The 60,948-nt window shown below is 35.4% G+C and overlaps 5 protein-coding genes, 3 long non-coding RNA genes and 1 other non-coding gene across 14 annotated transcripts; 4 read left to right on the top strand and 5 right to left on the bottom strand.

Annotated features, from left to right (window-relative positions):
- Nucleotides 1-2,478: 2,478 nt before the first annotated feature.
- LOC115991393 lies at nucleotides 2,479-5,809 on the bottom strand. Its single transcript, XR_004092188.1, has 3 exons — nucleotides 5,678-5,809; nucleotides 3,047-3,108; nucleotides 2,479-2,747 (listed from the first exon to the last, which is right to left on the bottom strand). It is a non-coding gene; the product is annotated as an uncharacterized LOC115991393 (long non-coding RNA).
- Nucleotides 5,810-7,211: 1,402 nt separating this feature from the next.
- LOC115991329 lies at nucleotides 7,212-9,018 on the top strand. Its single transcript, XR_004092185.1, has 2 exons — nucleotides 7,212-7,579; nucleotides 8,763-9,018. It is a non-coding gene; the product is annotated as an uncharacterized LOC115991329 (long non-coding RNA).
- Nucleotides 9,019-9,432: 414 nt separating this feature from the next.
- LOC115991282 lies at nucleotides 9,433-11,267 on the bottom strand. The gene is made up of 2 exons (XR_004092183.1): nucleotides 10,925-11,267; nucleotides 9,433-9,866 (listed from the first exon to the last, which is right to left on the bottom strand). It is a non-coding gene; the product is annotated as an uncharacterized LOC115991282 (long non-coding RNA).
- A 4,077-nt stretch (nucleotides 11,268-15,344) lies between these two features.
- On the top strand, nucleotides 15,345-18,986 carry LOC115985095 (mitoferrin-like). Its single transcript, XM_031108068.1, has 2 exons — nucleotides 15,345-16,497; nucleotides 18,302-18,986. Exons 1-2 carry the CDS (start codon nucleotides 15,724-15,726, stop codon nucleotides 18,515-18,517), a joined length of 990 nt encoding a protein of 329 aa, XP_030963928.1. The 5' UTR covers nucleotides 15,345-15,723; the 3' UTR covers nucleotides 18,518-18,986.
- Nucleotides 18,987-21,564: 2,578 nt separating this feature from the next.
- On the bottom strand, nucleotides 21,565-25,089 carry LOC115985080 (probable protein phosphatase 2C 26). 4 transcript variants are annotated; one of them, XM_031108052.1, is made up of 11 exons: nucleotides 24,856-25,087; nucleotides 24,453-24,504; nucleotides 24,056-24,135; nucleotides 23,653-23,754; nucleotides 23,320-23,409; nucleotides 23,130-23,209; nucleotides 22,925-23,022; nucleotides 22,347-22,470; nucleotides 22,156-22,238; nucleotides 22,011-22,059; nucleotides 21,565-21,893 (listed from the first exon to the last, which is right to left on the bottom strand). In XM_031108052.1, the coding sequence occupies exons 1-11, from the start codon at nucleotides 25,014-25,016 to the stop codon at nucleotides 21,841-21,843; spliced, it is 972 nt and encodes a 323-aa protein (XP_030963912.1). In that variant the 5' UTR covers nucleotides 25,017-25,087; the 3' UTR covers nucleotides 21,565-21,840. The 4 variants fall into 4 exon arrangements, 2 of the variants coding, with proteins under 2 accessions (XP_030963912.1, XP_030963916.1); XM_031108056.1 differs by having other exon boundaries at nucleotides 23,320-23,390; nucleotides 23,673-23,754; nucleotides 24,856-25,085; XR_004090565.1 differs by having other exon boundaries at nucleotides 21,877-21,893; nucleotides 22,156-22,233; nucleotides 23,320-23,390; nucleotides 23,673-23,754.
- A 94-nt stretch (nucleotides 25,090-25,183) lies between these two features.
- Nucleotides 25,184-25,254, top strand: TRNAG-GCC. The gene has a single exon. It is a non-coding gene; the product is annotated as a tRNA-Gly (tRNA).
- An 87-nt stretch (nucleotides 25,255-25,341) lies between these two features.
- LOC115991199 (digestive organ expansion factor homolog) lies at nucleotides 25,342-26,282 on the top strand. The gene is made up of 2 exons (XM_031114961.1): nucleotides 25,342-25,472; nucleotides 25,564-26,282. Exons 1-2 carry the CDS (start codon nucleotides 25,442-25,444, stop codon nucleotides 26,031-26,033), a joined length of 501 nt encoding a protein of 166 aa, XP_030970821.1. The 5' UTR covers nucleotides 25,342-25,441; the 3' UTR covers nucleotides 26,034-26,282.
- Nucleotides 26,283-26,407: 125 nt separating this feature from the next.
- Nucleotides 26,408-30,993, bottom strand: LOC115985071 (malonyl CoA-acyl carrier protein transacylase). Its single transcript, XM_031108046.1, has 10 exons — nucleotides 30,496-30,993; nucleotides 29,374-29,459; nucleotides 29,194-29,260; nucleotides 28,454-28,596; nucleotides 27,880-27,928; nucleotides 27,633-27,770; nucleotides 27,438-27,518; nucleotides 27,183-27,359; nucleotides 27,022-27,108; nucleotides 26,408-26,898 (listed from the first exon to the last, which is right to left on the bottom strand). Exons 1-10 carry the CDS (start codon nucleotides 30,811-30,813, stop codon nucleotides 26,836-26,838), a joined length of 1,209 nt encoding a protein of 402 aa, XP_030963906.1. The 5' UTR covers nucleotides 30,814-30,993; the 3' UTR covers nucleotides 26,408-26,835.
- Nucleotides 30,994-34,603: 3,610 nt separating this feature from the next.
- Nucleotides 34,604-41,182, bottom strand: LOC115985052 (shewanella-like protein phosphatase 1). Of its 3 annotated transcripts, none has more exons than XM_031108027.1 (10): nucleotides 40,903-41,182; nucleotides 40,244-40,344; nucleotides 39,614-39,727; nucleotides 38,978-39,190; nucleotides 36,884-37,019; nucleotides 36,583-36,758; nucleotides 36,086-36,174; nucleotides 35,926-35,995; nucleotides 35,440-35,549; nucleotides 34,604-35,028 (listed from the first exon to the last, which is right to left on the bottom strand). In XM_031108027.1, exons 1-9 carry the CDS (start codon nucleotides 41,078-41,080, stop codon nucleotides 35,463-35,465), a joined length of 1,164 nt encoding a protein of 387 aa, XP_030963887.1. In that variant the 5' UTR covers nucleotides 41,081-41,182; the 3' UTR covers nucleotides 34,604-35,028; nucleotides 35,440-35,462. The 3 variants fall into 3 exon arrangements, with proteins under 3 accessions (XP_030963887.1, XP_030963895.1, XP_030963889.1); XM_031108035.1 differs by having other exon boundaries at nucleotides 41,029-41,182; XM_031108029.1 differs by lacking the exon at nucleotides 34,604-35,028 and adding an exon at nucleotides 35,070-35,366.
- Between the last annotated feature and the right edge of the window lie 19,766 nt (nucleotides 41,183-60,948).

Below are 60,948 nucleotides of genomic sequence, written 5' to 3'. Positions count from 1 at the left end.
TCAACATCACATTTGACAGTACTTTTGTCACATTTGGTGGTTCTTTTTTTTTCCTCACTTTTGATAATTCCATCCTTACATTGTGTAGTACCAATATCACATGTGACTATACTTTTGTCACATTCAGTGGTTCCTTTATTTTTTTCTCACATTTATCGGTTCCATCATCACATTGTGCAGTTCCAACATCACATGTGACTGTTCTTTTGTCACATTTGGTGGTTCTTTTTTTTTTTCTTTTCTTTTTTCTCACATTTGATGGTTCTATTATCACATTAAGTAGTACCCACATCACATCTAACTGTACTTTTGTCACATTCGGTGGTACCCTATTTTTTTCTCACACTTGACAATTCCATTGTTACATTGGGTGGTACCAACATCTCATGTGGCCGTACTTTTATCACATTCAATGGTTCCCTTATTTTTTTTTCTCACATTTGAAGATTTCATTGTCACATTAGACAGTATCAACATCACATGTGACAAAAATACCCCCTCCCCCAAAACTCTCAAAAATTACTGTGATACCCTTAATACCTAAAAAATGACTGATATACCCTTAGAACCTAGAAAATGACTAAAATGACCCTAAAACCTAAAAAATGACTGATATACCCTTAGAACCTAGAAAATGACTAAAATGACCCTAAAACCTAAAAAATGACTGAAATACCCTCTAATACCTTTAGAACCTAAAAAATGACCTAAAAGACCTTGAAATCTAAAAAGAGTCTGAAATGACCTTGTAACCTAAAAAGTAACTAAAATACCCTTAAAACCTAAAAAACGACCGTAATGCACATGAAACCTAAAAAATGACCGATATCCTTAGAACCTAAAAATTGACCCTGAAACCTAAAAAATAACTAAAATGACCTTGTAACCTAAAAAGTGATTGAAATACCTTTAGGACCTAAAAAATAACCATAATACACTTGAAACCTAGAAAATGACTGAAATACCCTCGAAACCTATAAAATGACCAAAATAGCCCCTTAAACTCTCTAAAATTATTGAAATACCCTTAAAACCTACAAAATGACAAAAATGACCGTGAAACCTAAAAATGACTGAAATGACCCTGAAGGCTGAAACCTAAAAAATGATTGAAAAACTCTTAGAACCTAAAAAATGATTGTAATGCCCCCTGAAACCTAAAAAATTATCAAAATACCCCTAAAACCTAAAAAATGACCAAATTACCTTTAAAAACCTATAAAATGACTGAAAGACCTTTGAAATCTAACAAATGACCGAAATACCCCCTAAAACCTTTATGTGCAAGACCAAAATGACAAAAAAATTTATATAATCACTCTACTTGATCCCCCCCCCCCCCCATAAAATTCTTGGTGGAACTTATAAATTTTCTTTTGTCATTAAGTTGTTGTATTTTGTAGTATACTTATTGAAATTTAAAATATGATAAGTTATCTAAAAAAAACTATCTTGTATACAGACACACACACATGCATTTATGGGAGGTTGTTTTAACTAATATATTTAGTAGTTAGAACCACAACTTAGTGCCCTAGTGTTGACCTAAACCTTATGATTTTAAATTTTTTTAAGTTTTATTTTGAAATTCCTACAAAAAAACTTAGGGTTGTGTTTAGATGGCAACATTTGGATTTGGATTTTAAATCAATGGATTTAAATGCCTTAATTTGAAATCCATTAATTTTAAAATTCCTTGTTTGAGTATTTTTATACAATGAAGGATTTGAAATTCATTATTTAAAATTCCATTGTTGGAATACCTAAATTTGGATTTGGATTTGGAATTAAGATCATAAAATATTTTTTCCAATTATTTTTTTTCTGAAACCTTCTACATTTTAATTTTAGTAACATTTTTAACAAATACATGAGGTAATGAAAAAGTCATTGACAATCCAATTCACAAAATGATAACTAAAAATCTGTCACCATAACCAACTAATAATTTGCTATTAGTAACAACTTGGGCTTGCAAAATATGAATTTATCATATAACTAATTGAATTGAGAAATCCCTATTTGAAATTCTATCAGAAATTTCCTCAAGCACTTACCATGCCTTCTTTTTAAACCCCAGAAAGAGTTATCCTTGCAAAGAGCATGCCAACTCATTAAAACAACCAAGGCAATCATTAAACCCTAGAAGCTTATTTCTTAAAGTTCAATCTGCTAAACACTATTGTTGGAATTTGGATGATTTGGATGCCTCTTTAGAAGGAGAAGAAAAAGGCTTGCTACAAACAGAAAATTGGAAGAACTCAACAAATTTTGATGTTTAGCAACAACATATTCTTTGTTTCTGTCTAGAAGTTGATTTGACTGATACTGAACTGAAGTAAGAGTAGCTGTCACGACCCAAACCCAATACCTGGATTTGTGACCATGACCAGCATGTTAATATCAAGCTTGAACCTACTATTAACAAGAACCAACTAAACTTTTAAACAAAAGCTTTCCTCTTTCTTTTCATTGTTGTTTCTTTACTTTATTATATAATTTTTCACTTGATATTCAAAGCATCTACATTGTACTCCAAGGGATAACTTAATCCACCAGTCATTCAGTTTCGGAATTTCACATAATACATCTATTAATATATTAAAGTACACAACTTTCATTAGATCCTAAAATACACAATACTACAAAGCTAAGCATCAAACTTCCAAAACAAAGGCTATACTTTTAAAGCTAAAACTAGTTCCTCCCAAAACTCGACTAAGGCTCCCTCTGCTCCAGAATAAAACCTGTTGATTGAAAAAGTAGAAGGGGTGAGCTAAATAGCTCAATAAGGGTAAGTTACATGAGAATTTAATAAGAATGCATGTAAACCAAAGCATTTCATTTTATGGATATTCAGATAGGAGAACATCTTTTAATTTCATGCATATTATTTTATATACTTTAGATTTTGTAAGCATAACAAACATATCTTTGTCTAAAACATGATTGTATGCAATATCTCTATTCAAAACCTCTTAGTGCATAATAATTTTTTTAAAATAATCTCATGACTTACCAAATGCTCATATCACTTATCCCTTACCTGAAAGCAAAGGAATCAAGAGCCTAAGGTCGAAGGAGCTCAGACTTGGGCGCTGGTAATACCTATACCAAATATCAAAGCTTATTACTATTAATTCTACCTTAGCATAAACTTATACATACATCTCTAAAACCTAGCTCTCAAAATAAAGGAAATCCTAATCCTACCCCAAAGAGGTTCCCCAAACACAAGATACATATATCAAAAAACATGATTCACATAACCAAAGAAAAATCATTATATTCACGTTCATATTCAATCATATAACGAAGGAAACACATTCAATTCAATTGCAAGGGTTTAATAATTCATTAGGTTTTTACAGCTTGTCTACCAAATGCAAAGTAAATGATGACATTTTCTAAATAACCAAATGGCAGAGAATTAACAAGCCATTCTTTGATTTTCTTACTTGCATTAATATTCTTAATTAAGTAACCAAAATACCCCTGGGCAGCCATAAGGCAGCATAGAACTCAGTCATTGCAATTACAATTTCGTGCAGTCATTTAGGGTTAAACTTTAAACTTAAAACAAGGACTTAGCTTCAATCAGCACATGAAAATTAATATTCACACTCTTCAAAGCTGAATCTTATAAGTTCAAGGAATTATGTATAAAAATAAGTAAATCAGATTTCCAAAGATTGAATAAGTACATAATCCTCATTAATTAACACTATAGTTTGTCGGGATATTACAGCAACCCACACACAAACAATAAACAACATAGCAGAATAAAAAATCAAACTTACCTCTCCTGCCATAGAGGACAAATATAACTAGCCCCCTTTTCTTTTTTCTTCTTAAAAAAACAAAAAAACAAAAAAAAAAACAAACAAACAAACAATAGTATAACTTGTTTATTTGCAAGAACAAAAACACAAAGTAAAACTTAACTTTGGTCTTCCAAAGTGACATAGGATATACCAAATTATGCACTAAAGGTGGCCTATAGCAAATTTATTTTAGAACCTACTATCATCAAAATGAACCCAAAAATTGGTTGAACAATATGAAACTTTAGTGCATGTTAACTCTCTACCTCTATAAATACTAGTGTCGTCTAATGAAAATTCTATACAACAAAAAGAGAAAAAAGAAAAAGAAAAAAAAGAATGAGAGGATGATGAAAAACACATCATCTAAACTAGGACAATTAATCAAGAAACACAAGTAATTAATCGTTAAGAGATCAAAAAAGTTGGACTTACCAGCGAAATATGTGTGTAACCTGCATGTTAACTCTCTAACTCTATAAATACTAGTGTCGTCTAATGAAAATTGTATACAACAAAAAGAGAAAAAAGAAAAAGAAAAAAAAGAATGAGAGGATGATGAAAAACACATCAACTAAACTAGGACAATTAATCAAGAAACACAAGTAATTAATCGTTAAGAGATCAAAAAAGTTGGACTTACCAGCGAAATATGCGTGTAACCCAATCGACCTAGTTTCCATAAGAAATTCAATACTTTCAAAACATAATTAGTCTCAACCTCTTATTTTACATTGTAACTTGAATCTTCTAACATGGCATCAAAATTTTTTTAATTTTCAACGAAAAGAAACCTTAAAGAATGAAATGTTGCTCCATATGACATGAGAAGATGCATAGCAAAGACATGAAGTAAAGAATATTTCAGTCTGATGGCTATAACTATGGTTACCTCTCTGCTTTGAGAAAAAATATTTTAACTTACAGCTGAGACCTATTGATTTCTATGCAAGTATTCTTCATGCATAATCATCAATTGTTCTGCCACTTGCCTAATTATCAAGAATTCAATAGCATATATGGACAACAAGTCCAAGCCAAAAAAACCTATTTGTATCAAATAAGATTCAAAAGATTAAACTAGGTTCTTAATAAACAATCATTACCCAAAGAAATTCATTTCATTGACCAACATAAAAGCACGTCGCACCAAATATAGCCTGAAGCATAATTTTACATTGAAGCATGACTTCTCCAACTGAACTATATATATTCCCTTGAAGGGAACAGCCCTGGCCTAGCAATATATATATATATATATATATTCCCATTTAGAAGTCAAACCCAATTTAAGATGAAATTTACTCTTCTAAAAAATAAGGACTAAAATTATAGTTGTACTTGGAAAAAACAAACTGAGGCTCTAACATACTGTATACAGCCAAATCAGCTACAATAATGGTGACTAGATTTAAGGCGATGTGAAGAGAGGGGGGGAGAAGCATTATACTGAAAAGATAACAATACTAACAAATATGTACTCCTAATAGACCATTAGAAAACCATCCTATTAGCCATAATTATATTTCCTCTGTAATGGAGAGGTAATTAATGTTATTGCCAAGCACAAAATTGAGCTTGCAAAGTTTAATTGCTACATGATCAACATATTTGACTCTATGCCTAAAAAATCCAAATATAATAAACATGACTAGCCATCTGAAAAAACAAACAAGAAGAGAGCAAATCGGTTCAAACCTATAAAGTGTAGATAATACATGAACTCTCAATGTCTATCATCTTCGATTTTTGTGTTGCTTCCGAAAAAACAAACAAAGAATTTGGGGAAACAAAACAAACATGGCAATTAAGAGATTTTGCATATTTTATGGGATTAGGGTTTTGATCCTAACCTTCCAGTTCCACTATATCAAAGTGATTTTGATCTTTTTGAGAAACCTTCACCGGTGAGTAAAGCCACGAGATAGAGATGGAGATCACCCAAGTGAGAAGAGAAGCGGCTTGAGAGAGGAGAACGCGAGAGAGTCCAGGGCTCAGATGAAAAAGTATGTGACTGTGTTTTTTTTGGCTTTTATACTAAACCCGCTTGAACAGTAGCAGGTTTTTCATTAAAATGAAATAACGGTTAGGATTAGAGCAAGTAAAATCTATGGTTCTGATTTTAGCAGGTACCGTACCCACCAAAAAAATATATGGGTACCGTAGAATGACCCGCCTATGATATGCCGCGGCTTTCCCAATTTGGACATGAAGATCAAATTTGTATAGAAGACACCTCTTATCCTATTCTATCATTCACGGCTAGAAATTTCATCCCATCTTATCTTACCCTTTCAAAAAATTATTTTATCAATTATACAATACTATTTTACAATACACCTATCATTTCAACTTTTATTTTACCGTTATACATATTAAAATAATATAAAATAAAATAAAAAATATATAAAAATATTTCTCACTTTTTGATCTCTATTTCTCTTAACTCTCTCTATTTCTCTCTGATCTCAGTCACACCACCCACCTCCACTGAGCAAAATCCAGCCAAAATCAAAATCAAAATCCAAAATCCAAACTAGTCACAAACCCACATAACTCGCCGCCGCTGCAAGGTGATAGTGCAACACAATCTTCGGTACCGTTGATGGCTTCTCAGCTATGGCTTCTCCGGTATCGTTGATGGCTTCTCAAATTTAGGTGTTTTGAGCACCACTGTAGATTTTGCTCACTTGAGCTATTTTCTCTCTCTCTCTCTCTGTAAAACTGAAGCTTTCTCTCTCTGAAACTCTCAATTTCTCAAATGGGTTTTGGTTTTGGTGCAATGGGTGTTTGTTAAATCGGACTGACTATGTGAGTGGAGAGTTCACCAAACCAAAAAGCTCTGCTACCAGAAAATTTGAGAATGTACTTTGTTTTTGTTTTGTGCTATGAGTGCTTGTATGTTGCGCTTGAAATGTTGTAGAAAGAGAGAGATGAAGAAAGAGGGAGACCATCTCAGACCGTGAAAGAGAAGACAGAGGGGAGAGAGAGAGAGAGAGAGAGAGAGAGGGAATAAAAGTTTTTAAAAAACTGATACAATAATGCTATAGTGTCATCTTACATTTAGAATTGTACTATAGCAACATTGTAAATTTTTTTATAATTCTTCCCGTTTGACCTTCCAGTTGCTGAGTACATTTTGAGCCTAAATGTCGAGAAATTATTGGTTCCTCCGGGAGGACCACATCCTGCCAACCAATAGGAAAGAAACACGTGGTCTTTTTGGGTGATACAGCTCCACATCAGCTCCAAACCAATGGCTTAAATTTCATCTGTTTATTCAATCCAATGGCTCTTAAATTTGACACATCATCAAATTATAAAAAGAAAATTTCACCCCCTAAAATATTTCAAACCCTGCGTCTGCTTGTATCTCCTCTGGAACAAAAATCAAAATTCTCTCGCTCTCGCTCTCACAGATTGAAGCTTTCTCTCTTCACAGCACAACCACTGGCCCGGATCTCCGGTTCCGACGATGCTGGCCTTTTTCTCATCGGAAAATCCCTAAAATTCCTGCTGGTACAGTCACCAAATTTCAAAATTTTTCTCCCTTCCACCAAACCTTGCTGTACATGGGACACCAGCGTCGATTCTCCATGACCATGGCTATAACTGGAAGCCTCCAAGGGTCACACGACCACCACCGGCGGTGCTTGCTGGCCTGACCTTCTCCTCTCTTTAGGTCTCTGTTTTTTCGCTCTCTCAAGTCCAGCCGTGTCCAAGCTTCTGCTTGCACCGCAACACCACCATTTCTGGTGATGCTTCTCACCATATATACCACCATTGGTTTAAATATAACAACAATTCATTTTCATCATTTGGGTTTGGCAGTAACTCAATGTTCTATATTATTTTAATGTTGATTTTAGAAAAACACAAAAGATGTTTGTGAAAATGTTTGATAGAAACTTTGAAGTAATGTTAAGCTCACTGATGATAAAAATAATTGGGGTTTTTGTCAATTTCTGTTGTTTTGGCATGTGGGTTTTTTTTCCTCTTGTTTGCTCACTGATTTGGGGTTAAAAGGATGAGATTTACTCTTCTAATAATGTGACTTCCTTTGTGCATACTTGCTGGATATGTGCATACTTGTTTATTTTCTTTTATAGAGTTCTATTATCTTTTATTGGTCTTTTTCTGTCTGAATTCCCCTTTAATTAGCTAGTATTTTTTTTTTTTTTTTTGGTAATGGTCACTTGCACAAATATTTTGTCTTTACCATTCTTGTATTTGGGTTTCCTTTAGTTGCAGAGAAAATTTATTGATGACTAGCACCTTATGCATGGTCAAATGTTAGACACTCTTTTACCTCTCAAGGATTCAATTGCTCATAAAAATTATTCAATGTTCGCGTGTTTAAGATTTTGTCTATTTTTTCTGTATTGTGAAAAAGTGAGAGCAACAAGAACATTTCACTAATACCTCTGTCTTGTTATTGTTTCCTTTGTTTTCTCAATAATTTTTTCTGTTATTGATGTTTCATCTTTATATTGTACAAGGGGAAAGGAATTAGAGAAAAAAATCAATGCTTTGGATTTTAGACTTTTCATGACTGCATAGCCTAGGAAATGAAATAAAAACTTCTTTCAGTTAGCTTATTGCTACATATATGGCCATTTTTTCTCTTGAACATGGAGTATAGGTAGGTCAAAGAGTTTCTAGATAATTTTTGCAAAATGCACCCACAACAAATCTCTTTTAAGAACTGGAAATATTAATTCTAGCAGAACCCATGGAGGGCTGGGGGAAGTTGTAATTCCAAGATATGTTAAATATATGTAAAAGTTAAAAATAAATAAATAATGCTTTTAGATTGGAACACTGAGTGCCAAAGAGGTTATATAGGCTTCTTTAAATTTAAAAGGTTTACTTTGCTTAAGTTTATGCATGTGATGTGTGGCTTAGTTATAAACTTATAATTTCATTTGTAATGTACAGTCAAGAAGCTGGAGGCACACCAACTATAACTTAATGAGTTGGTCATGCCATTTAAGTTTGTAGAAGAACTTGATCTTGAAGCTTACAAGACCTTCTTCTTATTTTTTTCTTTTGTGTGAATTATGTATCATGAATATATGATGATGGGAAGATTTGTTTCTTGTTAACAAAGTGTATATTTCAACAAAACTATTGTTATATGGCCTTGTGGTCGAAGTGTACATTCGAATAAAATTTTGTTCATTTTTAGAACAACTTCATTTCTTGTCTACTCTCTTGAATTAAATTTTGATTGTAAAATTGGCCAAGCATCCTTTGAAGACTCCTGATATGTATTCAAGAGTCATGTAAACACTTTGATATAATTTGTGTTTTTGAGTCATCATCAATTTTAGTACTTGCTCGGTTGCTCCAAGCAAATTCATGCACAAAAAACAATTCCATTTAGTCTAGATAAAAATTCGAAAATGCATTAAACAAAGCATATAACATAAACAAAATTGTATACATCACATATATTCGTCAACACAAAATCAGCTTAGCCGCACAAAATCAACTACAACATTAAGATGCAATAAATTGCTCAGCTATTCAATTCCGTAGCAACAACAGAAGGCAAAAACACAACACCAACTGGCCAGAACAAGTCCATTTCATACTCTCTTTTTTCCCCTTTACTCAAGATATATGGTGATAAATACAAGATGTCCTCATTAATTGTTGACAAAGCTGTATATGGGTGATAAATACAAGATGGCCAGCAAAGGCTAAATTTTTTTCTTGTTAACAAGAATCAAACCACAGCACTTCTCTAATTTTATTAACTGCAGTCTGCAACCCCAAGAGAGAAAGTCTCTTATACAAATTAAATTTGCCATAACACTCCACTTATTCAAGAGTTGATATGTCAAAGTTGGTTTCCAAATTGTTTTGAGGAGTCTTCTTTTGCATGCACACCTCACCAAGCAAAAAACAATTGTCGGCTAGATCCTATAGAGATACATGTAGCTTTAAACCAATGGACGTTCATGCTTCCAAATCATCCAGATCAGCATTCACAACAACTGCCCTCACAAGTATGGAATGAGATCCAATGAACGGTATCTACAGGAAAAAAAAAAGTTTGTGAGAAAAAATTAAGATATTCAGGCCAACAGTTTAAATAAACTAACAAGTAATAACACCCATAGTGACTCCAAGGAATTCTAACAAAACACTAGCATTCTAACAAATTTGTCAAAACACTAGCATTCTAACAAATTTGTCAAAGGGTTCACACATAAAAGTCATCAATCAATCTACTACTGATTGTGTGAAAAAAGAAAAAAAAAAAATCCATAGTCCCTATTGTAGGAATGTGAGAATACCACATGAGAGAACAATTATTACCAAGAAAAAATTACCGTGAAACAAATCATATTTTTGTTATCATTTCTAGTAAATTTTGGCTATTCCAATGCTATTAGTTTACTACCAACCAAGAGTACTAATAGTTTTCAATGTCTGCTCCCATCTAAAAGCATGAAGGACTAAAGTAAAGACTCACCTTAGATATTTGCTAAAAAAGCTTAGGGCAACCAGCAGACCACTTAATGTAGTTAACAAATAAATGGTTTTTCATTTTTGTGCTATTTTGAATACAAAATCATAGCTTTTATGAGAATAATTTGTCTACTGTCTGCCTAAGATAAGTTCTAAATGATAACACACTAACTTGAAAATCCAATTTCCATACACATAATATCACAGTTTTAGCATCACATTAACATAAAAATCCACACAAAAAGAAGGCAAAATACAAAGAGATAAACTAAAAACTCTATGAAGCATTTCAACAAACACCTTCAGTGCCCACCCAAAAACCAGTTAAACCAGAAATCCAAATGCTTGTCTAAATTAGCTCATATAAAGAAGTTCTTGCACACTACAGGCTAAAAACATTAGGAACCTAGAAGCATAGGATTCGACCAATTATTTTTATCATTAGTGAGCTTAACATTACTTCAAAGTATCTATAAAAAAATTTCACAAACATCTTTTGTGTATTCCTAAAATCAACATTAAAATAATATAGAACATTGAGTTACTACCAAACCCAAATGATGAAAATGAATTATTGTTATATTTAAACCAATGGTGGTATATATGGTGAGAAGCATCACCAGAAATGGTGGTGTCGCGGTGCAAGCAGAAGCTTGGCCACGGTTGGACTTGAGAGAGCGAAAAAACAGAGACCTAAAGAGAGGAGAAGGTCAGGCCAGCAAGCACTGCCAGTGGTGGTCGTGTGAGCCTTGGAGGCTTCCAGTTGTAGCCATGGTCATGGAGAATCGACGCTGGTGTCCCATGTACAGCAAGGTTTGGTGGAAGAGAGAAAATTTTTGAAATTTGGTGACTGTACCAGCAGGGATTTTCCGATGAGAAAAAGGCCAGCATCCTTGGAACCAGAGATCCGGGCCAGTGGCTGTGCCGTGAAGAGAGAAAGCTACAATCTGTGAGGGCGAGAGAGAGAGAATTTTGATTTTTGTTCCAGAGGAGGAGATACAAGCAGACGCAGGGTTTGAAATATTTTAGGGGGTGAAATTTTCTTTTTATAATTTGATGATGTGTCAAATTTAAGAGCCATTGGATTGAATAAACGGATGACATTTAAACCGTTGGTTTGGAGCTGATGTGGAGCTGAATCACCCAAAGAGGACACGTGTTTTTTTCCTATTGGTTGGCAGGACCACATCAGTGGTCCTCCCGGAGGAACCAATAATTTTTTTGTGCCAAATGTACCTTATATTTGCCATTTGGCCTTCTAACTGCGGACGCTCTTATGTATTGTAGATCATGTCAATTGTGAAAAGCTCGATACAAGCTCTCCATGGGCCTTTTATCATGTATTATTAATCTTGTTTGGGAGTTAATAAGGGAATGTAATGGGTGAATCATAAAGGAATAAAATAGAATAATTTAACCCATCAAAAAAAAAAAAAAATAGAATAATTTAAGTAGTGGAAAGGAAAAGAAAATAAAGAACCGGAAAAAAATCAAATAATAAAAACATTGTACCCTTTAAAAAAAGGGGGCTAAATATATAAAGTTTTTTAGGGAGTTTTAGTTAAAATTTCATTAAATTTAATTCCAAATTCTCCAATTCCTAACAATTTTGAAGGAAATAAAAATTTGAGATTTTAAGAAAAAATTGAGGAATGAGTATTTCATCCTATTACTATCTACTCCATTCCCTCACTTAAACTCCTAAACAAGGGAATGGTATTTTCATTCATTCCGTTAAAACTCCTGAATAAAGAAATAAAAAGAATATTCCAAAATAATTATTTTCACCCCATTTCTTTCAAATTTTTTTCATAATTAAAAAAAAAATCATAGTACATTAAATTTTCCCATACTATCACATTAATACAAGAGTATATAATTTATGAATGTATGAATCTATTTTGCTACTCCCTTCATCCTAATTTGTTTGTCATGTTTGAAAAGTCAAATTTTTTAAGAGAACATCATTTATTGTCTTGTGTACTTTATGAAAATGTATAAATTTACAAAACTACCTTTAAATAAATTTATTAGTTTTTTTTTTAAAAAGAGTTATTCTTAATGAGCCAACCAAAAAGGTACCCCAATTAGATTGATTTTTTAAATAATTGTTATTTTTCTTTTCAAATGGTTTTGAAAATAAAGTAGGGATATAATAGGAACATTAGTAGATTAATAACTTTTACTTTTAGAAACATGACAATATTTTAGGACATTCCAAAATGGAATAGAGGACAATATTTGGCTAACTCTCTTTATTATAAAGAGAAAGTTCGGCTATTTAACTTCATTTAATATCTTTTTATTGGATGTGAATTTTGACAAAATTCATCAATAGATTACATTTTCTTCCTGTATCCTCTAAGCTTGTAAAATTTAAAAAAAAAAAATTCAAAGATAATAGTTATGTTATTAATCAAATATTTAAATTTTAAAATTTTATAGTCTAAAAGTATACATAAAAAATAAGTTTAATGGATCAAATAGTAAATAACATTTGATTGCCACAAAATTGACATTTGTGTGCCACAAAATTGACATTTGTGTTAAAAAAAATAAGAACATATAATAGTCATGTTAAATTTTTTAATAAGAGTTGCAACCATTGACTACAACAAAATTTGTTGACAAACTTTGTCTAATTATAATAAGACTAAAATAAAAGGTAAGAAACCAATTTGAGTAAAGATGCAGTGTACGGACGACCTCCATTCTAACCGCATTGATTTTTCAAGTCCATGGATTTAGCAATTTCTTCATAAACTCCTTTGATTTTTGTTTGTTAGATCTTTTTTTTGGATAAATTCTGAATTTGGTCCCAAACTTTTACACTATATATCAATTCGGTCCCTAACATTTTAATTATTTCAATTTGGTCCAACAAAAAAGGTTATTCATATTGAGAAATACACTTAAAACAAGAGTTAGACTACAAAAAGAAACAAGAAAAAAAAAGGATTTAATATAAGGTTTGCAGAGGAGCGATCTCTTCTTGAAAAGTTGAAATGAATATACCTACATGTGTCCAGAAGGAAACAAGAACTTGGAGAAATAAAAGAGAAGAGTGTGCGTGTGAAAAGTGGAAATTACAAATTTGAGATATAGATGCAATGACTGAGCAAAGACTTTACAAGTTCTACGAAGTGCACCCCAAACCACTCCTTCGCTCTCCAAACTCACGATCGACAGAGAGAGGAAATAGATGGGTTGCAAAAATCAATCTCAAAATTGCTTCTACTTTCTTTTATTGTGATGGGTTACTTGTTTTCTGTTTAGTTACCTAACAAATAGTTGATGAGTGGGGCTAAGAAAATAGTTTAAGCTCTTCTTTAGTTTAATGCGATCTCATGTGTGTAGATTTTAATTTGTTTTATTTTTTTAATTTGATGTGGCAATACAGATGTTTGTTGATGTGGCAAATTTTTTTTATTTTATTTAGACCATTTGCCACATCAATATTTTTTGTCCAATGAATAACGGTAATGACTAAATTAACACAATATTTAAAAGATAATAAATAAATTGACACAATTAAAAAATTAATAACCAATGTAAATAACATGACCAACTTTGTAATTTAGTTTTTTTTAGGGGGTAGTACTAGTAAACTACTACAAGCTGTCTTGGCGGTTTGTTTCACGTGCATGTAATAACTAATAAGTAATAATTGACAATATTTGTAATAACCACTAAAACCACGTCTTATTGGGCCCAAATTTCGGCCGTAACAGTCCATTCCCCATCTTGTGTGGCCTGCCTTCCCACCCCATTGTCCGAATAATTGACAATATTTGTAAATCTTATTCTTTATCCCCTGTTACACAAACCAAAATCAATTTGTTTTAAAACTAAAATCATTCAGTAGAGCAACAGTTTATAAAAATATTACTAGTATAACATAGTTGTAGTTATAGCATTATTCAAGCCAAAATCATTTGCTTAGAGCATCCACAGCCGAAAATTTCATCCTATCCTATTTTACTATCTCAAAAAGCTACTTTATCAATTATACAATACCATTTTACAATAAATCCAACATCCCAACTTTTATATCCCTATTCAATACATTAAAATAATATATATCCACATAAAAAAAATATATATATTTGCAATAATAATCTCTCTCTTTCCTCTCGTTTCTGTCTCTCTCTCTCTCTCTCTCACACCGCCGTAAACAAACCCAAAACCCCACACAACCACCATCAAAACCCCATAACCCCACCACTGCTGCACCCACTCAACCTCTCTCTTTTATATTTTTTTTCTCAAAAACTCATGCACAGAGAGAGAGAGAGAGAGAGATAAATATAGAAATGGAATCAACAATCTTTCATAGAAACCATGAAAACCCAACTTTTCTGCCATCCCCAAACAGCCACAGCTCAAACAGTAGCACCAGTAGCAGTGGCAATGGACTCCAACAACAACAACAACAACAACAGCAACAACAACAGCAACCCACACCACCTCCAACTCCACCATCATTTCCACGCCAAGCAACAAAACCCATCACCAGATCCGAATTGGCCAACCCTTACCTGACTACCTTTGTCCAAGCAGACACTTCCTCCTTCAAACAAGTAGTCCAAATGCTCACCGAGACTGCAACCCCCACGCAACCCACCCACGGCAAAGCCATGCAACCCACGGCAAATCCAAAAAAAATCCAAACAAGATGCTATTGTAGAGATGCCACGGCAACCCCAAGCCATGGTGTGGTGGCTATGGGGTTTTGAGTTTGAAGAGAGGAGAGCAGAATGAGAGAGAGAATGAAGATAGAGAAAAGAAAAGAAATAATGAGAGAGAGAGAGGAGAGAAAGTATGAGAGAGACAATTAAAAATTAATTTTTAAAAATACCATTATGCTACAGTAGCATCTTATTTATAAGATGCTACTGTAGCACAATTGTAAAAAATTTTACAATTTCGAATGTTTACAAGTCCGAATGTTGGTGAATTTTGGCCTTTAATGGTATATTATCTCAAGATATAGGATATGCAAGTTGGGCTGCGGATGCTCTTATAGTACTTTCTAGTTTCTCCCAAAAAAAGAAAAAAATTCAGCAATGAATATTTTATTCATAAATTGACCAAAAGACCCTAAATCTCTTCCAAATCTTTTGGAACCCTAATTTCTACTTTGTCAAAGCGTCAGCTAAAATTTCCTTCCATCCTCTTCACGCATTTAAAGTCAAACCCCATCACACCAACAACTACGAAAACCCTATGTGTCGTTAGGGATTAGCTGTATGGCAGTAAAGCTAGAACTAAAATCCCCAATTCCTTCAATCCAAAACCCTAACTTCCAAAACTCTCAAATCGAATCCGCCCCAAACCCACCACAAAATTCAATCTTTTCAAATACCCATTACACCTTCGATCCCAATTCCACTATCTCTTCCTCTCTAGACCCATCTTAATGGCCACAGACGCCACCGCCAAGTTCCAAAACCCGGACTTTATTCCGGTACCACAGCCCCCAGATTTCCACCCAGAGCTCATCGTTTCAACCCACGATGGCCTCCGCTATTGGCAGTTCATGATTGCTGGTTCAATCGCTGGTTCGGTTGAGCACATGGCCATGTTCCCGGTTGACACAGTTAAGACCCATATGCAGGCTCTCGGGTCGTGCCCGATTAAGTCGGTCGGTGTTCGACAAGCCCTTCAGTCGATTTTGAAGTCAGAAGGCATTGCTGGGCTCTATAGAGGCATTGGTGCAATGGGTCTTGGTGCAGGACCAGCCCACGCAGTGTATTTCTCGGTTTACGAGATATGTAAGAAGTATTTCTCCGGTGGGAACCCGAATAACTCGGCTGCACACGCCGTCTCCGGCGTGTGCGCCACTGTTGCCAGCGATGCCGTGTTTACGCCCATGGATATGGTGAAGCAGAGACTGCAATTGAGTAATAGTCCATATAAGGGGGTGTGGGATTGTGTGAAGAGGGTGTTGAGTGAGGAAGGTTTTGGAGCATTCTACGCATCATATAGGACAACGGTGTTGATGAATGCGCCGTTTACTGCAGTGCATTTTGCCACATACGAGGCTGCAAAGAAGGCTTTAATGGAGATTTCACCGGAGAATGCAAGTGATGAGCGGTTGATTGTTCATGCCACTGCTGGGGCTGCTGCTGGGGCCTTGGCTGCTCTAGTGACAACACCGCTTGATGTGGTCAAAACCCAATTGCAGTGTCAGGTTTGATAAATCTTTTTGTGTGTAACTTTGAATAGTTCTTGTTTGATTTTTAAGCTTTGTTCATATGGGACTTATCTTAGGCTGTGCTATTGTTGAAATCGGTATGTCAATTTTAGTAGAGATTGAATTAAGGTAGGAACCCAAGAATTAAACAGAAGCCACATGTATTTATGCTTACTCTACTGTATACTTTAATTCTAGAAACTAACTGTAATTTGGAAAAAAAGATATTGGTTGCAAATATTTACTTGTGCTACCAAATACAAGCTAGTCATTTTAATTGATACTTTTGACCTTTCCACTTGTTGACTCTACATTGATCTCCATTGAGAATACTTATAAAAAAAAATTGATCTCCATTGAGAATGGAGCAGCAATCATTGCCCTGAAGAATGGATGTATTTGAATTTCATGCATTGCAATTTTCCTTATTGAGGTTTACTGCTGCAAAACCAAATTGTCTAGACTTATTATCTACTTGATTTATGTTTGGTGAAGTTTAATTTCTCAAAATGGTGGCCACAATGGAGTGGAACCTCCATAATTAACTTTGTATTTATCACTGAGCATTAGTACCAGGAAAGCATGGACATGGCAAATTTGCCTGCCATGCCCATGTTGTATTTGTATGGGACACGGTGTACGCCTTGGACACAACTGCATGCGTGTCATTCCTTTTTTTTTTTTAATTATCGGACGCGGATGGGATGCCTCAGGCAAAAATTAAATAAATAAATAAATAACTAAAGGTAAGGAAGACGATTTCATACTGTCCCAAATACCGGGGTGTACTGGCTTGTTTCGGCTATTCTAGCAGATTTTAGAGCTTTTCGGCAGTGTTTGGATTTCAGGCCGGTACAAATTTAAATGGGTTTTCTTGACAAAACTTTATACTTACACCAACTAGTCACCGTTATTGAAGTATCAGTTTGCCAGACCATCAACAGCGTTGTCATCATCTTCATTTTAGCCACTCAGATTTCCTTTTTAGCCACTGTTTGTAGTTGCTCTTCTTCATCTGCTCCGCTTGTTTTGTTTTAAATTTGACATTGAAGTTGGGACGAGTACAGGCTGTATTTACATTCACCTCAGTTTCTCTTGGTTTCTCTTCCAAAGCCAAACAGCTTAAAAGCCTCCCATTTTATTTGCTTTTCCCAAAGACCGTCCTTCAAGTGACATGTAGTTTTTAATTTACTCTATTAACAAATTACACGGGTCATAAACTATTGCTCATATGTATACATTATATGAAAAATAAATGCTTAACAATGTATAGAAAATAAAAATAAAAATATATTTTATAATTAATTAATATATGTATCCACGCCGTAACTGTGTCCTATATTTTCAAAAATTTCCGTGTCACTGTACCGTATCTGTACCTGTACCTTGCTTGTATCTGTGCAGGTGTTCTTAGATTAGTACTCTCTCCTCCTATGTGAAGAAGCATGGAACCAAAAGCCTTAGGATAGTAAAGATGCACACTAGATAACTGTCACAAATTTATTGATTTGCATGTAACTGAGAATAACAGAACATAAAGACAGCCAAGAGATATCCATATCCATTTGTATTATTGTAATGGAAACCTTCTTAGTTAACTGAAAGCTGGTCAATTTAATTGATACCAGGGTCATGAGGCCATAATATTTGGTCCTGTATTCTTAATGGTGCTCATGAGGCATTCATAATATTTGGTCCTGCATTCCTGCTCAATTGTATACTGTATCATTCAACAATATATAATAGGGAAAAATGAATAATTGGAAAAAGTGGTTGAAGAAAAACTACATTGGCTGTACAGGGTGTTTGCGGATGTGACAGATTTCAAAGTGGCTCGATTAGAGATGTATTTCAAACAATAATTAAAAAGGACGGATACAGAGGGCTCATGCGGGGATGGATTCCAAGGATGCTTTTCCACGCTCCTGCTGCTGCTATCTGCTGGTCCACTTATGAAGCCTCCAAAACCTTTTTTCAAGAACTAAATGGGAGCAGTAATAGTGGCATTGTCACCTGAACTAGGGCATTCATTATTTTGATGTTGCAATTTGGATACCTCCATATAGTTGACAACTAGAAGTCTGCTTTACAAGAGTGATGAGCAAGCAAGACGAGGCATTTTTTCTAATTACCTGGCTGTGGTCTATATCTTAAGTTGTTGCAGTCAGAGTAATTGGTGAGTTGTAGAATCCATTTGCGTCATATACATTGTCAGTTTTAATAATCTTATTGATAAACTCTTTTAACTAGTTTCCTTGTCGATTAAGGCCCCCCCCCCCTTTAAATCATTACTGTGATTTTTTTTTTCATTTAAATTTTGGCTTCATAATTAGTAAGGTTTAGTGAGAGCAGAAAGTTAAGGGCGGTTGTATGTTATCAGCATTTCTTTTTAAAAGAAGTTATTGATTCGTGTAACGTGTTGTATAAGCTATCACTTGTCAGATTGTTACGATCTTTATGGTAAATTTCAGATATTTTGTTTTGCTGGTTTGTATGTTTACTAAAATTCCTTGATGTAATGACTATACTTCTGTCACAATTTTTTGGTTGCTTATGGGGCCTCTTTCTACTTGCCATGGGAACTGGTGGTCTTCCAAATTTAGTTTGTGGTGCCATGCAAAACCTATGCCTTTTTTTGCTAGATGTATGTGGTTATTCTTCCCTTTTAAACATCTCTTTCTGTTACTTTAATAGTTCAATGTGGAATTGTTAATATTTTTCACGAGTTTATTTTGCTGCAAAGTTGGCCCCTGTTAACTAAAAAATTAGAAATTCGTTAAACTCAAATTGTATGCCTGCATTTACTTTTCGCCTTGTCAAGGTATATCCCCCTTTGAGGGCTTAGAGTCAGATATTGGTTAGTGTATATGCTGTCTGCTCTTTTAGAGAAGTGGTACTTCCAACCAAAGAGGAATACTTACTAGAAACTGCTATTTTGCCCCTGAATATTCTTGGCCACCTAGGTATGTGTCTAGGCATTGGGTCGAGATTTGAGAAAACTTGCTGGATTGTGAATATGTTTTATTGGCAACTTTCAATGGTATGCACTTGAGTGATCTTTTTTTCCTTTTCTGGGAGAAGCTCTTTAGTTTGGAATTTGGATCGTCAATGTTTGCTTTAAAGGGTGAGCATTGGGTATGTTTGTCTGCAATAAAATTATTGAAAAAGAAAGCCGTGCCTAAATAAACGTGGCAAATTGGATCAGACCAGTCCATCCGAATATGCACGACAACAAGGTGTATTAAGGGGTGGCAACCTTTTTTTTACCCATACCCGGTTTGATTGTTTTGTCACTCCTCTATTTGAAACTTTAAATTTTTATATGGACCCTTTTTCATGGTATATTTCTATTCTAGTTATATCAGATTTTATAAATTTATATCGTAGATTACCTGTCAACTTAAACATGAAATTATCAAATATAAGTATTTTCAATGTCGAATCTATTACTAATATTGAAGTGCTTTTTTTATTTTTTATTTTTTAAATCTAGCATGTTATATTTTATTCATAAAGGTTTATTTATTTAGTTATTTTTATATGTGATTTAATTTTATTTCTTGTATAACAACAGGCATGTGTTTTTATTTTTCTTATTTTGTGGAATTATTGGACTAAGAGCCTTAGAATTAATTATCAGATTATAAACGAAATGATTTATGTATTATTAAACTTTTACCTTTAAATGTTTTCTACATTCCTTCCTTCTTCTTCTTTTTTTCTTTGTATTTTTTATATTTTATTTTTTTTATTGTTTGTTGAGAATCTACATTCCTTTATTTATCATTCCTTTATTTATATTACAAGAAATATGAAAAAAAAAAGTTTAAAATGTATGTACAAGTTTCTTTTTTTCTTTTCTTTTTGGTATCTGAAGGGAAAAAAAAAAGGTGATATTGCATTAACATGGGTCGTCATAAGCATGGTTTTAAAAACCAGTACGGACAAAGAATTGAAAATGAAATTGGTTACCGATTTTCTGGTCCAACCGGGTCAGACCGATAATTGAAGCGATGATGTCATAATTAATATAATTAAAATATTAAAATAATTTTAATTTTTCACAACTTATATTATGAAAATATATAAAATATAAAGATATTTTTTTAGCATGTTCCTTTTTTTTTTCTAGTTAGTAATTATTTGACAAAGTATAATTTGCTAAGTTTGTAATTTTATATTTATGAATAATAGTTTAATAATTTAACTTTAACTATTTATTTATTAAAAAAAAAAAAGCTAAAACCCAAATGCTGTGACTTAACAACCCAACCTCCCCACTTCCCAGTCACACACTTTTACATGGATCTACATTTTTTTCTTTTTTTTTTACCCCCAAAATCTAGCACCATACATTATCAGTAACTTACTATCATTATATCAATCAGTACTTTTACATGTTAAAGTCTTATCATATTCAAAGTTTTAACCTTTCAAAGTGCAAACTCTTTTCATTTTTCAGTTTTCTTTCCTCCTCATGGCACAAGACATGATGGTTCTCTCACAAACTTACTCTCTCTCAAGTCTTCAATCTTTCTCAAGACAAATTCTACTTCAACATCTAATTTCAGTCAAAGGCTAAAAGCATAGATTTCTCATTCATTTCATCCAACATAAGTATCTCTTTCATTTTATTTTCACCAACAGATCTAAGATTTTCCTCAATATCATTTTAGTGCAAATTTAAGAAGTTTGGTTCTAGTTTTTTTTCCCCTTCAGTTATAAGAACCTGTTTAACCGCACCGGTTCCCGGTTTTTCTGGTTGAACTTGCGGTTTCCAGTTTTTCTTACTTTTTTCTTCAATTTCTGGGTTTTGATGATAACTGGATTGAATCCAGTTCCAAATTGTACCAGTTGAACTGGCCGATCCGATCTTTAAAACCATGGTCATAAGTTTTGTTTTAGTCTAACTCATTTTTTATCCTAATCTTGTTTGAGCTGTATTCGGTTGGATCAAACCTATACCCACCCAACCGACCTGTTTGCTAGGTCTAGCCTAAAGAGTCTATTCTTTTATGATTTTTTTAATAAATAAAGAGGGTAGATGAGCCCCTTTTGAAGAAGGATCACAAGTCACAACGTATCTTTTCACAATTTATATTTATTACACATCTACCTGCCATATTTTAATTGAGAACATAAAAATGAACTTGCATAAACCTTCAAACAACTCAAGGCTAATGGCAAAAAATACATGGTCCTTTATCCTATAGAGGATCCTTCATATCTACTCCCAAGTCATCAAGAACAAGAACCAATTAAAATATTTGAGAGCTACCTCTCAAACGGGTTCTTTGTATCTAGACCATAATTCTTTGACCTACTCTAAGAGCCAAATTTTCACGAGCTTACAACCAGACCAACAACCACGGTGATATCATCAAGCTTTCCACCTGCCCAACAGAAAGACTCCAATAAGCCATGGCATCAAGGAAAAATGATTTTTTCTTTTTCTTTTTTAATTTTAATTTTAATGGTTGTAGAAAGTAGAAACTACAGTAATGTCGTGCCTGTAAGCTTCATGCCAAGAATTTTCCTCCAAAGAGGAACGTCAAAACCCTGCACAAGAGATATTATCAGCATAAACATATACTTGACTTTTTCATTGCAGAGATGCATTTATATAAGGTGGTCATATCTGAAAAATGACATTACCTTGGACCTGGCCTCTAATGAATAGGGGGAATCGAAGTTGGAATCCATGGAGTGATTGCTCGCCAGATTAGCTAATGCCTTTGCTAGCATCAAAAACGATTTCAGTTGTAGAGAGAATTATGCACCTAAGATTGAGTTGCTAATAAATCTTCCTAATCCTAGAGGTGATTTGTTTTAAGAGAAAAATATACCAGCTTCAACTACATCCCTGCATCTGGCTATTGTTGAAATGATTTCATGGTCAAAAACGTTATCAAACAGTCCATCCGAGCCCATTATTATTGTGTCTCCCTCCATCAACTCCACATTGCTTACCTAAATTTGGTGATGGGTTAGCTCATATTCATGATGATCATGCGACAATGAATTATTGAAATGCAATTCAAAGTTCAAAAGACCTTGGTTATTGAGTAGCAAAATAGATTGACTTCAGTCGTTAGGCTAACTAAATAGTAGGTGTAACACCCATTTATCATAAACAATTGGTTCGTCTATGCATATTATCTAAAATAGTCAACATTTTTGGTTTCATGTGAGGAAAGGAATTTATTCCCTATTTTATCTTCAATTATTTTCAATGGGAACTGTTAGAAGTTAAGCATGAGGCTGAGGGCGTCGTTATCCTGTGTTGTACACTGGTTGAATAATCATCAGGACCCATTTTGTCTTTCAAAATAGAAGAAATTTCTACAGGTGTAACTAGTATGAACAAAAACACAGTTGCATAGTTACTTAAATATGTAAATATTAGATATTTGTGTCCTTGTACCATTGCATCAAGGTATGTTTGGCCAACCGCCTCAGAGCTCAGCTGATACGGACAGTCAAAATAGTGTTCTTGTGGAGACGTGGATAAAATTATTTGACCTGTAAGTTGAGTGATTAAACAACCATGTCATTGAGGATAAAATGAATTGAAAAGAAAATTCAGAGATAGCTCAAGACTTGGTCTGAGCTAAAGCATTGGGTTTTACCTTCACGGATAACTCTTAGGCCACAATCCCCAACACTGGCAATCTTTAGAATCCCATTCCTCTCCAGCATGGCAACAATCCTAATTAAGCAAGTGGAAAAACCAAGTTCTTCAGTGTGAACTAGTGTGTGCACTCTCCTCTCGCCGTTGGCAACTATAGGGAGGATACCTTAAACAAATGGTTAACTTACACGGTAGCTGAACCTATGGATGAGGTAGCAGCATGTGCTTTCTTTAATAGAATCTGAGGATCATTGTTCACCTGCTCAATAGGAAACATGCTTTGGGCCTGTTAGCTAACAACAGAATAAGCAGAATGACACCTATTCAATTAGAAATAATAGCTTTAGGTTGGCAAATACTTTTAACTGATACAAGTCCTACTGAATGCCATTTGCAAGCCACAAACCATAGAATTTAGGCTTATAATCACCTTGGTCTTGTTAGGTGTAGGTGTAGCATTTCTAGAAAATTGGTTTGAAGCAAAAGACAAGTTGGAAATAACACAAAACATCACTGCTAACCTACTATTGAAGAACACTACCTCCTCATCCCCCACTAAATTTGAAGCATTAGCCATCAATTCCTTAGGGAATAATGAAGGATCCACATTCTGCTCAGCCCACCTGGAAAGCATAGAATAAGAAGTCAACAATCACAAATTCAAAATTCAAGAAATTTCTGGTGAATTAACACAGCAAAAACTGAAACATGTGTGGACTCCTTAATTCATCACAAGCCTAGACAGATTTGCCAACTCCTTATGAGTCATTTATTCATATGCATATGGTTTTTTTCAAATGAGAACAATGATATGCAACTTCTCCACCAGTCTACTGATTTATTTACTGTTCACAATTGGAAAATACAATTCAAACACTGAAAATTGAATTTAATCATCCAATAATAGAAAATCCTATCTCATACCCAGAGACACCATCAGCAACAGCAATAGCTCCCCCATTGTAGTTGCTCACAAAGAAAGCATCCTCCCCACCTCTCTCAACCTTCAAAAAGACCAAGACTTGATAATGTTAAAAGACACATGAAAAAAACATGTTTTCTCTCTCTTTTTTTTTTCCCACTAAACTTCCACCCTCTAAAACTGATAGAGTAATGCTACAAGCACAACAGTTTTCACAATAGTTGAGTTGGTATACTTTTATTGGTTCACATTGAGTCAAAACTAACATCATTTTATCATCACCATTAATAACTTGCCACCTTCACAGTTGTGAAATATTTTGTGGCTCTAGAGTTATTGAAACCGATAGAAAGGATGGAGCATAAAGGAGACAAAAGGTGGTTTGCAGTGTGCACTTACCTTGTTGGGGTGTGGAATAAGATGAGTTCCAACACAGAAAGACACCTCTGACCTACAACATAATTAAAATACATCATCAGGCCATTGACAATAACTGTTAGACGGCTTACAATACAGCATTATACTCATCTCCAAATAAATCAATAACCATATTTGGCTGAAACATTGATCATATTGAATGCATTCAAGACTTGTGACCGTTTAATCTTATTTTTCAGCTTTTTGAAAATTAGTTTATGTGAAAATACTCTGCAACGTGAAAAAAAAAGTGTGTTTTGAGTATTACTCGTAACTCATTCTAAGCTTATGCAGCCTTGTAGAGCAAGCAATCTTTACAGTACAAATTCAATTAATAGGCTGGGAATTGAGATATATGTATATAGAGAAATGAAGAGAGGCTCACCTAATAGGATTGAGTTGGGAGGGAGCACAAGAAGAAAGCAACCTTTTCCTCCTCAAAGATTCATCTATGCTTGATAAGGTAGAAGAACGTAGAGAATGAATGAGTGGGTGAGAAACAGAAAGACACTGAGAAATTGAAATCCTTATTAAAGAAATCGCCATTCCCAGCTCCCACTCCCACTCCCACCCTCTCAGCCTCAGCCACAGTACACACAACAGTGCCTACAACAACAAGGCTGGAATGTGTGGCACAAGTTTAGACATATTTGCGATTTCGGACTGCAAAATCTGCGATAAAATATTTTTTTTCTGATATGCTATATCAACAAGCACCAGTGGTCTAGTGGTAGAATAGTACCCTGCCACGGTACAGACCCGGGTTCGATTCCCGGCTGGTGCATCGTTTCCTTTTTTGTTGTTTATTTATTTATTTTATATATATAGGAACTTTTTCTGACTTTTGAATTTTCTATAATAAGATGCAAAATTAATTTTATTTGACTCCACCAAAAACCCATTCATTGGTTCTTTATCTCGAGTCAGTCGACACCTCTGGCTCTGGCTCTGGCTCTGGATCTCCCAAAAAAATGAATGCTGTTTCCACTGATTTTATAGAAGGTACTCTCACTTTGTATTTTAACTATTATTTTTGAACATTAATAACTACGTCTAATTATTTTTTTTTCTTCTATGTGTATTGCATTTGCAGAAAGCGGTAACGGGAGCGATTCGGACACGAATCCCGATGAGCCACCGGAATACTACCAGCCAATCTCGGCCGTCGACGACGAAGATTCCGATCAACTCAGCTCAGACGAAGACCACGCCGCTGGCTTTCACCGCCTCCCGAACGGAATTTCGTCTCTTGAAATAAACGACGGCGTAGAGCGTGAAGAAGACGAGGGTGATGAAGGGGGAGAGAATGAAAATGAAGAGGAGGAAATTAGGGAGATTCCAGATTCGGCGACTGTGAGGGCTTTTAGCGAGGACGAGAGTCGAAGAAATGCGCCGCTGTCCCCCGAGAATGCCACCAGAGTTATGGAAGCAATGCGTGGGGTTTCGTTCGGTGGAGTTACTCCCGATTGGGTAGGCCTTGTGCCTGAGGATCAGTGGATTGATCGCCTGCGGAGACTCAGGCAACCACCACAGACTAGTTCATCAAGCACAATTCAAAACTGAGAGATTTTGGGTTTTTATTTTTTATTATTTATATGGAATCGTTGAATTGAAAGTTGTTGAATGTTTCTGTGAACTGCTTTTGTTTCATTCTGGTTCTGTATAACAAGTTTAGAGCTGGTTGAATTGGTCTGTGGGATACTGTAATACTGTTAGTTGCTATAATGAACAAAATTCTTATTGTATTTTGCAGCAACGAGCAGCAGAAAATTGTCTGGTACTGATGTAAAATGAAGGGTACGTTTTGGATAAGCTGTTTCCCTGTGTTTTGGGTTTAAAATGAGCATTTGAGTTACTATATTTGGGGTTTTAAAAAACGTTTTTTTAGATTCCTAAAATGCTTAACTAAATGGACCCGAAATCATGATGTGATCGGAAATCAAAAATAAAATTTCATACCATCCATAACGAGCTGATAAAAATTTCAAACCAATGGCAGTTGCCACTACAACCTCCCTCATATGATTTATTCACTCATCTTATCTCATACAATGCAGCAATCTATAAATATGGCCACCACTGACTCTCATGCACTACCATAACAAGTAGATAACCATGATAGTACAGAACCATTTTGGAACTCTGGACAACAATTGACAATTTGACTGAAACAACTCTCAAATTGGTCCATTATCATGCGGAATGAAAAATCTAAGACTGGTCTACGCTAACCAAAAATTGAATTTCCAAATGTCTTCTCTGGGTTTGACTTGAATATGGATCCTCAGCTCAAACTTCAAATGCTACAGATGTGTTCACAAGGTGATGGGGATGCTAGTGAAGTAGCTACCCTTTAATGGCCTTCTCAAGCACCAACATTCTCAATGACTGCACTTTTGTCCATTCTCTTCACAATGCCAGCTATAACCTGATACAAATTGACAAGGAATACATGAGAAAGTTCAATTTTGCAGATAACTATTTTGATTTAGACCAGATGTGTTCCCATGATTTAATGCATATCCCAAGGCTTGCAGTCTGAATATTATACCTTTCCAGGCCCCAATTCATAACTCTTCTTCAGCCCCTTGGTCAGGAGAGTCTTCACTGTTGTTTCCCATTGAACAGGAGAAGTCACCTGTAATTTTGAATTCAAGATCAGGTTAATATTTCCAGCTCAAGAAGGGGAAAAACGAGCGAGGAGTAGCTCACCTGACGAGCCAATATCTTTTTAATTGTGTCAGGATCTGCATGTGGCTGTGCATCGACATTGGATATAACTGGTATTTTTGGAGTTCTGATCTCTGTAGCTGCTAATGCAGCTTCCAATCTTGAGACAGCTGGTTCCATAAAACTGGTGTGGAAAGCACCAGCAACAGCTAGGCGCACCTGAAGAAAGTGGTCATAAGCTTTTATTGCTAATGGAAAGATGGCCTAGAAAGTGCTCCAAATTAAAGAGAGGAGTACCGTCATTCGAGCCTTGAATGACTTTGCTTTGGCTTCTAATGCTTCCACTCCTTTCACACCTCCAGATACAGCATAATTTCCCTACCAAAGTAAAACGCATTAGGTGAAAAAAATTCAAATACAAATTACATTAGTTGAGAGGAAACTATCTGTCTAGGCTTATTAAATTCAAAAGAAAATATAAAAGAATCTTACAGGACACAGGTAATTTGCAATCTGAACTTTATCAGCTTCGTCAACTTCTTGATTGGCTGCATCACACAACTGTTGAACCTTTTCTGAATCCAGTCCTATTATACTGACCATGGCACCTTTAGCAGCATCAGCAGCTTCCTGGAGCCATTTAAACAATAAAAAGTTGACTAGAAGATATTACAAACTCTTCTTTGTCAGAAAGATGAAACTGCAACAACTGTTAGCTAGTTACAGATGGATTGGATACCTGCATGGCTTCTCCCCTTAATTTGACCAGCTTTAGTCCATCCTCAAAGCTTAAAGATAGAACCAAATCCAGAAGAAAGGTATGTTAGTACAAGAATGCAAGTACATAAAGGATTTCAGACAAATGAATCAGAAAGACAGGTCAATTACAAATTGTCTAACAGTGTATTAACCTCCTATCTACTTGGAGGAGTAAATGATATGCTGAATATAAATTCGAGATGAGATTCATCTGCTCCCATAATTCAAACATGGAAAGGCAACAACTAAATGGCTTAATTTGAGGTAGCTTCTTCCTAGGGCGACGGAACAAAGATCTCAAGAACATTATAATCAATTTATCTAATCAGGTGCAAACTTATAACATTTCAGAATTTTACGAGTTACATTCAAGAGAAGGCTATAAATTGGCATGTGCTCATCACACAATTGGCTCTGATTGGAGGGTGGGCTGCTACATATAACAGTATGGAGCTCAGAAAGGATGATTTGTGTGTGTTCATTCAGACCAATGTTGTTTTCACACAAAAAAAAGTAACAAGACACACCAAAATTTATTGAGTAGGATGACTCACCTAAAAGCCCCAGCAAATGCTAGAGCAGTATATTCTCCCAGGCTTAGGCCACACGTGACATCAACTGAATCAATAATCTGCTGACCTCCATCACGCACACGAAATAGCTCAACTGCAGCTAGACTTGTGACATAGATAGCTGGCTGCAGAAGTACAGAATTAGATGCTAACCAATAACTGTTAATTGGAAATATTATACCACAAAATGGATAAGATTGCTTATTATCAATGTATGGTAGCATAATTAGCATTAACAATACAACAAAGTATTTTGGAATGAAAATTGGTTCTTGCTGCAAATAAAAAGAAAATGGAAAAGCAGAGAAGGGATTAAAAACACGGAGATCATAGAAGTTTGAAAACGTTCTTGGTGCATAAGAAAATGGTAAAGCAGATTAGGGACATAAAATATGGACATCTTAGAACTTTGAAAAAGTGATAAACCGGTGATTTAAAGTTAATACACTCAAATGTTACATGCATATCAGAATCAGATGATCCTGTTGACAGATTTCTGTTTGCCTAGAGGTCAATTGGTAAGGCTATGGGTACTTAAAAGATCATTCATCTTGAACCAAGTACTTAAAAATTTGAAAGACCACATATTTGAAGTGGAGTCTCTTCAGAATTATATAAATGATATCAGAGCAGCTTGTCCTTCAATACATTGCAATTGTACAACCCATTGCCAAGATTATAGAAGACGATAAGAAACCAGTAAAAGTGGTCAGGTATAACACCTGGCTTATAACAGTCGAATCTAGCTTCTCTTTTGGTCCATTGACGCAAATATCTAGAAGGTCAAACCTGCACGCAATAGAAATGTCACATTACACATTTACCATTTCACATTAATGAAGAGAAATTTATCATTTTAGGCCAAGTGAAAATGTCCAAAATAAATAAACAATTTATGCTACCCTAATATGTCATTTGCTTTCTTGTACAATTCTGCAGCAGCAGGTACATTTTGAGCCTCCTTTCCCATACCAACTGCTTGGGCACCCTGGGACATTAAAAGTAATACAACAAAGAAACATGAAGCACACCATAAAATTATGTTTTTCTGGGAAAAAATTTCCAAAAAACACTGGAATGAATTAATGCATTATCTTCTACATGAGGTATAAGTTATTTCTATGTAAAGCTCCCCCAGTTTTCAGCTTGAGCTGCATAAGGCAAAAACTAGTCTCACGATGCTTTCTTGTGGTAAATTCTGGCATGTAATAAAGCATCTTTCTTCTGTTTCTCATCGTCCTCTCCTCCAACCCTTGTACTAATGAGATTTTCACCTCCGTACCACCATTTCTTTCCCTAGCATATTTATTATAGTTCCTTACATTTTTACAATCTTTACTCAGTTCAGTTGAAACCACAACTCACTGAAATTAGAAACCACACCATCATATTATTATTTTTCCTAATAGAATGCATAGGGCCGGCCATTTTCAAGAATTTACAGTATCAAACCAATTGATTCTGCACTAACAAAACGGATTCATATGTAAATAATAATAATAATACCTTATGAAACACCTAAAGCCAAGATATAAAACTTTTCAAATGGGGAAATTTGTTAGATATTCTGGGAGCGATACTCCCTAGCCCGTCTTCTCACATGAATGACGCAATCCCACCATAAACTTAATTAATGGGACTCACTATCACTTGAGAGGACGGAGCATTGCAACCGGAGTACTAAATTTCAAATTGTCGCCCCATGACCAATAACTTTCCCCAAATTAAATTCCTCTTATTTTCCACTAAACAACCTAAATCACTTTCTACAGTACATGATTCCGCACCTTCTTTACACTAATGAACATAGAAAAAAGCACAAACCCCGTAGCTACAACTTAATTTGAAAATTGGTTTTCAGAGTAAACCTTTTTCTTTTTTCCTTTTTGTTCAAAGCAAATCATTCGCATTTTTAAGCTTACAAAAGTTCTCCAATAAGCATCAATTCAATTTTGAGAAATGAATGTGCGATTTGTGTTGTGCCTATGAATAAAAACGAATGAAGCAGCGTTAAGAAAACAAACCTGGCCGGGAAAAAGGAAAGCTGAGGTGGGGCTGTAATCGGAGAACAAGGAATCATTAACGAGGGCCTGAGATCCAACCGAGACGCTGGTCATAAAAACCCTAGATCGGTCTGGATTCCGAGGTTGAAGGCTTCGAATCCGCAGGGAATTGGAGGAGGAGGCATTGAAAGGAAGCTGCTTGTGGAGAGAAATGGAAGGGAGAGTGAGAGAAGAGGAAGCCATTGTTGAAAGTGAATTTGAGAAGGGTGGAAGAGCAAAGCGTGAAGACGAAGAAGAAAGTGTGCGCTGAATAAGAGAACGGTGGAGGTGGGAGTGCATGTACGAGTGAGTGTGTTGTGTGAGACAGATATAATGCTTTGGAGAGTCCGAGGGGTTGAAGATTGGCGGAGTTTACCAAGTTAAAAGTCGTTGGAATTGGGCTTGAAAACCAACGATAACTGCCAACTGCCTTTCGGGTTTAGTCACAGCATTGCTTGCATAGAAAAAGTATCGCGTTAGTCATGGAGTACAAAATTCAACGAATCAAATATATAATTGCTATAGTTTTTTTTTTTTTTTTTTTTTTTAACGTAACTTTTTTTTTTTTTTTGATAAGAATGAAGGAAGACCATTGTTATTTGTGAAGAAAGAAAAACAATTAAAAAAAAATACATATTTTTTAAAGTTAAATATAGTGTAAAATTGATACTCTAAAATGTGATGTGTTTTGAAAAGTAAAGATATAAAAGGCGAAAACACAATTTAGGTCCTTACATTTTGAGGTTACAATTACTTTGGCCCCTACATTTTAGTAGCAATCAATTTGATCCATGTTATTTTCAACTTGAAATTATTTTGGTCCCTACTATTAACTTACTAACGGAAAATACTTATATGGCTAACCGATTGCATAGTTGGCACACTTCACGCTTATGTGGCTACTAAACTAATAATATAATATTTTAATTGGTATTTTTAAAAGCCATGTTAGGATCTAAAAAAATTAGAAACAGAAAAAAAAAAAAAAAAAAATCCATATTAGAGAAATAAAACAAAAAATTTTTTTGAAAATGTGGAGTTTTAAAAAATTTCCCAATTTTTCTTGCAATTTCTTAGTAGCCAAACACAGCAACCCCAAAATTCTTTGAGGCATTTAACCCAGAATAATCCAAACCCATAATATGTTTGTTAAGGACTTTAACCAAACCTAGACTAAATCCCTTAACCACAAAAAAAATCTCAAAATCCCTTAACACCTTTCACAAAAACCAAGATTCAAAATTGATGAGAGAACCACAAAATCTAAACCAATACCCTAGCCACCATTGTCGAACAAATTTTTTTTTCTTAGATCTGCAAATTTTTATATCTCACAAACTCAAAACACAAGAAAGAAAGATCTAGATTATAGTTACATAAATAAATAGTATCCCAAAAAAAAAAAAAAAAAAAGATCAATGTCGAGCTGCTCCTTAAGTAGTGCCTGAGATCGAGCTATTAAGGTTGTTCTTGAAAATGACATCGATCTCTTTAGGATCATCATCGCCAAACCGATCACTTCCTACGTTTCCTTCATTATGTCAACAGATTCTAAAGTAAATTATACTCTGCCAAACCAATCTCTAAATAATTCTAGGAATAAATCATTAAAAAAAAAAAAAATCACTCCTAATTCTCCAATGTTTCATTTTGTTAAATTCATTTTATTTTTTTCTTTTATAAATCATTCTATTTTTTCAATGTTCTGACGTGGATTTTATTATGTGGATGTGGTTTTTAAAATAACAATTAAAATATTTTATTATTATTTTAATAGCCACATAGTCAAAAAGTGTGCCAACTGTGTAATCCATTAGCTATATTAGCATTTTCTATTAGTGAATTAATGGTAGAGACCAAATTGATTTCAGGGTGAAAATAACAAGAACCAAATTGATTGCTACTTAAATGTAAGGATCAAATTGATTGTAACTCCAAAATGTAAGGACAAAAATGGTGTTTTTGCCAATATAAAATAGAAAAAGTAGGTTCTTATGCTAAAAGAAGACAAAAAAATTTGTACGAGTTGATGTGAATGCTCTGCTATTTGACAAATTTTGAATCCAAACATGTTTCTTAGGCTCCAACCATTAATAAGAAGATGACGTTTGTCTATCATATTACACATAACTTATTTGGTTAGTCGAGTTAAGTGAGTGCACATGACGAGAACACATGTCATTTATTCTTCTTATTAGTGGTTGGAGTCCAATGCTCTAAACATGTTTCAAGCCAAATATTTTTCCTTACAATATTATACAACTATTAATGTGTATTATTTAAATAAATCACACGACTCATTAACACATGGATCATCACTTCAATTGCCATCACTACAATAGGTTGAAAAAAGATAGTTTCAAATTGGTTTAGAACCAATTTTTTTTTTTTCTAAATGTAATTATTGTTTTTATTGTTATTTAAAAGCGACACCAGTACAATAAATTTTGATATAGAAACCTTTTGACAATTTTTTGCACAATTAATGTCATTTATATGTGTGATGGGTGTATAACAAAAGACATGGTAATTATGGATTTATGAAAATGTTATATGTTATTCCAATAATAATTTCCAATAAAAATTACAATCTTAACAAGTTTTTTTTTTTTTTTTTTTAGGAACAGTCTTAACAAGTTGTTCTAACATTAATGTTATCAAAAGTGATTAAAAATATAGGTTTTTGTTAACAAATGTCCCACGTGTACGAGTTAATCCAAAAATCCAAATGGGGACTCCTTATTGCCTTGCTCAAGAGACTTATGGCCTACTCTCGAGCCCACGCATAGGATGGGCCCATACCAGGCAACCCATTTTGGATGCCCTTATTGAAATCAATGGGGGCTGATCGATACTCTCTCACATGCCAATCCCTCCACTTGGCGTACATTGATCAAGGTTGAGCGTTGAGTAGAGTACTTAAGGAGCAATGCTGGTGCCACACACTCTTGCACAACTTTGTGCCACAACTCGCCACATGGCGAGTTGTGGTTGGTTAGAGTGTGTAGTTTGTGACACACTCTAACCAACCACAACTCGCCACATGGCGAGTTGTGGCACAAAGTTGTGCACAAGTGTGTGGCACCAGCATTTTTCGTACTTGGGTTGCTAGTTGTATTTGTATGGCCCATGAATGTAGTGCATAAATATAAAACATGTAGCAATAGCGTAATAAAGTATTTGCCATGCAATTACTTGTCAAAACAACCTTGTTGATATGCTAGAGTATAGCAAGCATGTCCTAAAAGTAGTTGGGGGGAGAGAGAAGGGGGGGTGTTTTTTTTTGGGGGGGGTGGGGCGCGGGTTGAGAGTTACAAACACAAGGAAAACTGAAGGAAAGGGGGTAGTTACAAACACAAACACAAACACAGACTGAGAAAGGAAAACTAAAGAAAAGTTGAAAGTCCTCAATTATCGTTTATTTTTTACAAAAGTACATGTAGCAATTTATAGAAAAAGTTGTCTTATAAGAAGACAAACTAAAAGATAAGAATGAAATGACTGTTTATTCTTTATTTTAACTATTTAAAATACTTGTCTGACACTTGTTGATTACAAGAGTCAATCTGTGAGAAAATATTATATTTTGTGTGTTTCGTATAAGTTTTGATGGCCGATTTACTGATTTTAATTTAAACATATCTCAAAATGAGTGTTTTGTACTTATCAAAAAAAAAAAAGTGAGTGTTTTGTGTAGAAGTGAGCTGATTTTAGCTAAAGCACATCTCAAGTTACTGTTTTGTGTAAGTAAGCCAGATAAAGTAAAAAATATTGATGATTCTCATATAATTTGGGTGCGCCATGTATGACTTGATTCACACAAACTGTTCCCAAGTTTCCTTGTATGAGTGTTGGGTATTAGACTATTAGGTGAGACTAAGTAGGTTTAGTGTCATCACTAGGCAAAAATTTGGGACAAAAACTCATGACAATTGACAGCTGGTAATTTGTGATGGCAGAAGAGATGCCATGCTTTTTCTAACATTTGGTAATTTGAATTGTGGATGGATTTTCTCATTGAAATCAAGCATACTCAAATTTGGCAACACTAGTTGCCACTCCAGATAATCCCATGACACGCTCTTCTTAATTATCTCTGAGAACCATTATGAATCATTTACAAGTGAAACTAATCAGGTCTGATCAAAGTTTGCCAAGTAAAGCTGGAAATAACAGGTATTAAGAAATGGGCATACTACATTGAACAATGTTGTCACAATTACAGTATCTTCTCTTGATCTTATTCAAATTCAACTATGTGCAACTTTATTTAACAGCCTGACTCAGTTTATAATCAGTGTAAACAATTTCATTTACACCAAGCCAGGTCTTAGAATAATTTCACTTTAAGCACGTGATAGAACGCTTGCTTTGCCTCTTTTAGTGCTTGGATCAGCACCGTCTCTGCTTCTTTATCATTGTTGGCTTATTGTTTTAAATGCAAACAATGTAAGCCACTGAAAGAATGCAAGTATAACAAAATCGTTTCAGGGTCAAGAGTACAGCCTGTATTTCCTGTGAACAAATACAACAATAATCAGTAAAATTTACATTTTAATTAGTATCTTGCTGAGCTGCAAATAAAAGCGGTGCAGTGTCAACATTTAAATATCTAGCATCACTAAAATGTTTAAAATTTCAAGAAGTCTAAATTATTATTTAATGAATGCCTCAAAAGCAGTACAGTGCTGACATTGTTAAGTTCTTAGATTGGTGATCTAATCTCTATATTTTATCTATTGAAATTGTATGCTAATCTCCTATGAAATGAAATACTGGCCAAAGCACAGTGATACAGGCATCCCAAGTTCTCAACATAATAGGTGCAGGCTTGCAGCACCATGTAGAGTGTCCTGCACAAATCAAGCAATTTCTAGTTTTGATTGTAATAGAAAATTAAATAATAAAGTGAAGTATCCATCATACCTCAATAGTTCATTTGATTGATTCTATATATAGTCAATAGCTTGGAATTCACTGTATGTGTCCCTTCTGCTCCTTATAATTCTTGCTTTATTATCTCTTACTTCTAGAACCTGGTTAGCAGTCCTCAAATTATTAGTTCACAATACCTTTATCATATGGTTTATTAAGCAGAAGCTGAATCTTGAAAGAAGGAAATTAAGCTTTATATATTGACTCGTCATAAAATCCAATTCAGATCATATTATATACTAAGAAAGCATTTGCTTTGGTCAAATCAAGATTGAAGCTTGGGGGCATGAAATATTCATCCCAACCATATATCAAAACAGAGAAACTCTACCCTGGGGCTCAAGTAAACTCAGATCCCATGGAAGAGGGTAATCTCTCTATGTGGAAAGATGCCAGAGAAGTGTGATAGAGTGGTTCCTTTCATCAGTTCTTTCAAGTCTTATCACAACAATATTGGGTGACAATGATTCAGTTTACCTCTGGCCTTGAATTAAGAACACCACTGGACATTCCCACATCTATGCGCCATATGCTACAATTGTATTTACTGCAGGATTTAGAAAGTATGTCAGGCTTAAGAGAGATCACAATAACTTCTTATCCTTATTAAACACCCAGCAAAAGTTTATTCCATTACCAATTCACCCCTAGAGTTTGAGGAGTATGCCCCACCACCATTGCTGTGGCACCAACTGCTTGCAGTGTCTCTTCAAGAATAGAATGTATCTGATGAGCAGATATTTTTAGTACCAGGAGCCATAAAAGTCAAAATATCACAACATTATGTAATTCAATGTTGACTCATAATCTCATTGGATGAATAGGACAAATTGATCAAGTAATGTAGCACATTTGAAAGAACCAGTGCAACAGCAGAAAACCTTATTCTTAAACCAAATCCAATTTTGTCACTTTTCAGCAGAATCATTAATAAAAGAAAAAAGAAAATCAAGTTAAGGACAAGAGATGGCCCAATCAACAGGAAAAAAAAATTCTGCCAAATTACCTGCCTATTTTTACTATTACAGCTCATGTATTATCCAGATGAAAATCAAGTTACATCATTCAAGTATAGGGCAACATATTTCTTGAATAAGAGAAGTAAAATATACAATGTCATTTAAAGAGACTTGCCTGTTTAATCTGATAGTCCTCCAAATCTGAAACATCCCTTGAAAATAGGCGGTTCCATACAACGCTATCATAACCCCTGGTAGCCATGAAAGGGATCTGAGGACTATCACCACTCTCACTGAGACCTCTCATCCAGTGAGATACTTCTCCATTCATCCTCTCTATGCCATAAGCAACTGTGGAAGGATCAACACTCCTATCAGGCATTTCAAACAAGAGAAGATAAAATCGCTTGCTCAAGTTTGAACTGATAATGGTTACACAAAAAATAACTTCATCCAAATGGCAGTACTACTTTTACCATGGTGAGGAAGTAGGCCACCGTGACAGAAGACCCAGTCATTAACCTTAAGAACAACAGCATGCTGTGCCAACTCACTTGCCAATGGACCACCTGGTCTTAAGAGCATAGATCTGGCAATCATCCCCTTCTGCCTCTGTCCTAATATTTGAATAGCTTTATAAGAAAGAATACTGAAAAATCGAAATTAGAAAAAGAGGGTGGGGGGTGGGGGACTACTACTTTTTTTCAAGAGACAATAGATATTTAATGGATTATTTAAGTAATCAAGCATGAAAAGCTGGTTTCAAATGGAACCCAAATATATAACTCTTTCCTCAATATTTTTTACTTCTGCTAGTCTCTGCCTCTAATCAGAAGATACAATACTGATATAAATCCTTGGCACTACCTCAAGATAATAGCCAATATGTTATGGGGCTGACTCAGATTGTTATCACATTTTATGGCGATATTTATAAGTCTACATCACAGATATCGCAGATGGTGAACATGAATTGGTTGAATGCTTAAAACTTCTTTTATTCATTTATTTTGATGATAAGAAGAAGAGGTGGTTTGAAGCTTAGGTCTCATGCCTGAATGCTTAAAGTTTTGCTAATTAATGAATAAAAGCATAACTAAAGGGAACATAAATAACTATTTAGTTTAACTCGTCACTCAGCTATTTGTATTGGGGAAATAAAAGTATGAGCTTGTCGACATCAAAATATCATTGCTTTGGAAAAAGTCACCTCAGCCTGACTTATCTAAAATCTACTCTTCCAACTTCTGCCTATTTATACGTGGTTCTAATTAAGTCAAACAATGCAGTTGCCAACTGTGTTAGGACATATGTGTTTCACATGCTAAAAACATATGTTACTATTTTATGTAATTGACTAATCCTTTGACAAAACGCACTTTACTTATATTTGGGTAGATCTAGGATGTGTTTAATACTTCAAAAAATAAGATTTTAAGTTCAAGTGTTAAACCCATGCAAGTCTGTCCAAAAATCAAGTGTGAAAGTGCTGCTCATTAAAGCTCGACAGCTAGCATCTATCGAGGCTTAGAGAGCTGTCTGAATCCCGTGGCTTGACAGCTTCTCGACAGATAGGTATCTGTCGAGGTTTATGAAAAACAGATTTTTCAGTTCTGTTTTCATCCAATCCGTGGGTATATATTTGGGTTTTCTTTTCTCATAACCCTAGACATATATAAAGATTATTTTAAGGGCCGTCAAAGGTGACACAAGTTGTATAAGTGTAGAGCAAAATTTTGTTCATGCAAATTGTGACCGAAAACATAATTTGCCCTAGTTCATCTTTCTCTTGAAGAAACTGTTGTGTTTGTACACCATAGGGTTTTCTAACCAAGGAGCTTCTTGATCTTCATCGTGTGATGAACTGAAGAATTTTGCAGCCAACATCCTTCTCTAGTTGGTGATTGAAAGCGCGTACTGGGATCCATCCAATTGGTTAGTCACGTACTGAGAGCCGTGCATTGAAAAGAAGAGATTGTCACTACAGAATAAGTCCAATTGGGTATTGGGATAAAGGTTCAACTGTAGGTTAGTATAAATTACTGGGATTCCTTTACTTGTAACCTTTTATTATGATAATAATGGATTTTCGAGAGTGGTAACCTTAAAATTACCCGATGGGGTTTTTGTCGTATAAGTTTTCCTCATTCGTAAACAAATCACCATGTCAATTTATTTTCCGTTGCATACTTATTTTAATTGGTGATTTGTTTGTGCTACCATGCGCTTTGCATGTTAATTTGATTAATTAATAAACTTGGCTAATTAATCAATTAATTTATCACAAGGGGTCAATACATTTTTGGCCTATCAAACTGGAATATTTCTCGTCAACTCTTTTGATCTCAACAAAATAATAGTAAATAGAGCAACAACATCTTCTTATCACTAGTTGTTTCTAGCAATTGTGAAAAACAAGGCAAAAACTAGAAGTTTAGTGAGTTAATTTATAGAAAAGAGAAGTAGTCATTGAGCTCCAGCTCAAATCCTCTTTTAAGGGGAAGGTGGAGGGTGAACTTGTGAGTTCAAGACCACCAATAAAAAAATTGATAGAAAAGAGAAATTAGTACCTTCACTAGATTCAATGGACCCCAATAGTTTTGGGACATCTTCCTTTCCTTTTTCCACCTTCCAGACACACCAATCCAACTGACAAAAGCTTCTTCCCAGTCATTTGTACATTCATCCAAGTATTCTAGGAAATCAATACACTCATCAAATGCCCCAGATGCAACATATCTGAAATCCCCTTCAACGTTCATAGTCTCATGATTCCCATTGACCTATACCAAAAGAATATTGAATGGCCAATAAATTGAGAGAGAAAAAGTCTACAAATATGATGCTAAAATTTTCAAAAACAGTTTTGCCAATCAAATATATTGAGGTCTATGTAGCTAAGGGCCCGTTTGGTAGAAGAGTTTTAGTAATGTTGTTTGTAGTTTTTTGAAATACATGTGGGTGAAAAAGTATGTGGAAATGTGTGTAATGTTATTTAAAAACTGAAAATGAGTTGTTTAACAACTCTACCAAACGGGGCCTAAGAAATTTGACAAAGGGAATCAAAAAGGATAGATGACAGTAGCTTGGAATTAATAGCTACATTACAATATATAAAATAGAAAATCCATCCTTTGTTTACAACTTTTTGGAAAATCACACATTAAAACAGTGACTTGACTCTTGAGCAAGTATAAAAGACAAACCTGAAAAACTGCTCCACCTTCAGCTTTTGCCTGTATATCCAATGATCGCAACAAGGATAAAATAGCAATCTCATCGTCACCTCGATCAAGTATATCTCCAAGCTGAATTAAAACCTGGGTCACCGGGTAAAATTAAAGTAGTCAAGAACTTACCTGCTTGCAGTAGAGTAGTAACAAAAGAAGCTACCTACATAGGTAATATATTTAGAAAACTGCATATCAAGTCCCTTCATGCACAGGATGGACCAAAATATGAAAATAGAAATTCTCTCTTTTTTTTTTAAAGTGTATTTCAAAAACCCAACCTCACAATAAGGCAAGTAATTTCTCCTTGGTGTAATAAATTTATATATCTTTCAAGCTACTAAATTGCCTCACATCCCTTTCACTAAATTGTACGCTATTCAATAGCTAAACCAAACATAATTCATAAGAACTTGAACTTGTCAAGTGTCAGTTAAACTTACTATAATGGTAATAACTATTCTTTCCCAAAAGGAATTGCAAAGTTTACCCATTTATGTTAGAAATGCTCAATTGCAATGTCAGAGCAACAGCAGAACTTAATTAACAATAGACTTAGACTCCCACAGGAATAAACTGTTCTACATATGTAAGTAAATAGCATACCGTCTCTCCACCAGTCCATACGTCTTCACCATCAGAACTCAAGACACCAGCCATCTCAAGTGCACATCTTGCTTGGTCAAGGTCTCCATGAAGATCCCCAACTGTACATGCATGTCAAATAAGAAGTCACAATATCTAAAAACAATATATAAAATATTTTGTGAAACAACCTAGCACACCTAAATGATTTGGTTAGTGAAAAAAAAAAGTTCAAATTTTTCATGTTAAATTACTGATTGTCCCCAAAACTTAAGCTGTTAGAAAATTGTAAATTTAATCATTCAACCATTAAAAAAAAGCGTGTGCTTCACATTTGGAATTTGGAATTTGCAATTGAACCAAATGGGTACTATTCATCCTCTCTTAATAAAATGGTTTGGACCCATAACTTTGCTTATCAGACTACTAACATTGGTTGTAACTTGTAACACTCAGGTTCTTCCATTGCCAAATTAATTGGACTCTCTCTATATAATTATTTCAAATGAACATGACATCAAGTACAACATAAGAAGTAGCTCTGAAAAATTAATGACCAGTAACTGAAATAGCATTAACAATGAAAAAACCATGAGGTAAACAAAGATATTAGTAGAGAAGCAAAACATGGACCAACTATAGCAAAAAAAGAACAAATAATAAAAGTAGCGAAAACAAACCAGCGACAATTCGGCGACCAGGAGCAGAAACAAAAGTTGGTGGGTTTCCATTTACGACAATGGGCTTTAAATTCAAAGAAGAAGAAGGAGAAGAAGAAGAAGAATAATTAGGTTCCAAGAGTTTACGAGGTTGAGAAGGTGGCGGAGGTGGCAACGGAGTGAGGCAAAGCGAAGCCATTGCTATGACGATTGGCCATCTATCTCCAACTCCAATGCTCTTTTATTTTAAAACATCGAAAAACACGAAAGTAAAACGCTCTCTCTTGTCCAGAAACCAGGATTTTCCTCAGCCATTTATTTGTTGATATCATCTTCTCTTTTCTTTATTTTATCCACGTGGACTTTCATTTTTTCCTATGTTTTTTTTTTAAAGGAAATAATAATATTTATTAAAATACATATAAAAATAGTAATATTATTGTTTTTCTTATTTTTTTTGCCTAATTCTAGTACCAAAAAACAATTATCTTACATCAAATTAAGCAACAATTATCTACCACTATAAACTCTTGATGCGATGTTCATTCCACAAGTATAAGTATTTATAAAGTGTGGGGCGCAAAAGCCAGAGTTCAAGTATTCAAAGTAGAGAATAATTTTTATCTTGTATAAAAAAAATAAAAAATAAAAACAACAATTATCCTATGTGGCATATTTGCGATCCTTAATTTTGTTAGGTATAAGTGCTTTTCTTCTAGTATTCAAACTATTTATTTTGGAGGCATATATGATACTTGGGCTCAAGGAGGGATAGAAGTAAGAAAAATTACCAACTTGACCCTTAGCCTAAGCGTCATATTTGGTTATTTACTAAAATCCTCTTTTGGAGGAGAGGGACTGATTTTTAGTGTAGATGGTTTGGAAGATATAATTGGAGGACATATATGGTTGGGTTCCAATTGTATACTTACCTATCATTTTTATATGGATCTATCATTTTTTCTTCATTACTCATTATTTGCCACGTGGATAATTATGATAAAAGTTGCGATACTATAAATTTTTGCTCTCTCTTCTCTTTATTTCATTCTTCCTCTTTGTTTTGGTGAAATCATAAATGAAAGTAATTTTTAAAGAAAATCATTTTTAATATAGAAGTATAAAAATATGGGCCAATAATGTAAAATAAGAATATGATGATGTGAAATAAAAGAAATAACATGACAAGATAATATATAGGTTAAAATGCAAAATGTACCATCTAAGTTTGACTGAAATTCATTTCAACCAAATAACTTTATTTTCATTCAATTGAGTTAAGTTTCAAATTTATTCAATTCAAACATTCTATATTTCGTTAAAAAAATTACCATTAAAAAGCATATTTTTCTCACCCGGAAAAAAAAATTAACAAAATTACTTTATAGATTTTTTATGTGAGAATTTATTTTCAAAAAATATTTTTTCATTAGTTAATTGCATAGTTAATGACATTTTTTATTTTTTTTTTTATGAAAATGGATGAAAGACTTGAATTGAATAAGTTTGAAATTTAGATAACTCAATTGAAAGTGAAGTTAGAAACTTGAAATAAATTTCCGTGAAACTTAGAAGGTGCAATTTGTATTTTAGCCTAATACATATGATAAAGATAACGTAATATATATGTGTATATATATAACTTATTAATTGTAGCTAGAAAAGCCAAGTCATTATTATGGGTTCAAGATAGAGAATTGATAAGGGTGACATAGGTGGCTTCCTTCCCTATCACATATAAGCCATTCCTCCTTCGTTGCTGCTGCCTAAAAATTCACGTGTTAGCTTATTGAACAAACTCGAAATACATGGAATTCCAACCTCATTGATGAAATCTTCCTCCTTTTCTAGGTTAACATGTGAAAGTTCACTTGGTTTGTAAAACACTAGTAAATGTTTAGACCCCAAATTTCAAAAATACCAACACAAGCCTATACTCAAACAATAGATGTGCGGAAAGATAAGTATAAGCAATACCCAAATAAACAAACTACTCTAAACCATAAGTAATCACAACACAGCAACAATTAAAAGGCAAGAGTAAGGGTTAGAGAGATGCAAATACAAAGATAACACCAGTACGTATTATCAAAGAGAAAATCGAAGAACTTAGCGAAAAACATCTCCGCCGCCCTCCAAGTAGTAAAATGATCCACTAAAGAATAAAGTTGGGATACACGCAAGAATAAAGTTGGGATACACGAATAGCAATAGACCCTCCAAGCCTAATCTACCCAATGCACCTAAGCCCTCCAAGCTTCTTGTTCCAACAAGGTTAAGCCTAACCATGTCTTCTTTAGCTTTCCGGATCCCGCAATAAGCCCATTGCATCAACCAAATGAATTGGTCCTCTTTGAACTGCTTCCCAAGCACCCAAAAAAAAAAAAAAAAAAAAAACCTCCTCACTAATATAGGTATGGTGAGATAAGGATTTGGCTAATGAACCTCTTAAGGGTATGTCAATGGAGAGGGTAAGAGTAGAGGAATTTGAGTATCAAAGGTAAAAGATTGTGGATGAGTCAATCTTGTTGTTCTCTAGGGTTTTTCTCTCAAAATTCTTTCTGGGAGCTTTCTACATTTCGTGGGTATAAAGGTATTTATAGTAAGGTACATGAGGAATGTGAAAAGTCATGTTTTTTTTTTTTTTTTTGGCAAAACAGGGTGTTCTAGCGACTAACTCACGACTAGGATGAATTGTGAGTTTAAGTCGTGAAATAACTAACTGGCCAGACTATCCTATTTTGTCATGTAGTGCTCCAACTGTCATGATGCTTCAACTTCCTGCATACTTCACACTTGTGGCATTCTAGTGAGTCATCGGTTGCGAGCCACTAGCGAGTTCTAGTCACGAGAATGGTCTTGAATGCACACACACTTGAATTCTTCCCACTCTGTCACACACAACCTTTACATGATTCCCACCTATATATAAGGTATCTAATTACTGAAATACAAGTAAATTTGGCACGGAATAAAACCAACACATGATTGAATAAATTCAACCTTACAACATGGTTAATAATAGAGTTCTTTTTTTTTTTTTTTTTAATTATACAATTGGAACAAAATGTCGCAGCATTCGTTAGTCATCATAGGTTAAAATAAAATGAAATAAAATTATACAAAGACTTACCACAACTAAAAATAAGAGTGTTGTGAAAATATTGGGTTAATTCCTGGACTTTCTCTTAAAGGATATTCCCTTGAGCACTAGGAGGCAGAAGGATGAAGTGGCTTGGACAGGGACAACGAGTGGTGATATCTTCGTGCAAGTACTTGAGCTCAAGCATAAGTTAAGAGGATTAACATCAAACCCTACAAGATGTTCATGTTCAAGCTTTTTGGTACAGGCTAGCTTGTGTATTTGTCCCTTGCTAAACAAGATCAAAGCCTTATATATATATATATATATATATATATATATGTAAGCCTTTATCTCTATATATTTCTATATATTTAAGCTCTGTTTGGGTAGCGGTTGTGGCTGCGTTTTCCTTGATTGCATTTTTTTTAGGCTAGTCCATGGCACTATTCATGAACCAGCAAAGTGATAAAAATGCATGACCAGTAATTTGTAGCAATAAAAAATATTTTGCTACAGTGTTTTCAGCAAAATAAGCAGTATCCAAACGCACACTAAGAAGATTTAGAAAGTCAGTTATGCCTTCAGAAAATGTCAAAAATACCGCTAAACTAATTAGATAATCCTACTCTTAAAAAATAAAAATAGGGTTAAAATGCTAATTCAACAAAATTAAAAAAAAAAAATACTAGAGAAAATTTTTTCCTAAAAATTAGTACACTCTATTTAAATATATCTTGATAAGGAGAAAAATCACCCTCGTCCAAAAAAAGAGAAAGCCAACATCGTCCATTAAGCTAGCATCGTCCATCTAACATCGTCATTGTGATAAACAACTACAGCATACATTAAATAAGTTCCCTATAAATGACATGAGTAAAGGTTAACGCACCAGATAGGCAAAAGTGTAACTAACGGACCAAAGGGTAAAAGACCATTGAAGTCTATAACGCCTCCGCATTCATTGCTAATGAGTGTTAAGATCGTCCATCTCTCGACAAACGAATTAAATGCTATTCAATGTAAGGCATAACGTACAGACATCAATGACAAACGAAGCTATAAAAGACATTCAATGCTTAAAACAGCTAAGGAGTAACGTACGGGCATTAACGGATGAGTAATCGTTGGTAGAAAATAAAAGCCAGCCATTAATACCAACGGCTCCATATCTCATGAATGCAGATATTCATTCAGACAATGAAGACAAGGGCTATAAAAACTGACACAAACCAAAGGCAAAGGGACACACAACCCTCACCCCAAAAACTATTCTCAAGTTGAATTCTTTTACAATATACTTCAATTGAATACCATTCTAATTTAATCATCGGAGCGTGTTTGGCAAACACCACATCGGTGTATTCTCATTTCTCTATTTCATATCTTATTACAGGTTCGTCTCTAGACGAATCCAACGCTTTCGTCCATCTGTATTGACAAGGAGAGAAGAAAAACACCAACAGGTTCTTCTCTGGACGAAGCCAACGTCTTCGTCCATCTGTATCGACGAGGAGTTCATACTGACAATTTTTTACATCATCAGTTTAGCACTGTCTGTGGAAAACGTTTGCAAAGCCAACAGCTTCCCTTTCTTTACAAAAGAATTCCTTTTGATACCAAATGGATTCCACTCAAGCAACTTAGCAAATTCAAGCACTAATAGCAAGTGTCGATGAACTGACATGACAAAATTTAAAGCTACGGTAGATCGTCAAAGCCCAAAGTGATCAAAGAAATGAAGAAAGACATAAGAACAACAATGACGATCATAGGAGGACAAGAGCTTTAGAAGAAAATTCATCTAGGATGGAAAGTGAACTTTGTAGCATAAGGAGAGAGATGGACGAACTTAGGAGTGCTATGAAAGGAAAAGCCATGGAGAACCTAGATGGAATGATTCAGAGAACAGATTCACCATTCACCACTGAGGTGTTGAATCGTACTCTTCCACCAAAGTTTCACCTCCCTTATTAATTTTTTTTTTCCCTCTCTGCTAGTACAAAAAATTGTAATATTTTATTTATTTGGGTTTTTTTTTTTTTTTTTTTTTTTTTGGTGACGTTGATATATTCAAGTTGTCTCTTTATTAAATTTTGTATAATTTAAGTTTTTTAGTGACCATCCTAAAAATAATTCCCAGAGCCGCCACTGCCAGGTACCATTGCAAACTTAGAACAACTTAGCAGGAGTTTTGTTCGTCATTTCATCGGAGGACAGTGGCACAAGGGTAATTTCCTAGAGCCACCATCCCATTTTGCAACCCACATTTAACCTTGCCTGGAGCGTAAAAGGGTCATTTCACTTTGGAAATATGCATCTTGATTCTGGTCACTAGATCTTTAATCTCACTTTACCAAAATGATCTTGATATTGTAACAATCAAATTGACTAGTCATAAGCCCAAATTGGATCATTAGATTGAAAGTTATCATCAAATCAAGTTTTAATAACCAAGATGCATTATCACAAATTGAGTCCGACTATATGTGATTATGAACAATTGATTCCAATTGATTATAATTATAATCAATTTGAGATTAATGATGTGTCATAATTTGATTGGTTAGGACTACATTTTATGGTAAGGTTACATACACCTAATTAATTAAATAGTTAAACATTAATTATTCAATGAGCATTTGTGCAATTATCTTTTAATTAGGGTAAATTTGGAACTAATTAAGTCTAAAATGGGAGTGATTGGAGCTGTAAGGACACGATTCTTTTGGGGCCCAATAATGATGTTGGGCTCGTACGAGAAAGATCCCTCACAATATGATTTGTAGAGAGTGGGCTTGAAAAGCTTGCCGTTGGTCACGGGGCGATGTTCCGGTCTTGATTTTAGAGGAATTCCTGTAGAAAAAGGAGTCGGGTTTGAATATTTAAGCCATATAGCATCGCATCTTATGGGGTTGGGCTCCTCGGACTTGATCCGAGGACCATTAGGATCTTACCCCGGTTACCCAACGGTAGTTTTTTTATGATAGCGCATGTGTTGTTAAGGTGTTTTCACCCATGGAGTTTTTTCTTTTTGGAGATCAGATCAGAGCCCTCTTCTAGGTTCACTTACTTTTCCTTTTATACTAGCTTACGTCCGCTGTCCTTCGTCCACGTGTAGGGTCAACCTTTACAAGACTGATATTTGTCCCATCAGTCCAATCCCGAAATTGTTGGGGATGGTTGATAAAGCTGGAGAATACGGCTCTGTTAGGTGCAGAGTCTTATCTGGGAAGGGTAGTAAGGATAACTCTCCCAAGATATTTTAGATCTCCTTCCACATTTATTCCTTTATCTCTTTTTTACCCTTACCCTCAATGGAGCTTTGGGTCTGCCGAGAACGAAGCCGTCCTCGGCTGCATCTCCGGGCCATTACCTTTTTCGGCTTGGGCCTTTGGACTCCCCACGAGCAAGTGGGCCTGGCCCATAAAGTATTGGGCCCCATAATAGCCCCTCAAAACCCTGCTGTCCAACATCCTGGTTGAAATGTGGGGTTTTGGTAATACCAGGCCTTTATTGTGACTCACTTAATTCAGCCTTTGACTGACGTTGGCGACTCTTCACCTGCCCAAGAAGTGTACCGGTCTACAAGATGCTCCTCTTAATTTCTTCATGATGCGCTTATGCCGTTTGGTTATCCGAAGCGCATCTTTAATATCTTTCCTTCACGAGACCTCCCAGATTTGACGGTTATTGATGGCGTGGGGGAACGAAACGGGTGTATTCTTGTCTGCAAATTTCCTCGGGATTTGAACACATTAAGTATTCTCCTCTTCGTCCCCTATATAAAGAGGAGAAACAAGAATCGTTTCTCCCACAGATGAATCCCTTTAACCCCCCCAAGATTTGAAAACCCTTAGATTCCTTCCGGAGTTTACTTTTACTCTCCGGTTATTCCTTAACTTGAAATACACTCGCCATAGCAGTAAGCAATGAAAAAACAATTCCCTTCCCAGAAACGCCCTGTCTTAACGAAGCTCGAAATGGCTCGGTCAGGGCAAGGATGGCGGAGACTTAAGATTTGTCCCCCCTTCCTTTCAGCCAAAATCCGAAGCAGGGGCTCATCACGCCAAACTTTCGGCGTGACTGAGTCGAGAATTCCCATCATCGTAACCAACCGCTCTCTTACGAGCATACCTAATATGGCCCCAGTGTGTTAGGAGTCAGGAACGAGGCAGGGACTAAGTGTCTCTACTTCTTCCTCTCTTCGTTCACTGGTGGCCCCCTCCGCCTCCCTTTCTTAGTCTTCCCAGCACCAACTCCCTCCTGGTGCTTTCACTTCTCCCTCTTTTGCTCCTTTTTCTTTCTTTTTATCTCTTCTCTCTTCTTCTCCTTCTTCTTTACTCATGTCCTCCATCTTCCTCATTCATCTCCTCCATCCTCTTCTTCCTTCTCCTTCAAATTCTTCTTCCTTCTCCTTCAAATTCTTCTTCCTTCTCCTTCATCTTTTTCCAAAGAAGGTTCTTCTTTCGATATGAGCAATACTGAGGCAGAGATTGGAGAGACTTTGAAGACGAGTTTAAAAGACACCTGACTGTTTACTTATCTGTACTGCGGATGTTAGTGTTGCTTCGGCAGCTCACCTTTTGTATAGGCTTGTTTGAGCCCCACTTTGTACGTTGTAATAATTTTTATATTAATAAAAGTTGTTGTTATTTTACTTCGCATATTCTGTTTATATTTTTACAAATTTGCAAGCGCTGCTAGACACAATAATATATCATTTGAATCAATGATAACTAAAGCCATAATACTTACTGATAAAAAGATGTAACCATAACTTTAATAGAATTGTTTGACATAGCAATGCGTACCTGTAAATAGTGATATTTGCCCGAAACAGAGCCGAGATTAGAACTGGATGTTCTATGTGGTGCAGGAAGTAATTATTCGAAGACATATCACCCGCAAAAATGAACAGCCCCCTTAGGCTACCGAATAGCGGAGCGTCCCGCCATCATCCTAACACTCTTATTGGCCTTAACATTTTACAGTATTTGAGCCGAGGACTTTCCCTATCCGAGCAGTTGGTTTCCCCATAGGCTTGAGTCCGAGGACCATACAAGGCCTTGGTACTGTCCAACACTCGTAATTTTTATTTTTTGTACTCGGTTTCCCCATAGGCTTGAGTCCGAGGACCATGCAAGGTCTTGGTTCTGTCCAACACTCGTAATTTTTATTTTTTGTACTTGGTTTCCCCATAGGCTTGAGTCCGAGGACCATGCAAGGCCTTGGTTCTGTCCAAAACTTGTGATTTTTTCTTTTTGTACTTGGTTTCCCCATAGGCTTGAGTCCGAAGACCATGCAAGGCCTTGGTTCTGTCCAAAACTTGTGATTTTTTCTTTTTGTACTTGGTTTCCCCATAGGCTTGAGTCTGAGGACCATGCAAGGCCTTGGTTCTGTCCAAAACTTGTAATTTTTATTTTTTGTACTTGGTTTCCCCATAAGCTTGAGTCCGAGGACCATGCAAGGCCTTGGTTCTGTCCAAAACTTGTGATTTTTTCTTTTTGTACTTGGTTTCCCCATAGGCTTGAGTCCGAGGACCATGCAAGGCCTTGATTCTGTCCAAAACTTGTGATTTTTATTTTTTGTACTTGGTTTCCCCATAGGCTTGAGTTCGAGGACCATGCAAGGCCTTGGTTCTGTCCAAAACTTGTAATTTTTTCTTTTTGTACTTGGTTTCCCCATAGGCTTGAGTCCGAGGACCATGCAAGGCCTTGGTTCTGTCCAAAACTTGTGATTTTTTCTTTTTGTACTTGGTTTCCCCATAGGCTTGAGTCCGAGGACCATGCAAGGCCTTGGTTCTGTCAAAAACTTGTGATTTTTATTTTTTGTACTTGGTTTACCCATAGGCTTGAGTCCGAGGACCATGCAAGGCCTTGGTTCTGTCCAAAACTTGTGATTTTTTCTTTTTGTACTTGGTTTCCCCATAGGCTTGAGTCCGAGGACCATGCAAGGCCTTGGTTCTGTCTAAAACTTGTGATTTTTTCTTTTTGTACTTGGTTTCCCCATAGGCTTGAGTCCGAGGACCATGCAAGGCCTTGGTTCTGTCCAAAACTTGTAATTTTTATTTTTTGTACTTGGTTTCCCCATAGGCTTGAGTCCGAGGACCATGTAAGGCCTTGGTTCTGTCCTTAGGCCCCTATGCTGAACGGGCCTGGGCCGCGAATTTACTGGGCCCACAAATTAAGAGGTATTTCCGTAGTCTTAGGTCACGCGGTACTTTTTGGCGTCACCGTGTTCGAGGTGTGCCTTCACGAGACTCCTTTAATCCCAGGGTTGCAGACAACGTTGGAAATCGAGTCGGAAACATTTTGTCTGTAGCGTTCCTTGGGACGCTGCGTGAATTAAATGCCACCACCTTATCTTTTTAAATAAATAGGAGAGAAAGTTGCTTTACCTACGCACAAATCCTTCAGTTTCCTCCCTTAGTACATCATGTTTGAGGCGAGGGTTGGGGAGAAGGAACTCTCTCCGCCACAAAGGCGCCGTGTCCTCCTGAGACTCAAGATAGTGAGGTACGGGCAAAGGAGGCATAAATCCAGCGGAATATTCCGTTTCGACAGAGGGGAAAGGGCGTTTCTCCCTCTTTTAGTCAAAATCCGAAGCAGGTTCTGTTCATGCCAGAATTTTGGTGTGTCAGAAGAAAGATTCTCCGCCACCAGCACCTCTGCCTTGTTGCAGGCAAATTTTTGGTGAAGGCTACTCAACTTCCGGCTCCCTGCACCTTTCCTTCAACGGTGTGAGGCTCAAGTTGGGTTCTTTGGCTGCCTGAGTTATGGGCATGCAAAAGCATTGAGGAAGAATAAGGTCTTGAAGCAGTAGCCAACTTCTTCTCTGTGCTACCTCCTCGGCTTTATCTTCACTCTCTTGTATTTTTCTTTACTTACGTAGTTAGCTTTAATGTAAGCTTGTTTCAGCTTTTCATTGTACACTGTACTGTTCCTTTGTCTTAATAAAAGATGTGTTTATTTCTTTATACATACTTTTCTTCTCTGCAACAACTACTTTGTGCATGAATATTAAATGTAAGCTTGCCCTTAATGATATTCCAGGCAGAAAAATGCCTTAACACAGATTCCTGCTGGTTTAAACTCACAAATATTATCAAGTATAATAAGGGTAATCCTCAATAAATTAAACTCTTGGAACTAACCGGGATAACCGCTGAGTGCTGCGCGATGCATGCTAGACCAATGTCCGAGAACGATAAACTCTAAATAATTCGTCCGAGAGGGTAGCCGAGTAGCGAGGGACTTTGATTGTGCTTTTGGGAAATATCTTGCATCGTATTGCATCAACCCCTTTGGTACTGGGGATCCGAGGGTAGACCGGGGAATCCGTGCGATTAAGGGATTAACCCAACTGCTAACGAGGAGTTCTCTTCGGATGGATTTTGAGGTTTATGTGCCATAGTTTTTTTTTTTTTTTTTTTTTTTTTTTTTTTTTTTTTTTTTTTTTTTCCCAAGGCTTGAGTCCGAGGACCATGCAAGGCCTTGGTTCTGTCCAAAACTTGTAATTTTTTTTTTTGTACTTGGTTTCCCCATAGGCTTGAGTCCGAGGACCATGCAAGGGGTTCTTGGTTCTGTCCAAAACTTGTAATTTTTCTTTTTTGTACTTGGTTTCCCCATAGGCTTGAGTCCGAGGACCATGCAAGGCCTTGGTTCTGTCCAAAACTTGTAATTTTTCCTTTTTGTACTTGGTTTCCCCATAGGCTTGAGTCCGAGGACCATGCAAGGCTTTGGTTCTGTCCAAAACTTGTAAGATTTCCTTTTTTTTATTTGGTTTATTTTTCGACCATAAGCCCCTATACCAGGGCGGGGAAAGTTGGCTTGAGGCCGGAAGCCCCTAGAGATGCCCACGCCCTTGGCACTGCAAGGCGTAGCCCCTAGCAGAAGTTTACGCCGGAGCAGCAACTGTATGTCGCCGGAGACGGAGGAAACCCCAGGAATTTCTGCTTGCTAGAGAGTTGACTCCAACGCCACCTGCGCCAACGCGCAAGCTTCCCACAGACGGCGCCAATTGTAAGGACACGATTCTTTTGGGGCCCAATAATGATGTTGGGCTCATACGAGAAAAATCCCTCACAATATGATTTGTAGAGAGTGGGCTTGAAAAGCTTGCCGTTGGTCACGGGGTGATGTTCCGGTCTTGATTTTAGAGGAATTCCTGTAGAAAAAGGAGTCGGGTTTGAATATTTAAGCCATATAGCATCGCATCTTATGGGGTTGGGCTCCTCGGACTTGATCCGAGGACCATTAGGGTCTTACCCCGGTTACCCAACGGTGGTTTTTTTATGATGGCGCATGTGTTGTTAAGGTGTTTTCACCCATGGAGTTTTTTCTTTTTGGAGATCAGATCAGAGCCCTCTTCTAGGTTCACTTACTTTTCCTTTTATACTAGCTTACGTCCGTTGTCCTTCGTCCACGTGTAGGGTCAACCTTTACAAGACTGATATTTGTCCCATCAGTCCAATCTCGGAATTGTTGGGGATGGTTGATAAAGCTGGAGAATACGGCTCTGTTAGGTGCAGAGTCTTATCTGGGAAGGGTAGTAAGGATAACTCTCCCAAGATATTTTAGATCTCCTTCCACATTTATTCCTTTATCTCTTTTTTACCCCTACCCTCAATGGAGCTTTGGGTCTGCCGAGGACGAAGCCGTCCTCGGCTGCATTTCCGGGCCATTACCTTTTTCGGCTTGGGCCTTTGAACTCCCCACGAGCAAGTGGGCCTGGCCCATAAAGTATTGGGCCCCACAGGAGCCTATTAATGTTAGTTGGGAGCTAATTTAGGACTTATTAATGTTAATTGTGCTGAAATTATTTTCTAACAAATGACCTTTGCTCACCATTTCGTTGATATCTCTCAGAATATTTTTAATTTGTGAATGAGATTAATTTTCCCAGAAACTAGACATCCGGGACTTCAATTTGAGCACAAGAATGAGACAATTCCGATTAGAATTGAGTAAGATATGATTTTTTGAAGTTGGCTTTACAAGCTGTTACAGTAGCTGCAGGAAAATTGAATTTTGCTTGCTCCTCACTCCTACCAATCTCTACATTTAATGCACTAGATTTCTCTAAAGGCTAAAATAAGGTCTAGGTTCATGATTCTTTGTCAACCCTCATTAAATGACATTCCATTCATATTTTCTTTATCACTACTATATAAACCCCCCTCCTCCATTCCAACACAAAAAAAAAAAAAAAACCCTATCTCTTCTCCTCTCTTGAGTTCTAGCGAAGTTGAGTAGTCTTATCATATCTTGGTATTCTTGAGACTCAAGATATTGAGTGAAACTCACTCTCCATCTCCTAACTCTTCTTTTCCTCCATCCTTAGGACCTTCACGAAGAGTCTCCTCCTCACCATATGGATCTTGCATGAAGATATAATCCATTTACCTAACTTGTTTTTTGTGTTGCCATGATGAGAATTTAAAATTAAAACATGATAGTAATTATTTAAATTCTCTTGAATGTTATTAAATATTCTTATGTGTTCTTCACATGTTCTTGGTTGTTCATCGCATGTTCATGCATAACACTAATTTTAATCTTAAACCCACATCAAAAACATGAAAATGATATTTGTTTCATAATTCTTTCAAATTCTTGAATTTAGGATATCACCATCCACACACATTCACTAGAATTTAGTTTTCAATCCAAATGCAATGCTTAATAAATTGAATTAGAGTTTATCATATGCACACACGTTAAACTCAAAATACAAATTGATTGATAATATATTGAATGATGTGATATGAATGTTGGCCACCATAGTCTAGAAGACCGGTTTCACTAGGTAAGGTAGGTGCCTAACACCTTCTCACCTTGTAACATAGTCTCCGGGTTTAGATCAAAGGTTGATAAATCAATACTTATCCTTGTAATTTTCAATTTCTAGATTGTAACTTGGAAACAAAACTATGTACTTTATGTTAGATTGTATCTAGGACCAAAGTCATGTAATTTTCCTATGATCAATATAAATTCAATTGTAAATTAATAAAATGAGGAATTTTTCAATTTTGGTTTTCTTATTTATTCCAATAATTAAATAAGTGACGACTCCATTGTAAAACCCTTAATCTAAAGGGGAAAATATAATCAGTTGAATCTCCATTCTGAGAGGTAATAACATGACTCCACCCATTCACATGAGTTTGGTCCAATACATAAAAAAATGAGGCCAGGGGCGCGATCTCTCACAATGGTGACTCCACTGGGGAAATTAAGGGCTAAACTTTAATTAGGTTATGGTAGCCAACCATGTCATTGTTTTCTATTGCTTTTTGTATATAATATATCATTATATTACATGTCATGCATCATTTGCTTAAATGAAATTTATTTTATTTGTGTGCTAGCCCGGAAGCTCGGTAGTATTAGCCATGAATTGTGGTCTTCCTAAGACTCACATATCCAATGGTGAACCTACCACCCACCGCGACAAGGATTATCATGGTTTTACCATGGTGGTTCATAGGGACAAATTGTACTGTTCGGGCTAACGCGGTGCTCTTGGCATCACAAGTTGGGAGGTACGACGTCCTAACTTGTGGGGACCTTTAACCTACCTTCTACCCATGTTGTAATGACCCATAGAACTTACCTTTATGTTGGTCCATGTAAATTGCATTGCATTATACATGTGTTTGGTCGTTGTTTAAACCATGATGACTCAAGTCCAACGCTTGAGCCCATCATAATTGTTTGAACCTTGTATGTTATGAATGAACTCAGCCCCAAAAGTCTATGATTGAACTCTACTTGGCATGGAAGCTCAAAATTGTTTCTTGAATGAGTCTAAGCCCAACACCTGAGCCCATCGAAGGTGTATAGACATGGTCAACATCAAAGGCCAAAAGCTCACAAGATGCATGCCTTCCAAGTGTAAGCCCAAGCCATTTCAAGCAAATACCAAAAGATCATAATCAAGGTTCAAGCCTTCCAAGTGCAAGCCCAAGCCATTTCATCATAATCAAGGTTCAAGCATACCAAGTCTCAAGTATCTTAAATGGACCAAAAAGAAGCAAGTGGCCCAACTTTGCCTCACTCCACATATGGTTTGCAACATCATGGTTAAGCTTAAAGTTTGTTTGTTTATTCTATGTTTCTATGCTTCTTTGAATTCTAAAAATCCATGTAGCATTTGATGTACTTTGTTCATGTATATATTTTAAAAAAAAATTCCGAAAAAAATCAAGTTTCCCAAATCTTTCAAAAAAAAAAAAAAAAAAAAAAAAAAAAAGAGAGAGAAGAAATAGAAAAAATTTCAAATGAGAAAGTGTTTGGACTAGGGCCATTGGGCCTTTGAATCATTTAAAAAAAAAATGTTAAAATAGGGCCATTGAACTTTCTAGTGACTTTTTCAAAAAGAACCAATTTTTTTTTTCTCTTTCTAGATTTAAAAAAAGCAAAAGAAAAAAAGAAGTCTCCTTTTCAAAATGGTACAAGAGAATCCATTGGGCAAAACATTTTCTAAATCTTGATGCTTAAAGGCTTGAGCAATCAACTTGTACCAAGGAATGATTAATTTCATTCGATCCATGTAAAGACTTTTGTTACTTGACTTAGAATATGAGAAGAAATGGTCTTAAAAGGCAATCAAAAAGAATCCATCCATCGGAAAATCCCAAAAATCCATGCACTTGATCCAATTTTCAAAAGTCTTTTGTTTCACATCATTAGAGCATTCATACTTTTTCTTTTAAGATGAATTTATTAAAAGAGCTTGAATCACTGTGCCTACAAGCAAGCATTACTAGGGATTGGAGGCCATCTTTGGTTAAACCAAATTATTTCCTATTACCTAGAATGTTCATCATCCATTGCTAGCCCATTTGAGCCTTCAAACATTTAGCCTCTTTTTTGCGTGAACCCACTAAAATCTAAACCTAGGGTGGGAAAAATCAAAGTATGCATGCTTAAATCTCATGTTGAGGAAGAGTCAACCTTGTAGCTTTGAAGCTAACTGATAAAACTCTCCTAGAAAACATGAAAGATAAGTAGAGAATTCATTAAGCTAAAGATAAGAGATCATCAAAGAAAAATGAGCTTTCACTTAATCAAGGAAAGAGAAATGAAATTCCACCAATATGAGAGAAAACAAAATGTGCATCAAGTTTGAAGAACCTAAAATTCATCATACCAAGAAGAGTAGAAGGTTCATCCAAAAGAAAGTTCATCAAAAAAGGAAAAGATTCATCAAGTATAAAAAGGTGCAAGTGCATTGAAGCAATGAAGAAGTCTAGAAAGAACACCAAAATGACTTAAGTTGAAAAAAATAAGGAAGGCAAAAGGTCCCCAAAAAGCTCATTCAATCAAGAGATGAAAAAAAAAAAAAAAAAAAAAAAAAAAAAAAAAAAAAAAAAACCCGCTAGGCTGAAAACCCAAAAGGGAAGTCTAGGCAAAAGTTAGGGCCAAAAAGGAAAGAAAAGAAAAAGAAAGTCCGATAGGATGAAAACCCAAAAGGGCGGCCTAGGTAAAAGTTAGGGCCAAAGAAAAGAAGAAAAAAAAAGGTAAAATCCTAGTAAATTGAAAACTTGAAGATGTAATCTAAAATGAAAAGGATTTTACAATATGAAAATCTAGAGTTATGATTCAAGAGGAATGAGCTTAAAAACAAATGTTAATACAAGTGACCAATGAAGACTCCTCTAATACTTGATTTTTGAGTAATGCATACTTGGGGGAAACATCATAGGGAATTTTGAACTTTTTATATCTTTCATTTCATAATCCAAACCTGGCCTACATTACAACCCATGAGTAAAGACCTCCTTGAAGTCTTGCTAGTTGTAGACACATCTTAAACTCTAATATTATTTTCTCTTGAATTAAAAAGAAAAAATGCTTAAAATTGTCAAACCCCATTGGATGATATGTCTGAGGCCAAAAAATTTCAAATTCTCAAATGACTTAAAAGAAATTTCAAACTTGGAGCACTCTCCTTGTTTGCACCCAACAATATGATTCCTAAATATTATCACATTTCAATTCTTGATTGCCTTTGGAGACTTAATCTGACAATGTTCAAAAGGAAGAAGAAAATTCAATTACATGAGTTTAATGATCTTGATCCTTCCTAATCAAAGAGATTTGTTTGATTCTTAAACACTTTGATTTGCCAAAATGGTTGTTCAAAGGATCACCTCTTGTTCATTAAAAAAAAAAAGGAGAAGAAGAAAGAGAAATCTCATTTCCACCCAAAAAAAAAATCATTCTTTTTCAAAATCTAGTTCTTCTGAACTACGTCTTGACCTGATCTTCTATGAGAGAGGTACGTAAGCAGCCTTTCAAAGGCTCGGTCCCAATCACCCAAACAACCTTGAGGAACAAATTCAAAACAATTTGACAAAATTGTTTAGGTGTATGTTAGTCTAAACCTGTTTGTTTTGCATCAAGCAAGCTTAAATTTTGGGTGTTGGCCTATTTATATTGTATGAGAGAGGTACGTAGGCAACCTTTCAAAGGCTCGGTCCCAATCATCCAAACAACCTTGGGAAACAAATTCAAAACAATGTGACAAAATTGTTTGGGTGCATGTTAGTCTAAACCCGTTTGTTTTGCATCAAGCAAGCTTAAACTTTGGGTGTTGGCCTATTTATATTGTATGCGGATATGTCCTTCTTGCATGAAAGCATGTTTTTGTTTGAGGCATCAATCCTTTTTTTTTTTTTTTTGCAAGCTTGTCCACATTAGGGGCATTGGCCAAAAAGATTTTCATGATAACTTCTTTCTAACAAGCTAGAGAAAGAAAGTCATTTTGTAGGAACCAAGGATGGTAGACTGTGATCTTCTTTCATGTTCCCCAATGGTTGCAACATCAAATGAACTCAACTTCAACTCAAGCATGGAATATGCCCCAAACTAGGGGCATTGGCTAAGTACTTCCAATTCATTCCAATTAATAAATCCATTACTAATTGAAATGATCCTTTTGCAGGAATTAAGCAAGGACTTATCCAGCAATCCGCATCAACTTCCAGCCAAAGTTATTCTCATTCAAAGGATAGGTTTTTCAACAAAATATATATATATATATATATATATAATTTATATATCATCATGAATAAATCTTCATCACTTTTACTCTATCTTCATCTTCTTCAATTTTTGATAATGAACAAATCTTCATATCTCAAAAAAAAAAAAAAAAGATTTTCATATATTTCACAAAAAAGAGAGAGAAGAAAAGAAAAGAGAGAATTTTCAAAATGCCTTGGGACTAGGGGCATTGGGCTCGTACTTCTTAGGCCGCTTTCAAATAATAATAATAATAATAATAATCATCAATCAAAATTTTCAATTCCTTCAAAAAATTCAAGATTTCCAAAATTTTCAATTCCTTCAAAAAATTCAAGATTTCTAAATTTTTCAAAAAAAAAAAAAGCCTTTGGACTAGGGGCATTGGGCTCATACTTCTTAGGTTGCTTTAAAAAAAAAAAAAAAAAAATCACCAGTCAAAATTTTCAATTCCCTCAAAAAATTCAAGATTTCCAATTTTTTCAAAAAAAAAAAAAATTCAAAAGTCCCAAAAAAAAACTTCATTAAATTCTTCTTTAGGAACAAAAAACTATGATCCTCTTCCATATTCTCCAGTGGTGCAACATCAAGTCAACTATCCACCCTCAGCATTCATCGAAGCATGGAATATGTCCTAAATTAGGGGCATTCGCCAGGTATGCTGAATTCTTTTCAATGAATAACTCTATTACTAATTGAAAATATTTATTTTGCAGGTACTAGGGTAAAAGGCCCACACACATCGGCATGAATAATACCTTCCAAAAACCCTTGGTCCTCTGAAAACATGAGCCAAGATCCATAACTTTGGTCCTCTGAAAACATGAGTCAGGATCCAGAACCTTTGGTCCTCTGAAAACATGACCCAAAGCCCAAAAATCCTTGGTCCTTTGAAAATATGAGCCAGGATCCAGAACATTTGGTCCTCCGAAAACATGAGCAAAGCCCAAAATCCCTTGGTTCTCTAAAAACATGAGCCAAGATCTAAAACCTTTGGTCCTCTAAAAACATGAGCCAAAGCCCAAAAACCCTTGGTCCTCTAAAAACATGAGCTAAAATCCAGAACCTTTGGTCCTCCGAAAACATAAGTCAGGATCCAGAACCTTTGGTATTCTGAAAACATAAGCCAAAGCCCTAAAACCCTTGGTCCTCTGAAAACATAAGCCAAGATCCAATGCCTTTGGTCCTCTGAAAATATGAGCCAAAGCCCAAAAACCCTTAGTCCTCTGAAAACATGAGCCAGGATCCAGAACCTTTGGTCCTCTAAAAACATGAGCCAAAGCCCAAAAACCCTTGGTTCTTTGAAAATATGAGCCAAGGTCCAAAAATCCTTGATCCTCTAAAAACATGAGTCAGGATCTAGAACCTTTGGTCCTCTGAAAACATGGGCCAAAGCCCAAAAACCCTTGGTTCTCTGAAAATATGAGCCAAGATTAGAAACTTTGGTCCTCTGAAAACATGAGTCAAAGCCTAAAAAAAAAAAAAAAGAATCCTTAGTCCTTTGAAAACATGAGCCAAGATCCAAAACCTTTGGTCCTTTGAAACACATGACTAGAATCTCCATATTTTCTTAACTTCAAGTAAGCATGCCTTGTACTCATTCAAAAAAAAAAAAAATGCATGCATGAACTACGTTTGGACCTGATCCTCCCACTAAGAGGTATGTAGGCAATCTCCCTTGAGATTCGGTCCACATTTTGATCCACAACATGACTGTCTGCATTTTTATCAACATGCATCATACATTCACCATGGTTAAATACTAATTGCAAAGTTAGGTGTCTCTTTCATACATTGACATTCGCTTTTCAAACTCTGCCAATGAGGGGCATTCTGCTGACACACCATTTTGCAACCCGCATTTAACTTCACATGAAGAGTAAAAAGGTAATTTTGCATTGGAAATATGCATCTTGATTTTGGTCACTAAATCCTTAATCTCATTTCACCAAAATGATCTTGATATTGTAACGATCAAATCGACTAGTCATAAGCCCTAATCGGACCATCAGATTAAAAGTTATCATCAAATCAAGTTTTAATGTCCGAGATGCATTATCACAAATTGAGTCTGACTATATGTGATTATGAATAATTCATTTCAATTGGCTATAATTATAATCAATTTGAAATTAATGATGTGTCATAATTTGATTAGTTTGGACTATATTTTATGGTAAAGTTGCACACATCTAAATAATTAGATAGTTAAACATTAATTATTCAATGAGTAATTTGTGCAATTATCTTTTAATTAGGTTAAATTTGGAATTAATTAAGTCTAGAATGGGAGTGATTGGAGCCTATTAATGTTAATTGGGAGCTAATTTGGGACCTATTAATATTAATTGGGAGCTAATTTGAGACCTATTAATGTTAATTGTGCTGAAATTAATTTCTTACAAATGACTTTTGCTCGCTATTTCGTTGATATCTTTCAGAATATTTTGAATCTATTAATAAGATTAATTTTCCCAGAAACTAGACATCCGGGGCTTCAATTTGAGTACAAGAACGAGTCAATTCAGGTCAAAATTGAGTAAGATATGATTTTTTTTAAGTTGGCTATACAGGCTGTTAAAGTCGCTGTGGGAAAACCGAATTTTGCTTGCTCCTTACTCTCACCAATCTCTACCTTCAATGCACCAGATTTTCCCAAAAGCTAAAATAAGGTCTAGGTTCATAAATTTTAGTCAACCCTCGTTAAATGACCTTCTATTCATATTTTCTTTACCACTACTATATAAACCCCCCTCCTCCATTCCAACACAAAAAATCGCATCTCTTCTTCTCTCTTGAGTTCTAACGAAGTTGAGTAGTCTTGTCATATCTTGGTCTTCTTGAGACTCAAGGTATTGAGTGAGACTTACTTTCCCTCTCCTAGTTCTTCTTTTCCTCCACCCTTAGGACCTCCACTAAGAGTCTCCTCCTTCACCATTTGAATCTTGC

This window comes from Quercus lobata, chromosome 1 (assembly GCF_001633185.2).
Source record: "Quercus lobata isolate SW786 chromosome 1, ValleyOak3.0 Primary Assembly, whole genome shotgun sequence".
NCBI lineage: Eukaryota > Viridiplantae > Streptophyta > Magnoliopsida > Fagales > Fagaceae > Quercus > Quercus lobata.
Note: the sequence above shows the minus strand (reverse complement) of the source record. Positions and strands in the feature narration are given on the sequence as shown.

Excerpts from the sequence above, each read along its gene's own strand:
- LOC115985071 (XM_031108046.1), bottom strand. The coding sequence starts at position 30,813 with ATGCACTCCCACCTCCACCGTTCTCTTATTCAGCGCACACTTTCTTCT. Across the intron at positions 27,929-28,453 it reads GCATTTGCTGGGGCTTTTAG|CTTTGAGGATGGACTAAAGC; the intron begins GTGAGTCATCCT and ends TCTATCTTTAAG. Across the intron at positions 27,519-27,632 it reads TTGCAAATTACCTGTGTCCT|GGAAATTATGCTGTATCTGG; the intron begins GTAAGATTCTTT and ends TTACTTTGGTAG.
- LOC115985052 (XM_031108027.1), bottom strand. The coding sequence starts at position 41,080 with ATGGCTTCGCTTTGCCTCACTCCGTTGCCACCTCCGCCACCTTCTCAA. Across the intron at positions 40,345-40,902 it reads TGGTCGCCGAATTGTCGCTG|TTGGGGATCTTCATGGAGAC; the intron begins GTTTGTTTTCGC and ends ATGCATGTACAG. Across the intron at positions 39,728-40,243 it reads TATGGACTGGTGGAGAGACG|GTTTTAATTCAGCTTGGAGA; the intron begins GTATGCTATTTA and ends CCGGTGACCCAG.
- LOC115985095 (XM_031108068.1), top strand. The coding sequence starts at position 15,724 with ATGGCCACAGACGCCACCGCCAAGTTCCAAAACCCGGACTTTATTCCG. Across the intron at positions 16,498-18,301 it reads AAACCCAATTGCAGTGTCAG|GGTGTTTGCGGATGTGACAG; the intron begins GTTTGATAAATC and ends TTGGCTGTACAG.
- LOC115985080 (XM_031108052.1), bottom strand. The coding sequence starts at position 25,016 with ATGGCGATTTCTTTAATAAGGATTTCAATTTCTCAGTGTCTTTCTGTT. Across the intron at positions 23,210-23,319 it reads TCCATAGGTTCAGCTACCGT|GATTGTTGCCATGCTGGAGA; the intron begins GTAAGTTAACCA and ends TTGCTTAATTAG. Across the intron at positions 21,894-22,010 it reads TCTTGGCATGAAGCTTACAG|GTGGAAAGCTTGATGATATC; the intron begins GCACGACATTAC and ends TCTGTTGGGCAG.
- LOC115991199 (XM_031114961.1), top strand. The coding sequence starts at position 25,442 with ATGAATGCTGTTTCCACTGATTTTATAGAAG. Across the intron at positions 25,473-25,563 it reads TTCCACTGATTTTATAGAAG|AAAGCGGTAACGGGAGCGAT; the intron begins GTACTCTCACTT and ends TTGCATTTGCAG.